Below are 71,041 nucleotides of genomic sequence, written 5' to 3'. Positions count from 1 at the left end.
CCTGATTCCCCCAAGGTCCTGCCCTGCCCGGCCTGGAGACCCCGTGGCATTTAGTTTAGAAGGAATCCCTAAGAGCTGGGAATTTGTCCCAGATATTGGGGGATGAAAAGAAAGACAGATTGATGCAAAATGTTGTAATGAACCAGTGCGTGTACATAGAGTTGGGAGAGGGGCACTACCCCTAATGGGAGAAGATCTACTCTGTGTGTGTGTGTGTGTGTGTGTGTGTGTGTGTGTGTGTCCATCCTGGGTGGGATCAGACGTCCTGTTCATGTTACTGCCCCCTGCTGGGGAGAATCAGACCTGCTGTGTGTCCAGACTTACTGTGTGTGTTACTGTTCCCTGCTGGAGGGAAGCAGATCTGGTCTGTGTGTGTGCACAGGTGCTTGAGGGTGCATGTGTGTTATTCTACCACCCTCTAATGAACAGAATAGGAATCTCCAAACAGTGCATCATAGTTCTCTCTACTGCTAATGGCCCTGAGAGATGCTCCAGGGGTCAGTTCTCCAGTAACAGGACTCCTTCCCCCAGGGCTGCTGGGAAGTGCTGAGCTGCCATTGGGCATAAGGTCACCAGTTTAATAATACTGCATAGGACCCCCAAAATCCCAAGGACGGCCCTGCAAACAGAGATGCAAATCTACGACCATCAGAGCACATTCAGGGGAGGAATCATATACCAGTACCAGGCCACCGCAGCACCTGCATATAAAGAGAAAAGGGATGAGAACCAATGCAAGGCTGGCTCCTGAAACTAAACCTGCAAGGTCCTTAATGGTGTCAAGCTAGCCACGAGTTCTCTCTTTTGTCTGGGCTTGCTGAGGCCACCTGGGCTAAGCCACAGTCAATGTCAAGAATTAAAAAGAAGTTAGTGCAATTTTGAAGGGGGAGGAGGTTCTGCCCACCACCGAGATGCTTCCTACTCCAGTCAAAAATTAAACTGTACTCACAGACTGTGCAAATCTTCACATTTCCTGTGCTGGGACTGGCAACAAATTGTTTACCATGAGAGGTGATTAAAGTGTCATCATTAGGCTTCAGAGTTAACATCACATTGGTAGGGAGGAGATCATGTCTCTTGGAATTTGTCTTGGAGCGGGGGGGGCAAAATCTTTCCTGATATCTGCCTGTGAGCACTTCATATCCCCAAACCTGGTATCTGGTTCCCTTTATCTTAGCCTGTGGATGGCTGGGCAAAATTTAATTATTACTTACATTTTAGTATCACCCAGCTGAAATCAGGTTCCCATTGTGCCGGGCACTGCAGAGACACACAGGGAGAGACAGTCCCTGCCCCAGCTGAGATCAGGGCCCCTTTGTGCCAGATGCTGCACAGACAGATGTGAGAGACAGATGCTGGTAGTATGTCCAGATCTGGAGAGCTCCCTTGATTTTAATGTTCTGTGTTTGAACTGGGAAGCTGAAAAGGGGCGGCTGCTTGGCTGCAAATATCAATAAATGTGGAAGAGGAAACTTCTCTTGTGAGATTCTGTACTCCCGACCCCCAAGAATCTGGGAAGCACGTCTTGCTATCACGGTGGACTCCAAGAAAGGAGACACTTTGTACCCTACTAGTTTTAGCAAATGTTACCAGGAGACCATTTAAAAAAAATAGGTGGCAATCTCTAGTTATGCAACAATAGAAACAAATCTGATGTCTATTCTATATTGGTATCTGCCAAGCTGGGAACTACCATTCCCATCAGCCCCCTCGCTGCTGACCTGTGACCCTCCAGAGCAGCCTAAGAGCCTCATCAGAACAAAATGGAGAGGAAGGGGGCACCACAGAAGCCATAAATAAATTAATTACTTGGGACGGGGTGAGGGAACGAACTGGACGGGGACACCGAGCTGAGAACCCCACACAACGCCTGCTGCTTTGTAAAGCCACATCGGCGGCGGCTGCTAAGAGGAGCTCTAACCAGATGTGTCCATGGACCAGGGAGTGAGAAAGATCTCATCCTCATAGAGAACCTCCCCGTCAGTTTCCACTTCTCCTTCCTGGCCTGTTTGAAACCCAAGGCAGTGGGAGGAGCCCACCAGAGCTCAAGGCCCGCCCCTTTTAGTGAGGGCGGAGCTACGGGCCATAGGAGACAACTGCTTGTTTGAGAGAAAGTACCATGGCCAGGACCTACAGTAGAGGGTGGGTAGGTGTTTCCCTTGGGGGAGGGGTTTGCAGGCTTCCCTGTGCTGGGGAGAAGGAGTGGATCGGGGGGCTGAGCGGGTGGGCTGCAAGCCAAGGACAGAGGCTCCTGACAAAAGAAAAAGCGGAAAAAGGAAGGGCCGGGTCACTAAGGAGCTAAGATGGAATATTTTGATTGTGTGTTTAATCGTTTGAAGTTTAACTCCGGAAAGGATCAGATTATTGTCCCGTAAGGCCTGTTTCCACTTGGGAATGTACTGAAATAACCACTCCCGAATGATGATTCTGGAACAGCTGATTCGATAGCATCCCCCGTGCGGAGGCTTTTATTCTGGAGCGAGAGGGTCTATATGGGGGTTGATACCAAAATAACCATTCTGGAATACTGTATGGGTACAGTTCCAAGTGTCGACAAGCTCTTAGCAGGTGGGTTAAGGCCTAACAGCACTGGGAACGGAGAGAATCATCTCAAGAGACACTGAGGCAGTGGATAGGCCTGAAGCCAGCTGGGATAGGTCCCTCTGACGGGTTCCTTAAAGGAAAGTGGGAGTACATAATTTATGAGGGGCAACTCAGGAGACCTGGCTGCTTTTCCTGGCTTTGTCACTGGCCTGCTGGGTGACTGTGGGCAAGTCACATCCACGGTCCATGCCTCAGTTTCCCCACCTGTGACTGGGGATAATTATACTGATTTCCTTTGTAAAGCACTTTGAGATGTACTGGTGAAAAATGCTAGCTACGAGCTAGGGATTATTAATTATTATTTTTGTTATCTTGCTAAGGAAAAACTTCATTTAAACAACAGCTTTCGGTTGTGAACATGAAATTAACGACAACACATTCATTCATAACAACTGATGTCAGGCACTCACCCTGAACAATCACACAAATAAATCAACAATTAGAAGCCAACGGATTGTGAAAGTAATAGAGTCACAGTCTCAAAATAAAATACACTATCAATGACAGGAAAAAACAATGCTGGAATTAGTCATTGGGATTAATTAGGCAATACCCTGAAAGAGAAAAATGAGTCATCATAATTAACCCACAATATTAACCAAAAAGAGGAGGAACACACAGTGCTGGGGTAGGAGCTGAAACTACTTTGAACTCACTTTTTGAGGTCTATCACAAGTTGATTGTGTCTCAACAGAGACTGAGATTTTCAGTGTGACTAAGGGCTTTGCTAATCCAAATCCTCCCCCAGATGATTTTGAAGCTCTCTGCTAAAATCTCTCTGGACGTAACCACAGTGAATGACGACAACAGCAGCCAGTGGACCAGCTGCTGCCAAGAGCACTTGCAAATATTTCCTACTTTGATCCTGAAGAAAAAAAAAAGTATTGTGGGTGAAATCCTGGTCCCACTGAAGTCAATGGCAAAACTCCTGTCATCTCGGATTTCTTGAGTGTATAGAGAGCATAGGACAGTGTTTAGTTTGTTTGACTGAACTGGGGAAGGGTTGAAAATCCTCTTGGTTGAGGCTTATAGGGGAAGGTTTTTAAACTACTGGCCATTTGATGCAATCTGCTGCATTTCAACAGCACCAAAAAATTGTTCTTCAGAAGAGTGATTTTGGTAAACCTTGGGGATAAGAGATTTCCACCAACGATGACTTAGCACCATGATGCCGTGTGAGGCAGGGAGATCACCCCAAAACATCCTTCAGTTGGGTGGAAGACTTGTATGTCCTTCAGCACCCCCAACAAATCAAATAGTAAAAGAGAAAAAAAATCCAAACAAACTGGATCTACCACTAGAAACAGACACAGCGAAGGGAAGCGAAGTGAAGCCAATGACCAAAACCGGCCTTTGAGTTGGAACTCCAACTCCATGTGGATCAACTTCAATCCGTGTCTTCCATCCTGCAGACCCCTTTGTAAGCCGGAGACCCCGTATACACCAGTTCCTTGTCCAGCCTGTGTGTCCCTGACTGATCTGAGTGTTACGGCAAACAGCAACTTGAGAACCACTTGTATCAATGACTCAGAGGGAAAATGAAACTGATTATTTTTCTTCTCTTCGTGAGATACCTGGTTAGGTTTTTAAGGTGCTCCTCCAAAGGGGTCTCAGTTTTCACAAAGTTTTTACAAAGACGTTGCAGACACCGTGGCTTCTTTCCACCTACCTGGAACCCAGAAGATGGAGTTTCTCTCTGATGTGGACCTTGCTCCAGTGATCCATGCCTTTGTCGCCTCCAGATTGGCTCGACCACCAAAAGTCCAGTTGCAAAAGGCAGCTGGTGCAGAATACAGCAATACTGGCAGACTCCCGGCGCATGAGTCCACTTGGACTGCATCTACACTGCAAAGCAATAGGGCTTGAACCCTGGGTCGTGGCTTGACTCAGACTCGGACCTTCTATCCCTGTGGGGCCTGAGGACCTTGGACATGAGCCCTATGTTGGTGTTATTTGTGTGTAGACAGAAAGGGGGTTAAGCTTGAGCCTGAGTTCGAACCCTGAGTTTACATTGCAGTGTAGACATACTGGGCTCCTGGACCAGGCCTCACAGCCATGCTAACTCATCCATTCTGCACCACGCAGGCCTTCCATTCAGGTCTCTGATTGAGCTGCGTCCACACTGCAAAATGAGTGGGTTTGGAACTGCTTCACTGTGGGACTTGTCTCTTATCCCCCCCCTCATCTGAGTCTTAGGCCCAGGTCCTGAGTACTCACTGGCCTGAGTCACAGTGATTTGTGTGTGGACAGAAGCAGGGGCTGGGGCTCAAACCTGATTCAGAGCCTGAGCTTAGTGTCCAGTGTAGATGTACACTGAGGCACTAGCCTAGGGCTTGGCTGACCGAGGTTCAAGTCTTTGCTCTGACACAGATTCCCTGTGTGAACTCAGGCATGTTTCTTAGCCTTGCTCAGTCCCCCATGTGTACAATGGGGATCACAGCACTTTCCTGCTTCCCCGGGGCATTGGGAGAGAAAATACATTAAAGACGGTGAGCTGCTCAGAGGCTACAGAGGTGGCAGACAGATAAGTCCCTTAGACAGCAGATATCCCCACTGCTAAGCTCCTGGCCCTGATGAAAATGAGCCATTTGCTCTAATTCATCTGTTTCCTGTCCCTAAAATTCGCCCCCTCAAAAAGTGCTTACTCCAAATCGAGCAAGTTCTAATTCTTGATGAGAGAATCAGGAGCTGGGTTGTTATTTATTGCGTGGGGCTGTGGGGTGGAGGTTGGACATGGGTGGTGGGTGAACCCCCCCTTTTGGGGAGGCTAGCCCGCCTGCCCCGCCCTTTCCACCCTAGACCCCGCCCCACCTGCGCCCAGAGGAGCCCTGAGACTGACCCCCATGGCTGGAGGAACCCTGGCCTACCTGCCCCAGCCGTGTCCGCCCACCCCCAGCAGCGCCAGGCTGGCCCCAGAGCCTCACTGGGCTGGCTCCAGTGCTGTCCTGAGCCACTGGCCCCCAGGGAGGCATGAGCGCTGCCCCAGGCCGCCAGCAGGCCCGAGCTCCAGGCCACCGGCTGGAGCTGAGTGAGCCCCCACCGGCTTGTGGGGTAGAGGGGCAGGGAGGGGGGGCGGTACCTCGGGGCAAAACATGGGTGGGGCCATGGCCAGGATCACGGGAGGCGTAGCCTGCCCTGGCCTTTGACCTGCCACCTGCCGCCCATGAGGTTGGACTCAAAATCCGACTCCCCTTAAGGTGGGAAAGAAAATCCTGCTTGTACGAAGTTGTGAACCAGCATTTTGGACACTCCCTGTTTGAGAAAGGCAAGGGGGAGGGCAAAGAGGGACGGCTTTTGCTTCAGAGAGCTGCTGTAGTACAGGAACTGTGTTCAGGGCTGTGAGAGCAAACCTCTCTCTCAAGATTTCATGCAGCCTTAGGAAACCTCAGCAACCACCGCAGGCAAATTAGCACGAAGGCCTGTGGTCTCCACATCTGTAGTCACGCAGAGCTGAGAGACAAAAACCAAACCATTGTGCGCTGCTCGTTCCACCGGAGAACCTCGGCTTGCTTTGCAAGGGGAAGCTAACGTTATCCCCGGACGAGTTAAATGCGGAACAGAGAGTTTCAATGACTTGCCTGAGTCTAGGGTGACCAGACAGCAAGTGCGAAAACTTGGGACGGGGGTGGGGGGGTAATAGGAGCCTATATAAGAAAAAGACCCAAAAATCGGGACTGTCCCTATAAAATCGGGACATCTGGTCACCTTACCTGAGTCAGTGGGGGAGCAGACAAGAGAACCCAGGTGTCCTGACTCCATCGCTCTGATTCTAGTGTTTGTGTTTTACTGTATCTTTTATCTCCATCTCTAACTCACCTGTCACCATAGGATGTAGGTGACCTAAGATTTGTGGCGAGATCTGCCTGCTGCTTATTCCTGTTAGAAAACTGAAGTCCACCCTGGTGTGGTCTGCACTGCAGAAGCCAATGCAGCCTTCTCTGTCTCTTTCATTGCCTCTCTGTCCATTGTGACAGACCCAGGCCCGTTGGGTACAGCAGAGTAGCAGAAGGCAGATATACTGTTTTCTGTTCCCTGACTGACCAGAGCGGGAGCTGATCCAGGTTAGGTTAATGAGAACACCTGACTCTAATTAACCTGCAAAGAGTCAGGTGAGGCCGTTAAGCTAATGTGAACACCCAACTCTAATTAAGGCCCCTCTGAGACTGTAAAAGGGCTCACTCCAGTCAGGCCGGGGGGAGGAAAAGGGAGCCAGAGGAGAGGAAGTGCGGCTGAAGGGCTGGGTAATGAAGACACCCTCAAGCCACTGGAAAGGGAGCCCTAAGGTCAGGGTGAAGAAGGCGTTAAGAGAGAGGAGCGGGGGAGCTGTGGGGAAGTGTCCCAGGGAAATGTAGCAACTCTGGCAGTGAAAGGTTGGCTGCCAACAGCTGCTGTCACTAGGTCCCTGGGCCAGAACCCGGCGTAGAGGGCGGGCCCGGGTTCCCCCCCAACCCATCACTACAGAAACACCTCCTGGGTAGGGAAGACAGGCCTCTGTCAGGACAGGAGACTAAACTGTTCTTGAATAAGCCCGTAGGGATAACAGAGACTGTGGGAGTTCTCTCACCAACCTGCTTGCTGGCTTATGATGAAAAGGGCTCAGTATGTAACCCTGTCCCTAGAGAGAGCAGAGCTACGTGGAGGGTCGCAGTGAGCCTCTGAGGCGAGCATAAAGCGCCTGGAAGCGCGGGACCCACAGGGACAAGGTCAGAGCTCTGCCACACTGTGTTAATCTTTCCGAATCTCCCACTCTTTCCTTATGGGCCCAGTTCTCAGAAATAGACACTTTAAGCTGAGGCACCAAATGGAAATTTGGCCAATCCACAAGAGTTGGGCTGAAAATCCTCCTGTTGTTTGCTTACAGGCAAGTGTGCTGCAGGCACATATGAATGATGCAAGCCATGGAAGGACAAATCAATTATAAGTTTAATGAAGGAACGATGCCATGGCCATGCCTAGTGAGACTATATCCTTACCACAGTCCTTGCATTTCACATCAGCCAAGCATGGTCCATGCAACTTGTTGCATCCATCCATGGTCCTAACATTTCACAGCATCCATCCATCCATCTTGCAGCATCCATTCATGAATTTGGCCCGGTGTCAATAAAAATCTAGCACTAGGCAACACCGATAAAGTACATGACTAATGGGTCAACTGACAGCTCTCAAAAAGTAGTTGTCAAAGGGGAATCATCATTCAATGTGTTTCTAGGCCTGATGCGATTCAACATTTTCATCAACGATCTGGAAGGCAACTTAAAATCCTTGCTGCGACAATTTGTGGAAGACCCATAGATTGGTGGAACGGTAATTAAAGGGCAGCCGAACAGAGCAATCTCGTTAATGTGGCGAGCAGGGCCCATGCAAACAAAATGTGTGTCAAAACTGCCAAATGCAAGATCAGACACGTAGGACCAAAGAAGGCAGTTCAGGCCTACAGAATGGAGGACAGCTCCTGGAAAGCAGTGACCCAGAAAAGGACTTAGGGGTTATAATGGACAAACAGCTGAATGTGATGTCCGAGCGCAAAGCTGTGGCCAAAAGGGTGATCCTTGGACATATAAAGACGGGAGAAGTGAGCAGGAGCTGGGAGGTGATTTTGTAGTAGTAGGATCTTATGTTTGTATTTTATATAATTTAGAATGAAGGCTAAAAAATAATAATATAATATGTATTGAATGTATTGGTGTGTGATTCGATCATATTCTGCCAGCCACCCTTTTTGAATAGCAGAAAGGAATGGCCTAATGTGCCATCAGCCAGAATCTGTGTCTGGACTGATTTCAGGGCAGTAACAGCTCATAGAATCATAGAATATAAGGGTTGGAAGGGACCTCAGGAGGTCATCATCGATCCTTTCAGGGTCACCAATTTGTTGTAGCTTTAGCATTTTTAAATAAGTAAAGGAATGCCAGGATGGGGTTTTTTTTCCGGCATTGCAATTTGATGTTCCTGTTCAAAATGTTCCGTGTAAATTAACTCTGTTTTGTGTGTGAATGAGGAACATGTGGGTTAAGAGAGAAGTATGAAGGCCATTGCTGAACCAGATGGTCGAGGAAGGAGCCGGAGATGCAAGGGTGCCAGGAGGCTGCAACACGCCCCTAGTGAAGCAACAGAGGAGGGCAGATTGACGACTCTAAAGATGAGACAGGCACCTATCCATGGGGACAAGATACCGGTGATCAAAACCAGCCTGGGGTAACTCCCTGAGGAACTCGATGTAAAGGATGAGAAGGACAATTTAAGAAAAGAAGCACTCGTCAAACAACAATTGATTACAGCATGACGGTGCAAAACTCATTGGTCCCAATGAAGGAAAATCACTATATAAACAGGATGCCTTGCCATGAAACTTTGGGTTCATCCTGCCAAGACTTCCCCAGAGCATCGTGTCATGACCGACGGAACCCGGCTCCTCCCTACCCAAGATCAACCTAGCTGGCCACTAGGTTGAGCCCGACTCTGGACTGGTAACTCTAACATTGACGGGTGGGACAGTGTGTGTGTGTGTGTGTGTGTGATTGAATGCATATGCTAATTGTTGTAGCTTCAATAAACACGGCATATTGGCTTTTCCAATGAAAAAGATCCCGTGTGCTTCTTGTAAGCAAAACATCCCACGGTCCTCCCGTGCGTGGCAAGGAGACCCCATGGCATTTATTTTAGAATAGGAATCCCTAAGAGCTGGGAATTTGCCCCAGATATGTGGGGATGAAAGGAGAGAGATTGATGCAAAATGTTGTCATGAACCAGTGTGTGTGTGTAGGGGTGGGAGAGGGAGCAGATCTACTCTGTGTGTGTGTGTGTGTGAGTGTGTGTGTGTGTGTGTGTGTGTGTGTGTGTGTGTGTGTGTGTGTGTGTGTGTGTGAGTGTGTCCAGGGTGGGATCAGATTTCTTGTGTGTTATTGCTCCCACGCTGGGGGAAATCAACCTGCTTCTCTGGGTGAGTTACTGCCCCCTGGTGGGCAGACTCAGACCTGCTGTGGGCGGGGCGGTGGGGGGGGCTGTGCACCCAGACTTACTCTGTATGTGTGTGTTACTGCCCCCTGCTGGGGGAAATCAGCCCTACTGTGTGTGTGCGCATGTCCAGATTTACTCTGTGTGTATGTTTGTGTTACTGCCCCCTGTTGGGGAAATCAGACCTTCTGTGTGTGTGCCATCTGCACCTACTCTGTGTCTGTTACTGTCCCCTGCTGGAAGGAAGCAGACCTGGTCTGCGTGTGTGTAATTACTAACATAATTAGTGTTTACTCTACCACCTTCTAGTCTAATGAACAGAATAGGAATCTGCAAAAAGTGCATCATAGCTACTACTGTGTAGCTGCTAATGGCTCTGAGAGATTCGCCTGGCTCCACGGTTCAGTTCTCCAGTAACAGGCCTCCTTCCCCCAGGGTTGCTGTGAAGTGCTGAGGGGCCGGTGAATCAATATAGCCCTGACTGCCAGGGCTTTCTTACAATACGTTTTTGGTTTTTTTAAGGACTTTCAGTCATCAATGTGTTGCATCTCATGCATCTCATGCGGGCCGGGATATAGCACGACAACCAATGTGATTGCAAGCTAAAATCGTTTATTGTGTACAATGCATCATATTATATAGGCTTCTCCATATTAGCAAACGTCAGACACACCAACATTACATTGCTGCTGATTGGTTCTTAGTCCGATACACACGCTTTTCACACGCATGGCCCTTTGCTTACTGATTTCCCATGCAACTCATCTGATTATGGCCTTGTTTATCACCTTGAAACCGATCCCAGCTAGGCCACCTGGCATCTGTCTCCCACGGGCTAGCTCTCAACTTTCTCATAACAACTTTATCTAACTCCTCTGTTCTTGTTGTCCTGCTGCTGTAACTTTCCACCAAGGCAGCATAGGGATAATGCAATCCCACATCTCCCCCTCTTTTCTTAAAGAAACTTTCAACAAACCGCTTCAAACTTCATTGCAAAAGGCATACAAAACAGGGCAAGCAAATAAAAAAACAAAAAACAACTCCCAACACACTTATTCCCATATGGAGAAAAAAAATAACCCAAGTGGGCCAGCCAAAACCATTAAGCCAGTCCCACAAAGGATTATAATCACGCGTAAGCTTATACATATTATCCTGCAATTGCTAAAGCAACGCATACATAAAATGCAAATAATCAAATAAATTTATACAACACATACCTTCAAAATTCTTACAACCATGTTCTTGCTTTCCAAGACTATTGGTATGCAAATTTTAATAACCATTCTAAAACAAAAGAATTGGCCAATAAAATTTCTCTCTTACTTAAGAAAATGCATTAAACTTTAGCATATCACATTTTTCTTCTGATATATCCAAACACTTTGTATTCTAAATTAACAGAACCAGTATCTGCATTTCAATTTAACCCTTCAGCTTAATTTCAAATCAGACCATCTCATAAAAATATTCAACACAACAATTCTGGCCACAAGACAAACATCACAAAACAAAACATAAAGCACAAAACATAATTTTTACTCTGTTAGTAAATGCATGGTATATAAAATGCTGTGCAGCTGGCATTAATTTTCTTTAATTATCTAAAAAACAAAAACAAATCTACCCCTACTGGGCAATCAATCATTACTTAAAATATACAAATACCCTTGTTAATTTTAGGCAAAACAGGGGAACATTAATACAAATGCTTTTTGGCTTGCTCTTACTTTTAACTTCTACTTTTAAACACTAAAAAAAAAAATCACTACTTACAGTGCCCTTAGAGCCTAATACAATTTTAATTACATAGCACTATATACATTCTTTAATTAATTTAACAAAATTGTTCATAGCCAAACGATTGCAAACTAATTTTTTCCCCTAAATTTATTTACAAACATTTCAAAAACACCAAAAACTTTTCTCTTTAGCATCTTTACAAAATTCAACTGCTATTTTCTCCAGCAACTACAAAGTTAAATTTCACTGTGCCTTAAATCACTCGCTTGTCTCCCAACAGCCACTTACTAATCCAAAATCACCATTCCAAATATCCTCCTGGATATTTGAAATTCCCATGCTTATGCTTAATTACCTTTTTCTCCCGCTACACCCTTAAAAGTTTCCAATCTGCTCTCCAAGCTCTCTGTCTGTTGCCTGCCCACCTGGGCCCGATCCTTTTTCTCACTGAACCGTTCCTTTCATAAACACAAACTTATTCCACTATCAATTTAACTAGGAGGGTGTGCTTTTTAACTAGCCCCCACCCTTCTGATATTCTTCTGTAAACAATTATCTGTACTTTCCCACCGTGGGGGCTACATTCTCATGCATATAACTTTAATTACAGCATCTACTTTCCACCTATCTTATTTAATACTGGCTACATCTAATATCAAGCAGCCTAGCAACTGCCAATAATCAGCACATAACACAAAAATTACAAAATCTAATAAGGCTAACAAAAGCACTTTACATAAAGGTACTTTGGGTCACATAGACCCAAAGCCATCCTCCCAAATTACCTAGATTTATGCCTAGTAACACCAACTCCTCCCCCCTTTGAGAATACTCAAACTTTTGGCTGAGTTTTCTCAAACTTTGAGGACAAAAAACAATTAAGCTCTAGGGAGCTGGGGTTAAAAATAAGGGGGTAATTAGTTCCACATTCATCCTCCCCATGGACCCGGCAGGATTCGGTATGTGGGAGCCCACACCCCCCTAACCGGTCCACAATGCTGGGGAGGAGCACTGCGAATATTCACACTTCCACCCAGAAAGAGTCCAAGTATGTCTCTACAACCCCAGATCAGATGGTACTTCTGATGTATTAATAAGGGCAGTGGGCCATCCTGGTGCTTAAAATCACTCCGAATGGCCATCCGCTGGTTAATCAGGATTTTAAACATACTAAATCCCACAGCAATGCTTTCCCAGCCTCAGTAATAGCCCATACCATCTCTGCCAGTAGCCTTTGGATCCTAAAACTAATGGCGGAAATGACATGTAACTCACCAACTCCAGCCTGTACTTGGATTAGCAGAGCTCCAACAATAAAAAACTGGATAAGGGCAATATCATTTACAATCCAATTAGGGAGGGCAATACATACTGAAGGATTTATCCAAAACACAGGGCGCAGCCTGTAGAATAAATCCCAAAATCCAATTAATACCACATTTCTCAGCAGGAGTCCCAAATTTCTTCCTGCCAGTGTACAATTCTTTGTTTTTTCACCAGGGTCAGTTCTCAATGTCCTTTTAGTTAGGAATTCCTGGACTTTGGCAATATCAATGATGTGAGTGTTTTTTTTTCCTTTTCCACCACCGTTGTGGTTTAGCTTCTACGGGGGAGATTACCAGGACATCATCCTGTAGTGGTTTTGCTTCTTTCAAAAAAAAATCCAATGACACAATGGGGGCTGCAGCTGACAAGGGAGAGGTTAGCCAGCACGTCACCTTGTCCTTTTTTCCTGCTGTTTAGAAGCACAATGGAGCTAAAAAAAAAATAGGCCAATCATCAGTAGGAAAATTCTCCTGATGTGAAGGGGTCTTTTTGCAGTAAGAATCATGGGTCCAGGCAGTCAGTCTCCTGGTTCCAAGGAGTGGCAGGGCTGCTAGGGTCTTTGGGCAGCTCTTCCATACCTGTGAGAAGAGACAGCTAACACATTCCGTTAGTGCCTGGCAGGGTTTTTCAGCTCTCACAGCTTTTTGGGCCCAGTCAAGCCTCCCTTTTCCTTGGCTGTCTGCCAAGTCTTAGCTGAGCGGCGTGTCCTTGACTGGGGCCAGAAAGATTTCTTTGGTTAATTCATTCTGTTCTTTTTCCTTCCCTGCTTGGCTTCTTTTAATCTGTGCATCCTGTGTCAGAACACCCAGCTGTTGCTGCTCATACCGGAGAAGCATAACGGTTTTCCCGGCACTGTCCCAGGCTCGGTCGTATCAGGGGGTAACGGGACCGTAACAGGATCAATCATGTCGGGGCCGAGGGCCACATTGGAGGGTAGTGGGACCGTAACAGGGGCAAAATCATCCAGATCGGGAGCCAAAGGTATCACCGTGTCCTCGCCACCGAAAAACTCCCTGGCTCCAACCGGCAACACAGAAGGCATTTCGGGCGTTGGGCGGAGGATCTCATGAAGGGCCGCCTGCACTCCCGCCTCGGCTGCGAGAGTGTCTACTATCTTCCTTGTTTTACTCCATACTTGACTCAGGGAGAAGGCTTCCTTATCGCCCTGAGTCACCGACTCCCAAAGCTCGGAGCCTAGCCGCTCCCAGACAGTTTTATCGAAGATTGTACTCGGCTTAATGAAAAGTCCCCTTCTCTGTCCCCACCGCAGCAGGCGGGACAATGTATCAGAGGGGAGCTTTTCTCCCTGCCGTTCTGCGATGTGTATCAAATATTCATGCACCGTTTTTTCTTCCGCTGATGCAGCGGTACCCATGATTCACTAGCCGCTCACCTTTGAGCTCAAATGCGTCTCCCTTTCGGACGCCCAGGAGCTGGCTCTTCTCCAGTACCTCCTGCCGCGGCTGTTCTCCCGCCTGTTCAGGACAACGACTCGATCCAATTCGAATCACGTCGGGGTCACCATTTGTTGCATCTCATGCATCTCATGCGGGCCGGGATATAGCACGACAACCAATGTGATTGCAAGCTAAAATCGTTTATTGTGTACAATGCATCATATTATATAGGCTTCTCCATATTAGCAAACGTCAGACACACCAACATTACATTGCTGCTGATTGGTTCTTAGTCCGATACACACGCTTTTCACATGCACGGCCCTTTGCTTACTGATTTCCCATTTCCCATGCAACTCATCTGATTATGGCCTTGTTTATCACCTTGAAACCGATCCCAGCTAGGCCACCTGGCATCTGTCTCCCACGGGCTAGCTCTCAACTTTCTCATAACAACTTTATCTAACTCCTCTGTTCTTGTTGTCCTGCTGCTGTAACTTTCCACCAAGGCAGCATAGGGATAATGCAATCCCACGTCAATGTTCCCTCTAATTTTTTCCATCCATGTGCGGAATACATTGTGTTATGTGCACCAAGGCATGGGCGAATGTGCGCCACAAGTGGAAACAAAGAACCTAGATATTATATATATATATTAAAATATATATTAAAAATATATTTTAAATGACCAGATGGATTATTTGTCCGGCCAGCCCAGGTTCGGCATTTTAGAACTCACTACTCAAAGAATTAAATGTAAGTGTAAGAGAGCAGTCAAAACACAGAGCAGTCAAAACATTAAAATAGCACTCTTTGAAAGAATAATATTACAGAGAATATATGTGCATGGAATATATGAAGTACCATGTAGTAACAACAATAATAATACAAGTTTGTGTTTGGAGGTGAGTGTGAAAGGGCCTCTGTGTGTGTGTGTGTGTGTGTGTGTGTGTGTGTGTGTGTGTGTGTGTGAGAGAGAGAGACAGAGTCTGAGTGACACAGATGGTGTGTGGTTAACAGCTTTCAGGAGGCCCTTAGGCTGCAGGGAGCTGACTCCTGCTGAGTTGTTTGGTTACTGCTCTGGGTGTTTATGGGTGAGTAAAGAACTCTTCGTACGGTGAAGCTGCTCCCAGTTACGCTTCTCGGGTTCGTGCTTTAGCTCATGAGCAGAGATGCAAATCTACGGCCATTGGAGCAGACTCAAGAGAGGAAACATACACCAGTACCAGGCCGCCGCGGCACCTGCATGTAAAGGAAGAAGGGCACAAGTGCCGTTGCAAGCCTGACTCCTGAAACTAAACTGGCAAGTACCTTAATGGTGTCTACCTAGCCACAAGTTCTCTCTTCTGTCTGGGCTTGCTGAGGCCACCTGGGCTAAGTCACAAAGTGTTTACCCAGGGTGTCATTTAGATTGTCATCAGTAGGCTTCAGAGTGAACACCACATTGGCAAGGAGGACATTATGTCTCTTGGAACTATGGGGGTGGGAGACAGTATTCTTCCTCTGGCTGATGTTACTTCTTGCTAGAGACTCAGGTCCAGCTGTTATCTTCCCCTAGAGCGGATGTCACATACAAATGCAGGGGAAAATCCAGGCAGGATGACCTTGGTTTATTTTTAGCTTTGGGCAAATCTCTCACACTCTGTGAGATAGTCCCTGCCCCAGCTGAGATCAGGGCCCCATTGTGCCGGGCGCTGCACAGACACACGGCGAGAGACAGTCCCTGCCCCAGCTGAGATCAGGGCCCCGTTGTGCCGGGTGCTGCACAGACACACAGGGAGAGACAGTCCCTGCCCCAGCTGAGATCAGGGCCCCATTGTGCCGGGCGCTGCACACAGACATGGTGTAAATTGCCCCAGTCTGAACAGATAAAGGAAGGATTCCTCTCCTCACTTTACAGCTGGAGGGAACTGCAGCCTAGAGAGATGAAATGATTTACCCCAGATCATAGAAGGTGCCTATAACAGAGCTGGGCATGACCCAAGCGCCTTCATTACAAAGCCAGCCTGACTGCCCTGAGACCCCCGCCCCCCTCCCTTCCTCCCTCTCTCCCTCCCGAGCCTCCTCCCTTAGCTTCACTCACCCTTCTGATGAGCGCTGCTTTGGGACCGGCTGCCAGAAGAGCCTGGAAGGAGACAAGAAGGAGCAGAGGTGTCTCAGGGCGCATCCGATCACGAGGAGCCGGAGGAATCCCACGGACTAAGACTGAACTGGGCAGGGGGAGGGATAGCTCAGTGGTTTGAGCATTGGCCTGCTAAACCCAGGGTTGTGAGTTCAATCCTTGAGGGGGCCATTTGGGGATTGGTCCTGCTTTGAGCAGGGGGTTGGACTAGATCTTCTGAGGTCCCTTCCAACCCTAATAATCTATGATTCTATGAACAACTCCCCAGTCAGTTCCTTGGGCTCCTGGCCTGCCTCGGACAGATCACAAGGTTGCCCTGCCTAGCACAATGCAGGGCTCTGGGGCTGGTCAGTGCCACGCAGCGCTGCAGGGGAGAGCGGGGCAGATGTGGCGTGAGGTGGGCAGAGAGAATTAAAGGATTTCATGAGCTGTACAAGCTCTCCATGCTGCATGGGAGGCACAACACAAGCGGAGTGAATACAGCAAGGCAGTGGCGGATTGCCACATGGGCTAACAGGGCCTGTTCCCAGCAGCCCCGGCCAATTTGGGGCCCCTGGAAAAATCTCCCTCTGCCACTGAGGCCCCGGGGTTGGAGGATCTCTCGCTCCCCGCCACGACACTGGGGCTGCGGTGGGGGCACAGAGCATCTCGGGGCCACAGTGAGTTGGGGGGGGCCTTGAGGAAGGGGCAGAATGGGGCAGGGCTGCGGGTGGAACAGAGATGGAGCCATGGGGAATAGAATGGGGCAATGGGTGGGGCCGCAAATTGAAAGGGTGGGATGGGGTGGGGCAGTGGGCAGGGACCCAGGGGAAGGGAGGGATGGGGTGGCTGCAGGTGGAAGGGGGTGGGGCAGTGGGTGGGGCCACCAGCAGAAGGGGGGCAGGATGGCAGGTGGGAGGGGTGGGGCAGTGGGTAGAGCTACAAGTGGAAGGGGCGGGATGGGTGGGGTTGTGGGCAGGGTCGCAGATAGAAGGGGCGGGACAGGGCCACGGTTCCAGTGCTGGGAGCCCCCCACCTACTCCAGAAAAGTCACAACTTCCAGCACCCACGCCAAGGATTAAACTGGGACACAGAGTCCCACAAGGCAGAACTTACCCACCACTGTCAGATTTATATGAGCCAGGCACGTTCCACTGGTGTCTTGAAATACATAATTCCCATCAGCCCCTTGGCTCACGCTCTCCACCATGAAGATGCCATTAGAGACCGAGACTTGCTCCTGGAAGTCGCTGCTGAGCCTCGTCTTGCCCCCCTTAACGAAGCTGTAGACAGGATCCCATTTCGAAGTCAACCCGTTCTGCTTGCAGAGATCCAGGGTGGTTTGTGATGTGTTAAGGGAGATGTTCACCGAGCCCCCTTTGGCGACAGATCTGGACACATAGGAGCAATCTCCAGGGCCTAGACGGAACAGCGAACACAGAGTTTGGGTTGCTTGGAGGAAGCCTGGGACGGTGCAGAAACAGCCTGTTGGGGGCAGCAGGAACATAGACGAGAACACGGTAGAACCGACAGGGCACTGAACCGGGACTCTGGATTCCTGGGTTCCAATCGGAGGTCTGGGAGGGCAGTGGGGTCTAATGGGTTGGGCTGGGAGACAAGACTCCTGGATTCTCTCCCTGGATCTGGGAGGGGACCGGGGTCTACTGGGTTAGAGTGGAGGGTGAGGGGGCTGGGAGTCGGGGGTCCTGGGCTCTGTGGACTCTAGGTGTTGACTTCGGGAATGCTCCGGGGTTGAAGCACCCACAGAAAAAATCAGCCACAGTTGATCGGTGGGGCTGCAGATCAGCTGTTCGGCAGGGCCACCGATCAGCTGATTGGCGGCTGCGGGAGGCACTTGGGGGAGGGCAGAAAGCAGTGAACGGTGGGTGGGGGTCTCGAGGGAGGGGTTGGAGCGGGGGCAGAGCGAGCGCAGGGCCTCAGGGGGAGGAGGCGGGGGGGTGGGAAGAGTGGGCAAGGTGGGCCCCTTGGTGGAGGGTGGAGCAGGCAGAGGGGCAGCAGGGTGGAGCACCCCGGGAAAAAAAAAAGTCAGCGCCTGTGCTGTGGACTGGGGAGGGCAGAAAGCAGTGAGCAGTGGGCGGGGGTCTCGAGGGAGGGGTTGGAGCGGGGGCAGAGCGAGCGCAGGGCCTCGGGGAGGGAGCAGACGGGGTGGGAAGCAGTGGAGCAAGGGTGGGCCCTTGGTGGAGGGGGTGGAGCAGGGCAGGAAGAGGCGATCAAGAGCGGGGACTCGGGGGAAGGGGCAGAGTGGGGGCAGAGCAGGGTGGAGCACCCCCGGGGAAAAATAAAAGTCAGCGCCTGTGCTGTGGACTCAAGGGATCAGCGTTGTACTGGGCTTCCTCCTTACTTGGCGCCTTCTCTGGACATTGGATATCAGAGACAGCGCTGTAAATCAGCACGCTGAGCAGCAAACCCCTGGGGATTGTCATCCGGAAGCCCCCGGCCTGTGCGACCCCGTGCATGGGAGCCATAGCAGGGGATGAGAGCTGGAATCCTTCAGCTGGATAAGCCGATCCTGGGACAGGAGAACAAGAAAAATCCCGTTAGACGCTAGAAGGAGCACAAAAGGTTAGCTGGAGAGAGAGAGAGACCGAACACAGAAATTGGATGTGTTACTGGAGAGATGGAAAGTCACAGAAAGCAACGCACGTCACTGGGGCTGTTTACTTGCCTTATAACAAGCATTGTTTCTACTTACAGGAGATTGAGTAACTTTAGATTTGTGCCAGGGTAAATAAAATCGGCATCCAGCCCCGACTCAATTAACTCCACTGGGGTCACTCTGGGTTTACTGGGGTGGAGGGGGCAACGAGTTAAGAATCCAGCCCTGACCCTCGCTGACTGCCATGGGATCAGGCTGGGTTCCATGTTAGGGTTGGTTTAAATGTTTCCATCAAAACTGGCTTTCAAGGGAATATTGGATTTTCATCATCATGATTTTTTTACAGTGTTTGCCCTGAACATTTTTGACTTTTAATTCAGAAAAGCAAAATATTTTCAGTTGCCTAAAAACAGATTCCTCCCTCCCCACTACACACAGATTTTTTGGATTTTCAGCAAAGTCAACATTTTCCATGTTGCAGGGAGCAGGGCCGGCTCCAGACCCCAGCGTGCCAAGCGCGCGTGTGGGGCGGCATTTTGCCGGCAGGGTGGCAGGCGGCTCCGGCGGACCTTCCGCAGTCATGCCTGTGGATGCTCCACCGGAGCCGCGGGACCAGCCGCCCCTCCGCAGGCACGTCTGCAAGAGGACACCAGGAGCCGCAGGACCGGCGCCCGGCAGCGCACCCCCCACGGCATGCCGCCCTGCTTGGGACGGCCAGATTCTTAGAGCTGCCCGTGGCGGGGAGGGAGAGCCACTTCCTGACCAGTTCTAATTTACATCAGTTACAGTCCTGTTTGAAAACTCCCAAGCCATGGGGGTTGCCCCACCTCCCTGGAGGTGGGGGAGCGTCTGAGAAAGAAGTTGGAAAAGAAATCTTTTATCGGTGTCACGGCCCCGCCCCGTTCAGCTATGGGCAGAGAAAGCTCCCAATCCATATCTGAGACATCCCAGGAGACTTCCAGTAAAACCAGGGAAGATCAGCTATTCACGAGGCTTTGAGATCTCCCGATGGAGAGCGCTAGGTACGTTGATTAGCTTCAGTAACACCCGCTGAGGATCCAGCCACTGGATTTGGGAGCTGCATGTCCTGGCTGCTTGCGCCATCCCATGATCGGAGGTGGATTAAGGTCTCCTGGGGCCCTGGACTGGAACAAATTGGGAGGGGGGAGCCCAGCCCTAGAACCATGGCCCCACCCCAGCCTTTCCATCTGTGGCCCTGCCCCCATTCTGTCCCGTCCCCACAGCCCTGCCCCCATGCCACTCAGGGCCCCACCACATTCTTCCCCGCCCCCACTCACTCCTTTCTTCCCTGCCCCCACCCCGCTATGGCCCCAGGGCCGGTAATCTGCCACTGCCCATCCTCTGCATTGTTCTTCCGCCTCCCACGACTGCCCATTTCCAGCTCCACACGTCACTACCTCCCCAGTGGTTCCCCTAAATTGCTTGCCCCGCCCTCTTATGTCCCCCCATCCCAGCTTCGGGGCTGGAGGAGGGAAAATGAGTGTGGGACAGAGAATCAGGAGTCATTCGGTGACAGGGGTCCCTTACCAGTGTTTAGCGCAGATGCCGGTCGTACGCCCAGATCCGGAGAGCTCCCTTGAAGTTAACGTTCCGTGTTTGAACAGGGAGACTGGAAAGGGGAGGCTGCTTGTCTGCAAATATAAATATGGAAGAGGAAATTCCTTTTGCGTGACTCTGTATTTTCCTACCACGAGGTTGCCACACAGAGAGATGTAGAGATTCCTAATAAATCACAAGAGACTCCTGAGATCACTGGACTTCCTACAATTAACTCCTGTTTGAACTAGAGAAAAAAAAATTCAATCTTGATTGTAAAATTGCCGGTGCTGGAGAATCCACCCCGACTCCTGGGTAAATAGTTGGTTCATTACCGTCACTGTTAAAAAAGTACACCTTACTTCCAGTCTGAACTGGTCTAGCTTCAGCTTGGACCGTGCGAGACCTTTCTGTGCTAGACTGACTGATTATCAAATATCTGTCCCCCTATGTAAGTACTCATAGCCTGGGATCAAGTCACTTCTTAACCTTCTCTTTGTTAACGTTGCCCTGTCTCGGTGACGTGAACTGGGGATGAGGTTACTGTGCAGCCCACTAAATAACAGCTCCTACCAGGAGAAGAGCTCAGACTGGGGGGATCCATCCCAAAACCACTATCCTTAGCGCAGGAGGGTGGTGCAGTGGGGGGGATGTGCCTTTATGGGCTGAGCTTCCCAGACAGGGAGTCCGGGAAGCACTTGTTGCTATCAGGGTGGAGACACTTTGTACCCCACTCGTCTTAGCAAATGTTAGTAGGAGACCATCTAAAAAAAAAAACCAACAGGTGGGACTCTCTAGAGTTATGCAACAATAGAAACAGATCTGCTGTATCTGCCAAGCTGGGAGCTACCGTTCCCGTCAGCCCCCTCACTGCTGACCTAAGACCCTCCAGAGCAGCCTAAGCACCCCATCAGCACAGGAGGCACCATAGAGCCCAGAAATAAATTAAATACTTGGGATGGACTTTGAGAACAAAATGGGGGAACCGGATGGGAACGCCAAGCAGAGAACCCCAGTCAACGCCCACTGCCTTGCAAAGCTACATCCGTGGATGCTGCTCAGAGGAGCTCTGTCCAGATGTGTGCGGGAACCAGTGGATGGGAAAGACCCCACCCTCATGGAAAACGCCCCATGAATTCCCGCTGCTCCTTCCTGGCCTGTTTGAAACCCAGGACAGCCCACCAGAGTTCAAGGCCCGCCCTGGCAGTGGGGGCGGGACTACAGGCCATAGAAGATGACTGTTTGTGTGGGAGAAGGAGAAAACGAAAGTAAAAACAGGAATGGGGGAGTTCAAAACTAGGCACTGGACAATGAGTGCCGAGCAAAGCATCCCGGACACAGCACCTATTGCTCTGTGGGGTCAGCGAGTCCCACCCAGAGTTCAAAGGGGAAATCGTAGAGAATGCAAAAGGCCCAACTGTTGGGAGGTAGAGGTGGGTGGACATTTCCCTGGGAGGTGGGGGTTTGCAGGCTTCCCTGGGGAGAAGGAGGAGTGGATTGGAGGGGGTGAGCAGGTGGGCTGCAAGCCAGACCCAGGACAGAGGCTGCTGACAAACGAGGAAGAGGAAAAAGGAAGGGCTGGGTCACGAAGGGCTAAGATGGAATATTTTGATTGTGTGTTTGACCGTTTGGACTTGAACTCCGGAGAGGACGGGCTTTTTGTCATGTAGGGCTTGTTTACACTTGAAAATGTACTGAAATAACTACCCTAGAATAATGATTCTGGACTGGCTGATTCAATAGCATCCCCTGTGTGGAAGCTTTTATTCTGGAGAAAGGGCGTCCACATGGGGGGTTTATACCAAAATAGCTATTCTGGAATACTATGTGGGTAAACGCCCATGGGCAGACAAGCCCTTAGCAAGAGGGTTAAGGCCTAACAGTGCTGGGACATGAGAGACCCATCTCAAGGGTAACTAAGGCAAAGGGTAGGCCTGAAGCCAGCTGGGGTAAGGTCCCTCTTCCAGGAAAGTGGGAATAAATAATATGTGGGCAGCAACTCAGGAGACTTGGCTCCTATTCCTGGCTCTGCCACGGGCCTGCTGGGTGACTGCAGGCAAGTAACCAGCGACGGACGCTCTGTGCCTCAGTTCACCCCCACCCCCAGAGGATAAAGATACTGATTTCCTTTGTAAAGCGCTTTGAGATGTACTGATGCGAAATGCTAGATATGAGCTAGAGATTATTATTATTATTATTATCATCTTGCTAAGGAAAAACTTCATTTAATCCACAGCCTTAGGTTGTGAACATGAAATTAACTATGTCACGGTCATTCGTAACGACTGATGTCAGGCACTCACCCCGAACAATCACCCAAATAAATCAACAATTGTGAAAGTAACAGTGTCACGAGCTCAAAATAAAATAGGCCGTCAGTGACAGCAAAGCACAACACTGGAATTAGTCACTGGGATGCGTTAGGTAATATCCTGAAAGCAAAAACTGAGTCATTATAATTAAGCCACAATGTTGATCAAAAAGAAGAGGAACCTGTCGCTGGGGTTAGCAGCTGAAACTGCTTTGAACTCACTTTTTGAGGTCAATCGCAAGTGGGAAGGTATTTTCAATGGGACTCAGGGACCTCCAATTCCTATTGATTTTGTTAATTCAAATCCTCCCCAGCTTGCTTTGAACCTCTCTGCTAAAATCTCTCTGGACGTAACCACGATGAATAACAGAGCAACAGCAGCCTATGGACCAGCGGCTGCTAAGAGTACTTGCAAATATTTCCTACTTTGATCCTGAAAAATCCAACACCCGTGGGAGAAATTCTGGTCCCATTGATGTCAACAGCAAAACTCCCGTCATCCTGGATTTCTTAAGTGTATAGAGAGCATAAGACAGTGTTTATTTTGTTTGACTGAACTGGGGAAGGCTTCTTCTCGGTTGAGGCTTAAAGGGGAAGGTTTTTAAACTACTGGCCCTTGATTCGATCTGCTGTATTTCAACAGCACCAAAAACTTGCTCCTCAGATGAATGATTTTGGTAAACCTTTTGGATAAGAGATTTATGCCAATGATGACTTAGCACCATCCAGACAGATGGTGATGCCATGTGAGGTAGGGAGAGATCACCCCCAAAACAGCCGTCAGTTTGTTGGGAGAATTGTCCCAAGATTCTCCTCCGAGAGCCCCCAGCAAATCTAGTCATAAAGGGGAAAAAATAATCCGAACAGAACTGGATCTACTGCTATAAACAGACACAGCGAAGGGAAGCAAAGTGAAGCTAATGACTGAATCCAGCCTCTGACCTGAATTCAGTTTGTTACCTTGCACCAGTTGAACTCCAACCGTGTATGGATCAGTTTGTATTCGGGTCTTCCATCCTCCAGACACCTTTGTAAGCCGGAGATCCCATATACTCCAGTTCCTTGTCCAGCCTCTGTGTCCTTGACTGATCTGAGTGTTACTGGAAACCAGAGCTCAAGAACCACCCCTATCAGTGACGCAGAGGGAAAATGAAACTGATTTCTTTTTCTTCTCTTCATGAGATACCAGGTCAGATCTTTATGATGGTCATCCAAAGTGGCCTAAATTTTCACCAGAGTCTTTACCAAGACATTGCAGTCTCCATGGCTACCTGGAACCTCAAAGGTAGTGTTTCTCTCTGACATGGACTTTGCTCCAGTGACCCAGGTCTCTGTCGCCTCCAGATTAGCTCGACCACCAGAAGTCCAGTTGCAAAAGGCAGCTGGTGCAGAATACAGCAAGCCGCTCGGGAAGGGAGTGAAGGAACGCACCGGGAGCGCGTGACAGCAGTGCTCTGGGAGATGCACTGGATGTTGACCAGGTTCAGAGTGGAGTTGAAGGTGCTGAGTTTGACTGAGAAAGCTCTAAAACAGGGCCAGGCCTGAGGGCCACATCGGGTTTCAGAAATTGTGTGGAGGGCTGGTTAGGGGAGGTTGTGCCTCCCGAAAGAGCCAGGCGTGGCCCGGCCCCTGCCCCCTATCTGACCCCCCCTGATGGCCCCCCCGAGGCCCCTGCTCTCTGTCCCCTGACAGCCCCCAGACCTCCCACCCCAACTGCCCCCCCACCACCCCATCCAACCCTCCCTCTCCTTCCAGACTGCCCCCCCAGGATCCCTGCCCCCATTCAACCCTCCTGTTCCCCACCCCACACTCCGACCCGTATACACACCCCCGCCCCTTGATCACCCCCCTGAACTCCCCTGCCCTCTATCCAACCCCCCTCCCCCACTCCCTGCCCCCTTACCGCGCTGCCTGGAGCACCGGTGGCTGGCAGCGCGGCTGCACCAGGACAGACAGCCGTGCCGCACAGCACAGAGTACCGGGTCATGCAGGGTTCAGCAGCTGCGCCGCCCTAGGAGCTCACAGTCCCACTGTCCAGAGCCTTGCGCCAGCAGCACAGTGAGCTGAGGCTGCGGGGTGGAGGGGGGACAGTGAAGGGAGGGGCGGGGCACTAGCCTCCCAGGCCAAGAGCTCAGGGGCCTGGCAGAATGGTCCCGCGGGCCGGATGTCACTCACGGGCCATAGTTTGCCCATCTCTGCTCTAAAAGGCCCCAGGCTACAGCCCGGGCTTAGTGTACGGTGTAGACATAGTCTGAGGCACTAGCCTAGGTTCAAGTCTTTGCTCTGACACAGATTCCCTGTATGAACCTTGGCATGTTTCTTAGCCTCGCTCAGTCCCCCATGTGTACAATGGGGATCACAGCACTTTCCTGCTTCCCAGGGGCATTGGGAGAGGCAATACATTAAAGACGGTGAGCTGCTCAGATAGTACAGAGGTGGGGGACAGATAAGTCCCTTAGACAGCAGATATCCCCACTGCTAAGCTCCTGGCCGTGATGAAAATGAGCCATTTGCTCTAACTCATCTGTTTCCTGTCTCTAAAATTCACCCCCTCAAAAAGCTCAATTTATTCGAAGACCTCAGAGCAACTTCTAATGGTCAATGAGCGAATCAGGAGCTGGGTTGTTATTTATTGCGTGGAGTGGTGGTTGGATATTGGCAGTGGGTGAATCCAGGGCCACCCAGAGGATTCAGGGGGCCTGGGGCAAAGCAATTTGGGGGTCCCTTCCATAAAAAAAAGTTGCAATACTATAGAATACTATATTCTCGTGGGGGCCTGGGGCAAATTGCCCCACTTGCCCCTCCCCTCTGGGCGGTCCTGGGTGAACCCACCCTTCCCCATCGTCCTGAGGCCCCACCCTCTCTGCCTGCCAGAGCCCCGAGTTCCCATCCTCCACCACACCACAGCTGGCGGACCCTCAGCCTGCCCCAGCTATGCTGGCCAGCCCCCCAGTGCCAGCCCAAGCCACTGGCCCCAGCGCTGGACTGGACCCGGGCCACTGACTGGAGCTGAGTGAGTCCCCGCCGGCTTGTGGATAGAGAGGGAGGGTGGGCGGGGCCTCAGGGAAGAACATGGGCGGGGCCGTGGCCTGGATCACGGGAGGCGTAGCCTGCCCTGGCCTTTGACACCTGCCACCCATGAGGTTGGACTCAAAATCCGACTCCCCTTAAGGTGGGAAAGAAAATCCTGCTTGTACGAAGTTGTGAACCAGCATTTTGGACACTCCCTGTTTGAGAAAGGCAGGGGGAGGGCAAAGAGGGACGGCTTTTGCTTCGGAGAGCTGCTGTAGTACAGGAACTGTGTTCATGGCCGTGAGAGCGAACCTCTCGACACTTCATACAGCCTTAGGAAACCTCAGAGACTACCGCAGGCAAATTAGCACGGAGGCCTGTGGTCTCCACATCTGTAGTCACGCAGAGCTGAGAGACAGAAACCAAACCATTGTGCGCTGCTCTGCTCTTTCCAGCCGAGAACCACAGCTTGCTTTGCAAGGGGAAGCTAACATTAGCCCCAGACGAGTTAAATGAGGAACAGAGAGTTTCGATGGCTTGCCTGAGTCAGTGGGGGAACAGACAATAGAACCCAGGTGTCCTGACTCTGATTCTAGTGTTTGTGTTTTACTGTATCTTTTATCTCCATCTCTAACTCACCTGTCACCACAGGATGTAGGCGCCATTTATGTGAAGCAAGATTCACGGCAAGATCTGCCTGCTGCTTATTCCTGTTAGAAAACTGAAGTCCACCTGGATGTGGTCTGCATTGAAGAAGCAAATGGAGCCTTGCCTGTCTCTTTCTTTGTCTCTTAATATAATATATGCCATCATCTTTCAGCAATCTCCCTCTGCTTTCCATATGGGCCTACTGGACAGTCTCTAAGGAAAAGGATAAATGGACACTTTAAATTGAGGCATTAAATGGAAATTTGGCCACAAGAGTTGGGTTGAACTGAGAGGCAGCTTGATTACCCAAGACTGAGAAGGGACTCCTGAATGTTAATCGCAGCTGTGACACTTCTTCCCTCTGCGGCCTTAGTCAAGTCCCTTCCCCTCTCTGCCTTTGTTTTCCCACCTGTAAAATGGGAATAATAATATTTCCCTACAGCACAGGGTGCCCCCACTGTTTGCCTACAGGCAAGTGTGCAGTGGTCACACGTGAATGATGCAAGACATGGAAGGACAAATTAATTCTAAGTTTAATGAAGGAAAGATGCCATGGTCAGGCCTAGTGAGGCCATGTCCTTACCAAGGTCCTTGCATGTCACATCCTCCAAGCATGGTCCTCACAACTCGTTACATCCATGCATAGTCCTAGCATTTCACAGCCTCCATTCCTGGCTCTTGCATCTGGTCACATCCATGCATGTGTAGCCCCTTCCCCCTGGTTCACTGGCCCAGTATGAGATTGTTCAAGAGATGGAATGCCTGGCCTGCCTTGTGACTTTTTACACAACTTACGGGAAGTGGGCCTTAGGCTCCTTTGTGTGCTCTGCATTGTGCGTCAGTGTGTGTCCACCTCAGACCCACTCAGATAAACCACCAGGAACAGGCTTTATTCTGTAAAGAACATAGAACAGGATTATAGTCCGGCAACCTCCTCTCTGCTTGCCTGCTACGTGCTCCCAGCCCGGTCAGGGCTGAGACCCCAGGCTGGGAGGGCAGAGGGTACATCTGGCAGGAACCAGGACATTCTCCCACCATTTGTAGTCCCTGCCGTTTATAGTCCACAACTTGTCATTCCCAGGGCTGCTGGGGAAGCACACTGGACCTTGGGTTACACATGCATCAGTCATGCAAGGTCCTTTCCCTTTTGTCAGTACAGGTGCAGGGTGAAAGCTAAAACTCTGTTCCTGGAAAAATGATGGGTGTCAGAATCAGGTGCATAATAAAAAGCAAGTTCTAGCCTTCACTCTGGGGAGAGTAATCTCTAGCCATCATAAACACGCTGGCCTAGCAGAGCTGCATCCACGTGCCTGGAAGCTTGAATCTGGCCCAGTGTCAATACAAATCTAGGATGACGCAACATTAATAAAGTACGTGCTTCCAGGTTAACTGACGCCTCTCAAAAAGCAGTTGTCAAAGGGGAATATCACTGGATGGAGGTGTTCATGGGTGGCAGGTATAAAAGGCCAGGGGAGGCTAAGCCTCCCTTGGTGGAGCCGCTGCTGCCCGCCGCCGGATGCCTGGACCATGGCGGCCCCGTCCGTGCTCCGCCTTGTCCCCTCCCTCATCTGCTCCTTCCCCAATGCCCCCACCGCCTACCACTGCCTGGCTGAGTCCCTCCTTGCAGCTCTCCTCCACCCCCTCCCCAGTGAGACCCGCCACTCGCTGCAGCCTCCTCACCCCCTGCCTCCGTGCAGAAGGGGTGGAGGAGAGGAGGGACGTGGAAAGTGTTTGTGTGAGAGGGCCTGAGCGCGAAGGGAGCCAAGCGGGGGAGGGGGCAGGATCTGGGACAGAGTGGGGGTGGAGCCTGGGCAGAAGAGGTGGAACAGGGAGCTAGCCTTCTCCGTGGGAAGTTTCACCCGCCGCCCATGGAAGTGTTCCTAGCTCGGCCTGACGCGATTCCACATCTTCATCAACGATCTGGAAGGAAGCCTAAAATCCTTGGCTGCAACCATTTATGGAAGACACAAAGACTGGTGGAACAGTAATTACCGTTGAGGAGCAATCTCATTAGCGTGGTAAACAGGGCCCATTCAAACAAAACGTGCGTTAAAACGGCCAAACTCAAGGTCGGACATGTAGGGCCAACGAACTCAGGTCAGACCTATGGAATGGAGGACTGTCTCGTGGAAAGCAGTGACCCAGAAAAGAATGTAGGGGTTATAATGGACGAACAGCTGAATGTGAAGTCCCGGTGTGATGCTGTGGCCAAACGGGTGCTCCTTGGATGTATAAAGAAGGGGGAAGTGAGCAGGAGCTGGGGGGTGATTTCACCTCTGCGGACGGCACTGGGGAGACTGATAACAACAATGTGCCGGTTCTGGTGTCCATATTTTCAAAAGGACTTTGGAAAATTGGAGGGGGTGCAGAGAAGCACCACAACAATGATCCAAGTGTAACCCACACACCTCCTGGGTGTGGTGTTCTGTCCCATCCAGTGGCACTGAGACCACTTAGAGAGAGACAAAATGAATCTGCTCTAAGCCTTAGCTACCGGACAGTTGGCTTTTGGCTCATGCGGTAGCGGCTCATGCACTAAGCTCCAGAGGTCCCAAGTTCGATCCTGCCTGCTGATGACCAGCGTTTGTCAGTGTTACAGAAAGTTTGGGGAAAATGCCTCATAATGAGAGAGATTTTCAGAGCTTAATCTATTTAGATTACGAAAAAGGAAACCGAGGTGACTTGGTTACTGGGTGTAAGTACCTTCATGTAGAGAAAATACTAGCAGAATCTATAATCTAGCAGAAAAAGGCAGAAGAACAAGAACCAATGGCTGGTAGCTGAAGCCAAAGAAATTCCAACTGGAAATATGGCCCAGATGTCTAACAGTGAGGATCATTAATCCTTGGAACAAACTCCCAAGGGGAGTGGTGGATTCTCTATCTCGTGAGGTCTTCAAATCAAGACTGGATGCCTTTCTGGAGGAGATGCTTTAGCCAACATTGGGCTCAAAACAGGAGTAGGTAGGTGAAATCCTCTGGCCTGTGATAGATATACAGGAAGTCAGATGAGCTGATGGTCCGTTCTACCCTTAACATTATTAATAATTATCCCATCACTGGGCACTATGCACACCTATCACCTCTGGCTAGAGGTAGCCGTTTTAAAGAATATGTCTCCCCATCTGTATGTGCTTGGGCTCCCGGGGAGAGGAAGCGTGACCTCTGAGACACGACTGTGTGCACACAGAGTAAAACACGCGACAAGGAAGCAGCGGGTTGAGGTTTGCTGGCGTGCGTCATTCAGATAAGTGGGGAGGGAGTGAAGTGAGCCTTGAGCTGTGGTTTGCTGCTCTCTGATTCTCTGTAGGTTCACTTGTCTAAACTCAAAAAGTAGCACCAGTTTAAGACAAATCATTTTTAAGTCAGTTTAGTGAAACTGGTGCTACTGTTTTAAATCAGTTTACACCCAGATCTCACTGATGTAGCCTAATGAGGCTCTGTCCCGCCAAGGTGGCTGGGGAAGCTGATAAAAATGTTTTCTTTTCTCAGCCTTTGATTTGGAGTCAAAGGGTTGTGGTTTTGTTTAACAACAAAAATACAGAAACACAGTTCCTTCCTGTTGCCCCTGCCATGCACACACAGAATGTGCTGATTCCTGGGTCACGCTATTTGGTGTTTCACTTCTCGGTAAGTAGAGGCAAGTGTCTGGCACTCATGGTTAGCTCTAGTCATGATTTTTTTTTTTGGTTGACAGATTGTTTTGTCATTGAATTATACCGAGCTGTCAAAACTAAAACTTTTGCAGGGAAGGGTCACTTCTGAGAAATGTTTTTTGTCTTGAAAAAAAGTCAATTTTTTTTTAAATGATTGAAATGGAAATTTAATTTTGTCAACATTTTCAGTGGGGAGGAAAAAAAAATAACCATTTTCCAACCTGTTCTAATTTGTAGCAGTTTGGCTCATCTCCATAACTTTAAACCTGCAAGATTAAGCAATACACATAGGCTTGGCAGAATTCAACTTTCTTTTTTTAAATAATTTTGATGGATAATGTTGATGTTTATTTTAAGCGGGTTTTTTTCTATTTTTATCTATTTGAATTTTCACAGTTGTGCAAAGTTATAGGCTTTAAGCTTTTATTTGTATTGATTTAGATTTTCACAGTTGCCCAAAAATATGAAGGGGGTCAAAGAATAATTAATTAATGGCAGTAAATGTTGAGATTCAAAAAGCTAAAGCTTTGTAACTGTTAAAGCACAAACTGTCAACATTATAAGTCAAAACATACAAAGTCAATATCCTTCAATCAAACTCTATTACGTTTGCAAGCTCTATTTTGCTTACTTTGCCTGTCTGTAAATTTTGATTATCATCAACGGAAATATTTTATCATTGGTTTGTGTGTGTGGTGGAATCAAGATCCACTGGCATTTACGGATAAAAATCTACAGCCATAAATATCAGCAAACTGATTTTACATACAGGGGTTTGCAGGAGTTGAGCTAAAACTGCTTCTGTTTAAATGGGTGCAGCTTGTGAGCGTAAACAAGGCCTAGATTCCCCAGCTCCTGGAGTCCCGGGATGATATCAGAATCTTAGCTTCCATTGACAAAACAAAAAATTGTCAAGTCTTCATTATTGTGATGTATCTATTTGTCTATACTAAATAAATAATCATTTGAAAAAAATACTGTATTATACTGTAATGCTACCTGACTCTAAGAGATGTTTACTATGGGTTCTCATTAGTTGGCCGAACTCTTAGGATTGTGTCAAGATTACAATAATGTTATGGCGGAAGTCAGCTGGTGACACTGTTACACATAATCTTGTATAATCTCAACATGCGACCAGACATGGGGTTTCATTGCCTCCAAAATAATCTGTATCACAAAAACAATCTGTTGGTGGTGGCAAGAACATTTATTCCCTGCTTAAATCTCTCTAACTAGAATCAATTATTCATAAGAACGGCCAAACTGGGTCAGACCAAAGGTTCATCTAGCCCAGTATCCTGTCTCCCGACAGTGGCCAGTGCCAGGTGCCCCAGAGGGAATGAACAGAACAGGGAATCATCAAGTGATCCATCCCCTGTCACCCATTCCCAGCTTCTGGAAAATTCTTCCTATTCTTAATGTTTATTACATGAGTGCCCAGGAATGAAACAAGATTGGGGACCTATTATGGTAGGCAATGTAAAAACCCAGAGTAGTAGTAGACAATCTATTCTTGGGGCTGAATGAGCACTGTTGTTTGAGCTGAGAATACCAAAAGAGGGGATTGCCTGTGTGCCATTTGTGACATACCTGTTCAAGGACTATTGTACATAGTATAAATTGTTCATTTACACTAAGAAAATACATAAATTCTACATCGCTGGTTTTTCCTCCAATAGGAAGATGATCTGTAAAGCCCTGGATTCTACTGCCGTTCATCAGCGGGATGAAACTGGTGTGAGTGGTGGGATACTGGAGAAGAGAAGCAATAGTTAACAGGTTAATCCTGCAAATATTTAATTCTAGAGCTGGTTGAAAAACACTAATAATCAACACTCACATGCTGTTTTTGGCATTCAAAGCACTTTACAAATAACGTTTTAGTGAAAAGCTTGAAAAATGAGCTTGTCCGGCTAGTTTTCCAAACAGACACATTTTTCCACTTTTTGAAATCTGTAAATTTTATATGGATTTTTGAATTTTTTTTCATTTTGAAAACATTCTTCTCCCACCCCCATTCCCAACAAAGCCAACCAATCAAAAATTAGCCTGAGAAAATGAAAACGATAGCTGAAAATGTTTGTCAAAAACAAACATTTCAGGAAAAATCTAAAATGTTTACGTCATGAGTTTTGTTTATGAAAAAAGTCAATCTGTGGACAAGATCCACTCCAAAAAAATTGACCATCTAAGCTTAATATGAACAGATGCTGGAATCTGCTAGTAGAATAGGCGACTTGTTACGATGACGGACCGTATTTCTGTTGTAGGAGCAAAGAATGGGATTGGGCACACACTGACCACCAATGGCAGGAAATATGGTAGACTGCTTATTACAATGAGGGATAGTGGTTCTATAGAAGGTCTAAACTATGGATGGATGCTGGTGGCAGTAATGGGATACCTAGCTTGACACAAAAAGAGATACTATCTAGAGTAGGAACAACATATAGACAAATGATTACCCCTACTGGTAGAAGAGGGATAGGTAGTACTATACAACAATACAATAAGGGTGCATATACACTTGTGACTGTACACAGTTACTTATGCATTGTTGTGCCCTAACCCTTGCTCAGCCAGATCTGAGCTCCTGAAGGAGAGTGACGTGCATGAACACTAGCACACATAAGGGGTGTGAGTATGTTCAGGCCTCTGCTGAGGCCTGGCCCCCTACGTGTTCTACCATGCAGCAAGGACAGGGCGGGGGAAGGGGAATGTACCAGGTCGTGGATATCGCTAGTCCTCCAGGGCCATCCCCACAATTCACTGATGACATAGACAAAGAAAGCAAAAGTAAAGAAACAATGAAGATATCAGATACCGAGCGTGCTTTTATGACTCTCCTCATAGTTACCACATGCACGTGTGGGAGTAGTCACACCCTGGGAGTAGTCACGCGTAGCACTTCGTAAGAGCTGTAGGCAGTCATGGCTACATCTACATTGCGGCAGTTGCATCGGTGCAACTGTACCACTGTAGTGCTTGTGACGGAAACTCTCTAAGCTGATGGGTGAGAGCTCGCCCATCGATTTAATAACTCCTGCCTCTGCGAGAGGGGTAGCTATGTTGGTGGGAGAAGCTCTTCCGCCGACATAGCACTGTCTACACCAGCACTTGTGTCAGTATAAAACTTATGTCCCTCCAGGGTGTGGATTATTCCCGACATAATGTATACCAAAGTAACCTGTAGTGTAGACAAGGTCTTGGTCAGACATAATGGTGAGGAAGGAGTGTGTGAAGTCACTCACCAAACCTTACAGAACTGTTTTTGAATTACTTCAATAATACTTAAATGCTCCCCATAAACCACCTCAAAACAGAACAGTGAACATGCAACAAAAACATTAATGTGTTAAAGTACATCAACAGTTCTCTTAGCACAAAACCACATCCAAAGATGTTAACCATGAGGACCTCCCACATCTGTCTGCTTTCACTTAGTACATTACTGGCAGCTGCAGGGGATTGAAACCCACCAAAGTAAGTTATTACACAAGTGTGCTTCAAGGGTCTATTGAGCTTTTTCAGCACCACCACAGCATCGCAATACTGTGCCTTGCCACAGTCCCAAGTCACCTGTTAGCTCAGCTCCTCACCCTTTCATGATGTTCAAACACACAGCATCATGAATTGCCCTGGACCATCAGGAACTAGGAGCAGTGTGCTTACAGGTGGGGTCTGGCTTTGGAAAGAAATTCTGTCCTGTGCCTACTCATTGTGGAAATGTTCTCGTTTAGCTTCATCTGCATTTTGCTAAGCACAGCATGCTGATATGATCCGGATTGGTCACATTGGCAACAGATGGGTCCGGAGGCATCGCCAACAGGCTTTCAGATGCCCAAAGGGGCGCTCCACTCCTATTCGGCAGCTACTCAGTCTGTAGTTGAATTCCCTTTCTCTTGGGTTGGCGTTGTCAGGGTATGGCTTCGTGAGCCATGGTAGGAGCAGGTATGAGGGGGGTCTCCCAAAATAAATGCTGGCACAGAAGCTCCATGAATAATCACATTATTTCTGGGAAATAATGTCCCCTTTTCCCCATGCGGTACAATCCCAACCTCCTGAGCACCCTGGCATCATGGACCTTTCCCATGTGTCCAAGGTTGGTGTTCATGAACTGATCCCTGTGGTCCACTAAAGCCTTGGAGAACCATGAATAGCGTCCTTTTCAGTTCACAAATTGACTGGCCCTTTTCAGTGGGCAAAGTACAGGGATGTGTGTTCCATCAATGGCCCTCACACAGTTCGGAAAAAACTGTCCACTGAAATCCTGCTATAATTTCAAAGACTTTCAGCCCCCCATGGATAACTCACAGTAGTAAAAGCCTGGCACACCTGTTTAATCACCACCAACAGGTGACTTTGTAATTCCAAACTGGTTTGCAGCCAACCGGTATCTGTCAAGTGTTGCCAGCTTGCAAAGCACTGGAGGGCTGGTGCGAGCTCCTTGCTCAACTCGATGAAGGTCTGCTTTCTTATTCTGAAGTTCTGCAGCCACTGGTTGCCATCCCAGGTTTCCAAGACAATGTGGTCCCACCACACCACACTGGTCCTCCGGGACCAGAAGCAGCAGTCCACAAATGGGCATACCATTTCAATCCCGGCATTTAATGATCCATTCCATGGGTCACCAGTGGATTTCCATTTCTGTTCTGAAACAGCTGTCTTTGCTGTCTCCAATTTTTCTGGACCATATTTGTCCAGCAGTCTGCAGTGTAGCACCAATGAAAATCTGTCCAGCAACCAGGAGCAGAAACATTATCCCAGTGGCACTGGAACAATTTGTCCAATGGGGGCCATTGAACCAAACTGATGGAAACCTCTTCAAGCCACGTGGTGCGGCAGCACCCCCAGGACCTCTAGTTCCAGTTGCCTTGAATCCAGTTAGCACGGGTAACGCTAGCAGTGAAAAGGGTGACAGCCCAGGCTTCAGCATGAGCTAGAAGCAGAGTACACACCCAGGGCCTAGCTTGGGCTCTCTAGCCAGCACTTAATTGTTATTGTTACCCACTGTGATGGGGCGTGGTCATCTCTCATGAGCGCCCCCTGGTGGAGTGTGTGTGGGCCTGCACTTTCTTTCCCTGTAGCCCTTCTTGGCCTTAGGCCCTTAATTAGTCCCGTGGTCTCACAATGGTCCCAGCCCTGGTATTGGGCCATACTCCAGGGCTTCCCCTTAGAGTGAATGTCCTCACCTCATTTCAGGCCTCAGCTCTCCTGCTGGGCCACTAAAGGGGTCAGTTCCCCTTCTGGGGTGCCTCAAAGTCAGGTCACTTCCCCCTGGGGCTAATGTTGGGGGGGGGGATCCAGGCCTGCTCACTACTCCGGGTCCCAGCTCAGGGACCCTGTAGGTAGCAGCCATCTGGTGTATCCCTTTAGCTAAGCTGCACCACTTTTCTAATTCCCTGGGCCATTTCCCTGCAGCCCCACGACATCACCACCCTTACCTCAGGGCCTTGTCATGATGAAGTCCCAGCAACAAGCCCAGAGCTCCTTCTCGCTCTTGCAGCACTGCCCTATCTGAGGACCTGCAGCTCCCTCAGCCAGCCACACACCATCCACCCTCCTCCAGCTCCAGCAAGGAACCAAACTCACTCTGGCCCTGCAGCTCCTTTTATACTAGCCTGCTGGGCCCTGATTGGCTGTGTCCCACACAGCCACTCTAGGCAGCTTGGAGGACTCTCTCCACTGCCCTTTTCTGGGCCACAGTGTGGCAGGGCCATGAGGCCTTCAGCAGGGGGCCTCAGAGGGTCTGGTATACCCCATGACACCCATCTGAGCTGGATTCAAGCTAGCTTAGTTCGGGTAGCCCATACACAGCTTTTGCTGTGTAGACATACCCAATGTTAGTGGATTTTTTCACTGATTTCAGCTCGCCACTCAACAGCTACCGACAAGGTTTCACCAGTGGTTTTAATTCTACAGATTTTTCCCTGACTCTTCACTGGTATAAAATCACTGTAGGGGTTTTGTTCTCAGAGAACATTGCTGTGGAGCGGGCTGTGATCACTCTTAGCCTGCCAGGTAAGTTTCAGAGCGAATCTGTTTCTTACGCATATGTACCAAAGGGTTGTCCTATATCCTGGAGCATGCTACAGGAGCCTTTCAGTGACTTCAAGGGGCACTGGGTGAAAGCTTACATTTCCTGTTGTCTTGGTTATTCTGCCTACATTGTATTTACTTTATGTTCCTCGGACGCAGGGATAGTGACAGGATCATGAAATATCCCCTTGAACAGGATGATAAAGCTCCTACCATCCAGTTCTGGCAGCTTTCACCATAAAGAGGAGGACACTCATATGCCTAAGAAAGAACAGGAGTACTTGTGGCACTTTTTAAATAGGAGACATACCTATCTTCTAGAGCTGGAAGGGACCTTGAAAGGTCATTGAGTCCAACCCCCTGCCTTCACTAGCAGGACCAAGTACTGATTTTTGCCCCCTGATGCCCCTCTAAGGGATTGAACTCACAACCCTTGGCTTAGCAGGCCAATACTCAAATCATTGAGGTATCCTTCCCCCTCACCCTGGAGACTAGCAAATTTATTTGAGCATAAGCTTTTGGGTTTTTTTGTTAGTCTCTAAGGTGCCACAAGTACTCCTGTTCTTTTTGCGGATACAGACTAACATGGCTGCTACTCTGAAACCTGCATATTTGCCTTAATGTTTTATCACATGTATCCTGTAGCTCTGCTATGACACAGGCAGATGGCGCAAGAAACAGAATTAACTAGTAAATACTATTCTGAGCAGGGCTCTGAATCTGGCAGCAGGGTGGTGAACATAGAATAAATGCTTAGATTAGATTTAGATATAGCGATAAATAATCAGAATGAATCATATTGGGTTTTGATAGATTAGATTTAGATTTAAATCGATTATAGATTAGGAGTAGATGCATTTAGATTAGAGTTTAATGGATTTGATTAGAATTAGATTTAAATAGATTCATTTAAAACAGAATATAACTCCATTTGACAGATTAAATTGAAATACACTGTGTTTGAATGGAATAACATTTGTTTAAGGTGTATTAATGGGAGTTCATGTTCACCTGATTATTCATGGCGAATGCCAAATCTGTTTCAGAGTCCCTGCTCCCCAGGAGAGAGTCCCCCATCCTGTAAGCCTGGCCCGTGTGCTCGCTCCCTAGATGTGCACATTAACATTTAGCCAGATTCAAACGCATAGTGTTTGTTTGCACCCAATTTACCATACAATCTAGATCGCCCTGAGTCAGTGACGTCTCCTTTTAATTATTTACCACTTCCCAATTTTTGTGTAATCTGCAAATTTCTTTAGATTTAGATAAGCTGGATATAAATGGACAATTTAGGGTTAGATTGTCCTTATTAGGATTCAGCTGAGATGAAACAGATTCAAACAGATTAGGATTTGGGTTTAGATTGACCGGAAGTAGCTGTAAATCGATAGATGCTAATTTGACTGAGAAAATTTTCTGGATCGCTTGTCAGTGTAGCGCCTGGCTGGCCGTTTAAACGAACCCTGAGACAATCAGAAATTCTGATGATGAAGCGAGACGTAAACAGGGCAGCCCTAGGGTAGTTTGTGGTGGGCAGAAAAAGGTGTTTCAAGGTCACACTATTTTTAGTCAAGTGGCAATTGGCTAATCTATCTGTGGGAAGCCTTATAACATCCAAGCAGTCATTACCTGTGACCGGGCAGAGTGGCCCCACACTGGTACAACAAGGGTTAACCCTTCCTTCCTACCAGAGGAAGCCACGCCCCGGAGGCTCTGCTAGGCATGCTCCAGTTGGAGAACAGGTATAAAAGCCTGCAGATCAGCTCAGTCTGGGCTGACCACCGGAGGAGGAGGATGCACGCTGCCTGCTCCTGAGGAGGGAGAGCCTGCGCATCAGGATCCAGGAGTCAGCCAAGCCAAGGCACTACCTGGGACCCTGACGGGGGACGTCACAGGGTAGAAACAGACCGGAGGATCCTCTGCCCCAGATGAACTGGTATTTACGGTAGGAAGTGACCCAGGGGAACTCTAGAGACAAGCAGTATTAGAGCTGTGGGGAAGCTTGGCGTGTTGCGGGCAGATCCCCGCTGAGTGAGGGGCAACGAGAGCTTGCTACTACCAGAGCCCTGGGTTGGGGCTCGGTGGAGAGGGCAGGCCCAAGCCCTCCTACCCCTGAACCGTGAGGGATCTTATATGGACTCTGGCCACTAGGCTGCGCTACCCTTCTCATAAGGGGTTTTATATGTACTCTGGCTGCTAGACCGTGCTACCCTTCTTGTAAGGGGGTTTATATGGATTCTGTCTGCTAGGCTGCACTACCCTGCTCGTAAGGGAGGTTATATAGACTATGACCACTAGGTCACGCTACCACGCCAGACAGGGGTGATAGTAGGGAGGAAGGCCAAGAGACTGTCATTGACCGCCCGCAGGGAGGCGAACGTAAGGACTTGAGAGTGGTGAGGCACCAGCACCCCATCCTACCCCTGCCACAAAGGGGCACTGGGGTGCCTGATCCGCCACATTAACAGAATAACAGAGAAGGAAGCTGTGCACTCTTGGTAGTTTTAGTTTTGTAGTGCAGTGGAAATAGAATAGAAATCCTAGAAATGTATGTCTGGAAGGGACCTCACTAGGTCAATGAGTCCAGTCCTCTTCACTGAGGCAGATCTATGTATTATCTAGACCAGTGTTTCTCAATGTTTTTGATGCCAGGGACCGGCTTGCAGCCTTCCTAAACTGTGTCAGGACCATCCCAGGGACCGATGCAGGTCCATGACGGACCAGTCATTGAGAAACACTGAGTTAGACCATCCCTGACAGGTATGTGTCTAACCTTTTCTTAACACTCTCCAGTGATGGCGATTCCACAACCTCCCTAGGTAATTTGTTCCAGTGCTTAACTCCCCTGGCAGTTGAGAAGTTTTTCCTAACGTCCATCCAAAACCTCCCTTGCTGCAATTTGAATCCATAACTTCTTGTCCTATCCGCAATGGATAAAGAAAACAGTGTGAAATCCTGGGCTCTATTCCCAGTTCTACCACAATCTCAAGTGCTTGAGTCCAGTTACTCAGTAAAGTGTATAAGTATCTGCTTAATGTTGCATTAATAGGATTTCAGCACCTGCTTTAATGTGAAGCCAACTGAGATCAGGGCCCCATTGTGCCGGGCACTGCACAGACACACACGGAGAGACAGGCCCTGCCCCAGCTGAGATCAGGGCCCCGTTGTGCCAGGCGCTACACAGACATACAGGGAGAGACAGGCCCTGCCCCAGCTGAGATCAGGGCCCCGTTGTGCCAGGCGCTACACAGACACACAGGGAGAGACAGTCCCTGCCCCAGCTGAGATCAGGGCCCCGTTGTGCTCAGGAACAGAATTTTTTCTTAAAAAGAACAGGAGTACTTGTGGCAGCTTAAAGACTAACTTTTCTGTAAAAGTATTTTCTGTTTTCAGGGGGAAAAAATGATTCTCTTCAGTTTTCAAAACCTGAATATTTTTTGTATTGAAAATGGAATTTTTTTCCTAAAAAATGTCTGATTTCCACTTTTTCAAGGGGGGAAAAAAACAATTTTTGTGGGAAACTGTTTGGCTTTTGTTTTCTGCTGTTTCAAAAAAAAAAAACCAGCAAATTTTAACCAAAGCAAAAATTTGCTTTGAACATGTTTGCTTGGGTTAAAAATCTTTCTTCACTGGAAAAAAATATTAGACCAAAAAAATGTCTAAAAATGTCTGCTATTTATAGTGGTGTCGTTTCATAACTCCAGTGAATGTCATTCCATTTCTCCATCCCCTGCCCTCCTCCCCACCCCCAGCTGCATGCTAAAGTGACAAGAAAATTCACTAAGCACATTATATAGCACAGAGCTCAGAGCAGGAGAATTCAGCTTTACTCTGCTGGAGAGACTCATTGCAGAATTCAGTCACTGTTTTATCCGCTTGTCACCCCTAGGGGGCAGGGTCTGACTCTGCACCAATGGCGGGAGCGTGGCCAGAGTTGTAATGAAATACACAACCATGTGTGTAAATATAAGCAGCTATGATTGTATTTAACCCTTGTATTCTGTGTATCTGGTCACTATTCCCAGCTAGATGCCTCCCTTGTTCACGAAGAGAGCGATTTGACAGATTTAACTAGTCGATGGAAGAATTTGTCCACTGACCTAGCTACTGCCGCTCAGAAAGGAGGAAGAACCTGTCCTATCAATGTAGTAAACGCCTGCACTGACGGGCGCCAGCAGCGGCACAGCTGTAGGTGAGCTCTGAGACGTGTCGACTAGCTCTTAAAAGTCAGAGTCGACCTAGCTACATCAGTTAGGGGTGTGAATAAAAGAATTAGATATGTGCACGGAGGACAGGTCCATCAATGGCTGTTAGCCAAGGCGGTCAGGGACGCACGTTTCTTCTTTTTTGATCGGCTCCTGGGAAGCAGTGGCAAGGAGGGAAAAGCAGGGGAAAGGGGGGGCATCGGGGACAAGGGGCCAGCAGGGGCAAGGAGGGGAGAGAGTCAGGGGTGCACAGCAGGCCCCCCTCAGTCCCATCCTGCACGCCGCGGGGATCTAGTCACACAGAGTGTTGGGGTTCTTAGGGTTTGGCTTGTTTTGAGATGGGATTAGCTTGATTTGGGGCTGGTTGTGAAAGTCGGGGTGCTTATTTACGATGGGAAAGTTGGTAACTGTGGTATGTGTGTGTGGGGGGGGTCACGTGCCTCCCTCCCTCCAGATTTGCTGCTTGGCTTGTTCTGCGCACGCTCCCGAGGACAGAGCATGCTCAGTAACATCTGCTGAAGCTGCCGCCCTCGCTCTGTTCCCCCCACTATGGGCAGGTACAGGTCATCTCGGGACATCACCTTATACAGAATGTCAGTCTAGTGGGCCCAGCCGACTATGACACGCCTACAGCAAATGGCTCTGCAGCCCTGCCCCCCCCCGCCCCCGCTGCAGGCGGCCCTGCTCTGTGACACTGTGGGAATCCCAGCAGCTGAGAAAGTAGGACGCAGCAGGGACAGTGCAGGGGTGGACTGATGAGCAGGAGATGAAAACCTGTGGGTGCGAAGGGCTGCTCAGCTAGCAGCGGCGTTCTTGCCCGAAGACGGTTTCCTGTGGGCCAGCGTGACCGTGAGGCTGCTTGCAGAGGTGTGACCTGCTGCAGCTGTTTGCAAACCCTGATGCCCCTGAGGCTAGTTCCAGCTGCCCCCGTTTTGTCTGCGTACCTAACAATGGGACAGTCACACAGCCCTGTGATGGCTACAGTTAAAACGCTGGACTCTTACTATGGCACCGGAACGGGTTCTCCCAGGAGGTGGTACGTAGGGCGGTGGAAGAATTCTTCTGTCGACCTAGCGCTGTCTACGCTAGGGGTTAGGTTGGTACAGCTGCATCTCTCAGGGGCCTGGATTTCCCCCCTGAGACATGCACCGATGCTGCCATAAGTTTTCAGTGCAGACCAGCCCGCCGTCTTTCTTGGTCCACGGCTCTCTTCCAGGACCGGAGCACATTCCCTGCTTCATTTATTCAAGTTTTTTTGTGAGTGGAAATTTTCATCAGAAATTTTTTGGAACTTTTTCATTTTCAATTCCTGCCCCCCATTTTTCAGGGGGAGGATTGTGTGGATTTTTTTCTTCTTTCCACCCACCCCCCTGATCTTTTTCCTTTTGTCAATGGAAAAAAAAACAAGAGGAGAGACAAAAAGGGGATGGGGGAGAGGAAAAATAAGTAACTAAATATTTTGTTTTCCAAAAAAGCCATACCCCCAAAATACATTTCTGGGTGAAAAGATCTGGTTTTGAAAAGGCCATTTTTTTCAACCCCCACATGGTTAACACTTTCACTTTTGACAAGTCTATCGGGGCCCGTCCTTGTGCGATACATCTATACACCACGGAGGGAAGTATTGTCAAAGAGCGTTAAACTTTCGAAAAGATACACCCCCAATATAAAACTTTGAGAACCAATGAGTTAGAGTGTAACAGGGTGCTGGCCCAAAAGGTTCTGGTCAGGTCTCCGTTAGCCCAGCTCCAATTAAGGGGTATTAATTGGTGCGGGCTGGGTGTGGCTCACCAAAAGGCTTAGGGAAAAACACCTGCGGGCCTTGTTAGCCAGGAAGCTATATAAAGCTGGCAGGAAGGAAGCAGAAGGTGGGACAGGAAAGGGAGGAGATTGTGGTGGCAGGTCCCAACTGGCTGAAGAAGCTAGGTGTCTCCCAGGGAGCTGGCTGGAATGGACTGTACATACACATGTAGGGGGCTAGCAGGTTTTTTTGAGCATTGGCTAAGCAGCCCAGGGTTGTGAAAAATCTGGGGGGGGGGGCCAGGGATCTAGGGCAAAAATTGGTCCACCTAGTGAAGGCAGGGGGCTGGACTCAATGACCTTTCAAGGTCCCTTCCAGTTCTAGGAGATTGGTATATCTCCAATTATTATCTTTACCTTTAATATTACACAGTGGTGGGCACTGACACAGTGGTGGGCACTGGTGCTTGCATATTAAGTGGTCTCCGACTGATTTTTGGGATGAGCAGTGAAGCGCTCTGTGACGTGGGGGACCCCTTTCACACAGCAAGCCTCTGAGTGCGACTCCCTTCATAAATTAAAACACTTCTTTTTATAATTCACACTATTGTAAATGCTGGGTTTGGGGTGGAGGCTGACAGCTCGCGATCCCCCCATGTAATCACCTCGCAATCCCCTGAGGAGGCCCGACCCCCAGTTTGAGAACCTCTGCTCTAACTCAAATAGCTGCTGGGGACTCGACATCTGCACTACTGCCGTTCTCTGGTGTTAGACAGGACACTCTAATGACCTTTAAATCTATGAAACTATTAATCACTTGTCACAGCCACATTCGCCAGCTGTTTTGATGCTGGGTTCTAAACCTCACGGTAGGTCACCGGGGAGTAGCACCACATTCAGAGCAGTGGGTGGGCTGGAAAGGTCTTCTGCAGTGGAAAGAAAAACTTCACTGACGGGGAGTGGGGAGTGTGTGTGTGTGTGTGTGACCTTTTTCTCCAGCTTCTAGTCAACGAGCCAGGAGGTTTGAAGGACAGCGGGGGGCACGTGCAGGAGAGTAGGTCATTGCCAGGCTCTGCTCCCACTTAGGGCTGCTTGTGCAAAGACTTCCCTGGAGCTAGCATGCAAAAAAATGGCAGGGTGGCTGGGACGGTGCTAGTGACTTGGGCAAGTCCCCTCAGCTAAGACCTGAGGGAAGGCAGACGACAGGCCTGGACTTGAGCTGCTCGCCTGAGGCAACATCCACACTGCTGTTTTTAAGGTGCTAGCGGCAGTGAAGGAAACACAAGCCTCGCCACACATATAATGAAACAACTGCTCCAAGGTCCATATGCAAACAATGAATATTAAACCCACCAATTTCCCGCTCCTTGGACCATGCCGTTGAACCGTGCCAGGAAAGTTTGATTTCAACCGTTGGGAAATGCTGGTTGTTTCTCCATGGACCACGTTGATGGAAATGATTTTTTTTCCCGCCAGTTTCATCAACATTTTCAGTGGAAACTTTCCACTTCTTCTGCAACCTCCCCACCAAATCCTCTGACCAAAGCTTTTCCTTTTCGGGTGTGTGGGGGGAGTTTAGTTGGGGGACGAACATTTCAAACTTTCCCGGGAAAGTGGCTGCTTGCTGCAAAAAATGTCATTTGAGTGAAACCCCCAAGCCACCCTTTTGTTAGAAAACTGTCCACCCACCCTGTTTTCGAGCTCATTTCCGCCTCTTGAGCTAAGAAAGCAACACAGGCTTTTGACAGCTGGCTGCTGTGGACAGCCCCCTCAAAGACCATTTATTCTCCGAGCACTGAGAAAAGCAGAGGGGCAGGGAGCTAGACACACGACTGTCTACGCTGGCTCTGCCTGGTGCTCCAGGCTGGGATTCGCTGCCTGAGTTGGAATCGCCATCGAATCTGAGTCGAGCACCCAACCCTCAAATTGCAGCTGGGAGAGAAGGTACAAATTATTCAGCTATTCGCCAAAGCCCATGCAGTGGTCAGAAGTGGATATAGTTCAACTGAGACAATATTTCCTGATAGAAGAGGTGTCGGTCATTTTACCTCAGACACAAGGACGGTGCCTTCACACCCAGCTCCCTGCCTGTCACCTTTGCTGGCTATGGCTGAGGGGGGAGTAATCTACACTTATCTAACCCACCCGGCAGGCTCCCTGCCCAGCGACAGGTCGGCCCCGGATCAGCATCACAGTGAGTGCACTTCACTTTGTGGCGTTTTTTCAGGGGGGGGGTGGATTTTGGGAGGCTGGGATTCCATTTTTGCTGCTGTAATGTTGATAAATAGCAGGTCTAGCAATGCACGAGGGGTCAGATCCCTATCTGGTGTAGGCGGGCACAGCTTCACTGATTTCAGTGCATTAACTCCGGATTTACACCAGGGTCACAGAGATCAGAATTTGGTCCTAACTCCAGTGACTTCAGTGGGGTTGCTCTGGATTTACCTCTGGTCACTGAGGTGAAAATCCAGCCCTGACCCCATTCGTTGCAGTGGAGTCACTCTGGATTTGGAACAAGGTAACTGAGATCTGAATCCAGCCCTGGCACAATTCATTGCAGTGGAGTCACTCCAGATTTGGAACAGGGTCACTGAGATCTGAAATCAGCTCTGGCTCTATGAAAGAAAATAACCTGAAGACAATCTAATGTCTCTTTCAAATCAGCTTCATCAAACCCAGCATCCAAAACGCTAAAACGTGTTCATCCTAATTGTATATGCATTTCATGGCATCACTACAGAGCAGATTTAAGTTGTGTGGTCACCTTAATTGTGCAGTTCCAGACCTGGATTCCTTTTCAGGGTAACCTTAACTCTCAATTTTGGGGCAGTGCTTGGTGGTAGGATGATTATAACATCCCTGGAAAGCTTTTGCCATTAAATTACATGCCACCTTCTTTCCACCTTCACACAGATTTTTGTCTGGGCATCACTATGCAGGGCTAGAGAATCAACATGTGCAAATCAGCTCCGTGCTGGCATTTCAGCTGGGGTGACCAGCTGTCCTGATTTTATAGGGACAGTCCTGATTTTGGGGTCTTTTTCTTTTAAAAAAGGTTCTATTACCCCCCACCCCATCACAATTTTTCACACTTGCTGTCTGGTCACTCTAGTTTCAGCTGATTTGCACCAGCTGGGGGTCTGGGTTTAGGTTTCTCTAGCCCAGTGGCTCCCAAACTGGGGTTTGGGAACCCCTGGGGCTTTGTGAAATGTTACAGGGGGGGTCTCTGGAAAAAAATCCCTAATGGCACACAGAGCTGTCCCGAGGGACCCTGGGCAGCACGGGGCCAGCAGCCCAGAGCCCCTAGACTTCCAAGAGCTAAGCAGATCAAAGCGAGCATCTCTATCCCACTGAGGAGATTGAAATGTCAAGACTCCTTAGAAGAAATGGAAAGGGAGGGGGATATGTTTTGCTGTCTTTAAAATTAAGTAGGTAGCTAGTGGTGTCTGTAAAATTATTATGAAGAACAAGTTTAAGCTTTGTTGTAACGTGTGTTGTTTGCCTGGACTGCTCAAGACCTGAATGCTTGTGTAGGAGGAACTCTTTGAGTTAGCTTCATAAATACCTTCCTGCTGTTTCACATCTGATACTCCTTGGTGAAACCTAGGAGCCGTGTCTTAGAACAGGCTTATTCAAAGTGATACAAGCTACGAAAGGGAGATCTGGGAAGAGTGTTGCCATTTTCATAATGTAATAAAAATACTGTAATGATAAATAATAATGATTAATAAAGTGTGTAATAAGCACGTCATAAGAACAAATTTTATATTTCCTAGATCACTGCTTTTGTAATTTATACTCAGGTAAAGGAGAAAATCCCTGGAAATATTCATTTTTAGGAGGAGGGTCGCGAGACTTGACATTTTAGTGAAAGGGGTTCGTGGGTTGTTGAAGTTCGGGAACCACTGGTCTAGCTCGTAGGAGAAGCTCAGCATAAGGCTTTGACTCGCTTCTGCACTGGTAAATGAGACAGTGTCTCTGAACTCTTCCAAGCCAGCGACAGTCTAAGAGCCAGGTTGGCCCCAGTGTAAATCATGGTGACACCACTCCCGTCTACAGGGCTTTGCTGATTTCTACCAGCTGAGCATCTGGCCTTTATGCCTTGATTTATTTATTCATTTTCCCACAATGCTCAGCACCACAACAGGGACCAAATTTGCAGGGGCTCTCGGCTTTCGTGTGGGCACCCAGCTCAGTGGCTAGGTTCCAGGGGAGCCCAGCGCATTGGGTGCTAATCTCTGGAAATCTGCCCATAGACCCCACAGCCGGAGGTGCTGTTGGACTGGGGCCATCTGGAAAGCTGTGTCCTGAGCCACCGAGCCCGGATTGGGGGTGGTGAGGAAAATGACCCCAGCACTGAGTGACTGCAGCTTTACTTGGCACAGAAAACTATTTCGTGCAGGCTGTGGGCGTAGTGAGAGCAAGACACAGTATATTGCACAGCTCTGCCCTCCTGTGCCGTCACGTTGCCCGACTGGAATGCAGCCAACACGTAGTGAGACCAAGAGGAAGAAGCAGTGAGGCCCGGGGGGGCGGAGTGGGGGGAGAAGGACACTTGCCCAGAGCTTGGAGGACCTGGGGTTAGGTCCTTTTCTGCACACTCCCTGTGTCGCCTTGAGCCGGGCACATAGGGTCAGACCCCCACAGGTACTTAGGTGCCTGAGCAAGTTGGCTTCAGAGGGACTTAGAGGCTTTAAAAAAATCACATCTGGCTGTTTTTAGGTGCGTAAATCCCTTAGGAAAGCTGGCCCTCCATCACTCGCTGCCTCAGTTTCCCACCTGTAAGCAGGTGTAGAGAGACAGGGCAGAGTTCTATTACCTCTGTCTCTGTCACCGGTACCACCGCTGCTGGGCTCTGCGGCCAGTGCTGGTGCACACGGATCACGAAGGAGGTTAATGAACTAGAGAGAGGTCAAGGAAAAGCCACGTGAATGATTAAACGGTTAGAAAACCTGCGTTACAGTGAGAGCCTCCAGGAGCTCCATCTCGTCAGCGTAACAAGGAGAAGGTGACGGGGTGACTTGATCCCAGGCTGTCAGTACAAATATTTCATGACGGGCTCGTCAGTCTAGCCAAGGTCTAACACAACCCAATGGCTAGAACTTGAAGCTAGACAAATTCAGGCTGGAATACAGGTACATTAATAACAGGGAGAGTAGTTATCCCGTGGAACAATTTACTGGGGTCACGGGGGATTCTCCATCATTGACCGTTTTTAACTCAAGCTGGGATGTTTTTCTGACAGCTCCACTGCAGGCATTATTTTGGGGCAGGTCTCTGGCCTGTGCTATCCTAGAGGTCAGACCAGATGATCACAATGGTCCCTTCTGGCCTTGGTATCATCAGGGCCGGCTCCAGACCCCAGCGCGCCAAGCGCATGCTTGGGGCAGCATGCCACAGGGGGAGCTCTGCCTGTCACCGGGAGGGCGGCAGGCAGTTCCGGTGGACCTCCCGCAGGCGTGCCTGCAGAGGGTCCGCTGGTCCCGCGGCTTCGGTGGAGCATCCGTAGGCGTGCCTACGGGAGGCCCACCGGAACCGCGGGAACAGCGACCGCCAGAGCACCCCCCGTGGCTTGCCGCCCTGCTTGTGGGCGGCGAAATTCCTAGAGCCGCCCCTGGGTATCATAGGCACCGACTTCTGCTTCCACCAGTGGGTGGTCGACCTCCCTCTTGCCCTGGCTCCCACCCCTACCCAGCCCCCCTCCCACCCCTGCCCCGCCCCCATTCCAGCCCCTTCCCCAAATCCCCACCCCGGCCGTGCCTCTTCCCCACCTCCTCCCCTGAGCATGCCGCGTTCCCGCTCCTCCCCCTCCCTTCCAGCATGCTGCCAAACAGCTGTTTGGCAGCAGCAAGGCGGGAAGCGCTGAGAGGTAGGTGGAGGAGGAGGTGGGGCATGCGGGGGGAGAGAGAAGCTTGGCTGCCAGTGGGTGCAGAGCACCCACTAATTTTCCCTGGGGGTGCTCCAGCCCTGGAGCACCCACTGAGTCGGTGCCTATGCTTGGTATCTACACAAGGTGCTGATAACAGCGCTGCCCTGTCTCAGAGCAGTGCAGAGAGGGTAAATATTTCCCGGGTTTTGATGAGGAACCATCACAACCCAGAAACTACAGAAACGGGTCCAGGTGAGTTCCTTAGGAGAACAGAATTCTGTTACCGACTCCAGTTCCTTCTAGAGTTGGGCTGATTCCTGGAGGAGATAAAAAACAGCAACAAATTTTTAGTGCCTAAACCGATCAGCCGTGGCTCTGAACCACCGAGGGCGCAGGGCTTTCGCTGAGTCACCACCCCGAGGCCGTCCCACTCCAGTGTATCAGTGCGAGTGCCTCTTTTGGCCAGATGTCCTTGTTGCTAGGCTACCAGACTAGCACGTGGAAAACCTGGTTTTGGTTCTTGGCTCTGCCACTGACTGTGTGTGTGACCTCGATCAAGTCACTTAATTATTATTTGTATTATTGTGGCCTCTGGCAGCCCCAGTCATTTACCAGGACACTGTTGTGCTGGGTGCTGCACAAACCTGGGATTAAAAAGGCAGTGCCCTGCCCTATGGCATTTGCAATCTGGGCCTAAGGCAGGAGACGACAGAAGGTTACAGACAGACGATGGGGAGCACGACGAGCCCATAACGGTCACCGTGACGAGCTGCGGCGGCTGCACCCTCAGCCTAGCCATTGTCAAGTTTTTTTGTGGGCTTCACAACCAAGGCGAGTGTTGGTCTCTCTGCGCTGGGTCTGACAGCTCCTCCCCCTCGCTGAATTGAGCTCACAGTACAAAGGGATCCCTAGGAGATGACACCTTCTGCAAGGTGTGTCACTGAGCAATGTGTTCTGCATCTCGCTTTCATCCCACCACGTATTGCTGGGCTGGAGGCAGGAAATCCTGGGTGAAATTCCCAGCCCCGGCTGTTGCAGGAGATGAGTTGAGCTGCTCGGAATCATCCTGTCCAGCCTCAGTTTAGCTGATGGTTTACACTAGTTTACTGTCTCTCTGTATGATCATTAACACACGTTCACCTCCCCCCACCCCCACACTTCCGGCAGTGGGTTTCCTGATCTGCTGAGCTGAGAAGAGCAGTGTCAGATCCACCTCCTTCTCAGAGACTTTTGCAGGCTATTTGCTCAGCTAGCCACAGTCAAACCAGGGGGCTTCTTTCCACTGAGAGGTGAGAACTGCAAACAGGCCAGGCCAGAGCGTTAAAGGGCAGAGATGTTGCCTTGCAGATGTCAATGGGTGTGGGTGCACCAAAGGCACTTATCTCCCCTGGTGCATGCAAACCAGCTCTGCATTTCCCCGTTGATTCTTGCAGCTTGTCCGCAGTGCCCGCTTTGGCATCGGATCGCTCTGCGGGTGGGCTGGGCCGGGAACATCGTCCTGCTGGGAGCTGTGATCGCGCTGGCTGTCCTGGGTGAGTAGCCCCCTGGCTGTGGGTTTTGGGCTGCGACCCAGCAACGCTCCGGGAACTCAACACACCTTGTTGGGGCTCAATGTGAGAATCGCTGAGCGGCGGCCTCTGGCCTGGGTGATACAGGAGGTCAGACTAGATGAGCCAAATGGTCTCTTCTAGCCTTGAACGTTGTGCTTCTGGGACAACTGTGCCAGGTTCTCAGTTGCTATAAATTGCCTTATGGTCATTGATTTACTCTGCCTGGGGATCTGCCCATCAACTCCCATGGAGCTATGGCCGAGTCACACCAGCTGGGACCTGGCCCACTGACTCCGATGGAGCCATAGGCACCTACGCCAGGGGTGCTCCGGGCCTCAGGCACCCACAGAAAAATAATAGGGGGTCCTCAGAACCCACCAGCCACAGTGGTTCAGCGTGGCCTGAGGGCTGGCTGCTGATCAGCTGTTCGGAGGGGAGGGGGATGGGACAGGGGGAAGAGAAGGAGATGGAGTAGGGGACAGTGGGGAGAGGAAGGGGGAGGGGAAAGGGGGTGAAGTGGGGGGCATGAAGAGGCATAGTGAGGGTAGGGCATTGGGGGCAGAGGCGGAGCGAGGGCGGGGCCTCGGCAGGAGAGGCGGAGCGAGGGCCGGGCCTCAGGACAGAGCGGGGGTGTATCACCCTCTGGGAAAACCAAAAATCAGCGCCTGTGGATGGAGTTACGGCTGATCTACCCCAGCTGGAATCTGGCCTTGTCTTTTCCAATTTTTCGCTTCTATTTATCTTGAAGTTGGCCAGCGCCCATCCCAGACTTGCCCGACGGCAGCCGTCCCGCCGACTGCTCAGCAGAGCAATTCATGTGAGATCAATGAAAACACAACATGCAACCGTACATTGGAGGGTTTCCGATCCTGCCTGAAGCGAAATTTGTGTGGAGTGGAAAACAGCTCAGCAGGTAACCCCCCAGCATCCTGTATACAACCCGTCACTCATCCTCACTGTTACACACCCGGATCCATACATAAAGCCGAGACACCTTCGTTCCCACACCCTCTATCCCATCTCTCCTTTCATGAGCCTCTTTAATATCGCCAGGAATCTACAGCCTCAACAGTGACTGCTGCTGGCCAGCCAGGGTGATCTGAGCTTTGAAAGATACAGGCAGCATTAGTGATAATAGTGAATTATGATTTTATAGTTCTTTACCTGATATGTGTATTACATGTGTAGCATCTAGAGGCACTGAGATCAGGGCCCCGTCGTGCCGGGCGCTGCACAGACACACAGCGAGAGACAGTCCCTGCCCCAGCTGAGATCAGGGCCCCGTCGTGCCGGGCGCTGCACAGACACACAGTGGCAGTCCCTGCCCCAGCTGAGATCAGGGCCCCGTTGTGCCGGGCGCTGCACAGACACACAGGGAGAGACAGTCCCTGCCCCAGCTGAGATCAGGGCCCCGTTGTGCCGGGCGCTGCACAGACACACAGCGAGAGACAGTCCCTGCCCCAGCTGAGATCAGGGCCCCGTTGTGCCGGGCGCTGCACAGACACACAGCGAGAGACAGTCCCTGCCCCAGCTGAGATCAGGGCCCCGTCGTGCCGAGCGCTGCACAGACACACAGGGAGAGACAGTCCCTGCCCCAGCTGAGATCAGGGCCCCGTTGTGCCGGGCGCTGCACAGACACACAGCGAGACAGGCCCTGCCCCAGCTGAGATCAGGGCCGGGCGCTGCACAGACACACAGCGAGAGACAGTCCCTGCCCCAGCTGAGATCAGGGCCCCGTTGTGCCGGGCGCTGCACAGACACACAGGGAGAGACAGTCCCTGCCCCAGCTGAGATCAGGGCCCCGTTGTGCCGGGCGCTGCACAGACACACAGCGAGAGACAGTCCCTGCCCCAGCTGAGATCAGGGCCCCGTTGTGCCGGGCGCTGCACAGACACACAGGGAGAGACAGGCCCTGCCCCAGCTGAGATCAGGGCCAGCACTGACTGACATTAGCATACGCCCTACTGAGCCCTGCAGCACAGCGCCCCCTAGCACTGCACTGGTGCACTGGGGTCAGCAGTGGCTGCAAGGTAAGCTGACCAGATAGTGAGCGTGAGAAATCGAGATGGGGGTGGGGAGTAATAGGTGTCTATATAAGAAAAAGCCCCAAATATTGGGACTGTCCCTATGAAATTGGGACCTCTGGTCTCCCTACTGCAAGGTGAGAGCACTTTATTGAGCCTCTACCCTGATAACTGAACACAGCCCCCCGGTGCCCCCATAGCACCACAATGGGGCATTGGGGCCAGCACTGACTGGGAGGGGAGAGTGCTCCCTGCTAATCCTCCAGCTCTGCTAACCTGTAGCACAGCGCCCCCTTGCATCACACTGAGGTATTGGAGCCAGCACTTACTCTGAGCACCCCGTGGTGTTATGGTCTTGCCATGCTCCCCAGTGTTCTGCCAACACGCTGCACTTTGTCTCGCTAAAACGTTGAGTGTGAAGGCTCCGTGTGTCTCTGCTGGTGGAGCAGGTCAGAACAATCAGATCCATTACTTTAATAACTGTTCCATTTCCCCGTCCAGAGGGCCCCGGGTGCAAACTCTGCCCCAGGCACTGGGTGCCGCACAGGGACAAGTGCTACTGGCTTTCTAAAGAGAATCAATACTGGAGCTGGGGCCGTGATGACTGCTCACGGAGGAGATCTCACCTGCTAGTGATCCAGGACCGGGAGGAGCTGGTAAAGAACGTGCTAAACTTCACCTAACATATTTGTGTCCTTGTTCATGAGAGCAGGTCACGAAGCCCTCTTTTATTTTTCCAGCAACAAACTTTTGAAAGTAAAATTTTCATTCACAATTTTTCTGTTTTTCATCGGAAAAATTTAAAGTGAAATGAAACGTTAGGTTTTTTCAGAATTTCGACAGATATTCTCCATTTATTTTTAATCATTTTTTAACAATTTAAATTTTCAGTTGTGCAGAATTATGGGTTTGAAGTATTTTTTATCAATTTTTATTGCTGTAAATTTTCACAGTTGTGGAAAATCATGGGGCGGGGTCAGCCACTGGAAAGCGAGGTCGGACCATAATTAGTTAATGACAGTAGATGTTGAGATTCAAAGAGGTTGAGTTTTGTAACAGTCAACATATACACAGTAAGAATCCTTAAATCAAATGCTAAGTTCTCAAATAACATTTTTCTTTGCCTCTCCGTAAATTTTGTTTATTGTCAGTGGAACTATTTTTCATCAGTTTGTGTGTGTATGGTGAAGTCAACATTTGCCGATAAAAATCGAACCATCCCAAGCCTATATACTTAGGCTTAGAATTATTACATTTTTATATAAATAAATACATTAATAGTAGATTCCAAAACGTTGTCCAGTGTTAAAATGATTAGGTACAAACTGGAGACAGGGATTCTTCAGCTATCACTGGGCTGCGGCTGCTTCTGGGGTGGGGCAGCTGGGTAACAGCTGTATAGCAACGTTGCACAGGGTTTGGTCACTCAGTACAGAATCCTATATGGAAAGAGGTGCAGTAGGCGGGTAACAGCTGACATGTTTGCCCAAGTGCTATTAATTATTTATTAGAGCTGTGTTTAAAAAAAAATTGTAAAAATTATTTTAAAAAATGGAGAATGTTTACTGATGTTCACCGAAAATGATAACCAAAATTCATCAAAATCTTGATGGAGGGGAACAGGACTGACTCAGTTATTAATTAATCCTATACATTGTTTGTTATGTTTACTTTCAATTGGAGTTTCATCTGGTTCTGAGTTGTCACCAGTATTAAAGATCAAAACCCAAATGAGAGATCAGGTCTCGTTTGCATCGTGAGCAAAGGAGCCAGAGAATTCCACCATGTTCTGTTCTCTGACACTGTGTCCATTTCACAGGAGTTCACACAGAATCTTACAGGAAATCAAAATCCGGTGTGGATTGGACTCAACATCACCTCCGCAGGGAGGAAGTGGACCTGGGTGGATGGTTCCCCGTTAAATCAAACACTGTGAGTGATTCCTGATTAGTATTTGACATGAGTCTGCAATAAATACATAGTGTGAAACCCTGGGCCCCATTAAAGTCAATGGCAAATCTGCTATTGACCTCCATGGGGCAAGGATTTCATCCATTAAATCTTACAGTGTAAGGGCCTTGATCCTGCAGACACACCTGGGGTTAAGTCTCATTGAAGTGAATGGCAGTATGCATGGCAGGAAATCAAAGCAAGTGCATAAAGGTTTGCAGGATCCGGGTCTCTCTTTGCTCGGCCCCACACTCCAGGGCAGAGCTAGTTACAAAATGGGGAGAAACGGGATTTTTTTCAATCTTTTCTTGTTTTTGTCAACATCTGAGACTTTAAAATTCAAAAGCTGTTCAGTTACAAAACTGAGAAAGTCCCAACTGCCTCCAAAGTTGGTCCAAAAACTAGATCACTCAAAATTCATCAAAACTTCCCTGTTTTTTCACTGAAATTTGAAATTGACTTAACTTTTCATGTAAGTTTCAAAAGCGGAACATTTGCATCAGTTCTAAAGATTGGCCTCTCTGCACTAGCACTCTGATTAATCACTTTGCTGCAAGTTTCTGAACCATGTGCAGTTTGTGCACCTCTCCCCCAGGTCTGGACTTAACATATCAACTTGTTTCATGTATTAGCCTATCTGGGGAAGGACTAGAGATGACGCTGGAACCCCAGCATGCTGGAAGGAAAGAGAAAAGCTGCTTTTCTGCACCTCTAAACCCAGTGATTGTGACTGTCTCCTTCACTCCTCTCACAGGTTCACGGTTTCGGGTCCTGCGGAAGAGAACAGCTGTGCTGCAGTCAAGAAGAGTCAGATCAAGTCTGAAATCTGCAACACTCAATATAAATGGATTTGCCAAAAGGAAGCTGTGCTCATTTAAATGGCTGGATTGGGGACTCTGTCTGCATATATGGAATGCAGAACATCCTGGGTTCTCATCTCTGTTTCAGCTAACAAAGCCTCAGGCAGCATAAATCCGGGTAACGCCGATAAAGTGAATGGTGCAATGCTGATTTACACCCATTGGAGGTCTGGGCCCATTGACTCCAATGGAGTTACGGCCAGTTCACACCAGCTGGGAATCTGGCCCTTTGATTATTTAAAAAAATAAATAAATCTATAATTTTTTCCACGGTGCTTCTAATATTGTCTTCAGAGTATTAAAAGATTCCTGGGACATTATTGTATACGTGATGGTAACGCCTAGAGGACCCAGCTGAGATCAGGACCCCATTGTGCCGGGTGCTGCACAGACACACAGCGAGAGACAGGCCCTGCTCCGGAACAGATTTTTTTTTCTGTAAAAATGTTTTCCATTTTCAGAAAAAAAAATTTTGATTCTCTTCAGTATTCAAAATCTGAACTTTTTTGTAACTGAAAATGGAACATTTTTATTGAAAATGGAAAAGTTTCACCCCAAAAATGTCTGATTTCCACTTTTTCAAGGAAACCCCCCCATAATTTTTGTGGGAAACTGGCTTTTGTTTTCTGTTGTTTCAAGGAAAAAGCGAGAAAATTTTGACCAAAGCAAAAATTTGCTGGGAACACGTTTGATTTGGTTGAAAAGTTGTTCTACACTGGAAAAAAAATTTAGGCCAAATATTTTCAGAAAATGATTTCTACTATTTATAGCGGTGTCATTTCAAACCCAAGTGAATTTGGTTCCATTTCTCCATCCCCTCCCCATCTCCCCAGCCACATGCTTAAGTGACAACAAAATTCACTAAGCACATTGTATAGCACACAACTCAGAGCAGGACAATTCAGCTTTACCTCCACTGGAGAGAATCACTGCAGGATTCGTTCACTGTTTTATCTGCTTGTCACCACTAGGGGGCAGGGTCTGACTGTGCACCAATGGAGGGAGCATGGCCAGCGTTGTAATAAAATACACAACCATAGTCATGTGTAAACATAAGCAGCTATGATGTATTTAACCCTTTTAGTCTGTGCAATGACTGGGATTCCTGAAGCCAGTGTCTGGTCACTATCCCCAGTTCGATTCCTCTTTTGTTCACGGAGAGAGTGATTTAACAGATTTAGGAACACCACCGCTGGACAGTCATCTCCTTGCATTTCAGGCTAATTTCTAGCTATAGGGCTCAAAGCACTTTACATAGGATTTAGCGATGGGGAAATTTCTATCCTGATTTCTATTCCCACCTCTACTCGAACCCACTAGTGTAGACTAGCTCGTAAATTCAGGCTGGTGTAGCTACATCAGTTAAGAGGTGTGAAAAACTAGAATGAGATAATCTCATGGTGGATAGGTCTCTCCATAGCCAAGATGGTCCGGGATGCAACCCCGTGCTCTGGGTGTCCCTAGCTCTGACTGCCAGAAGCTGGGACTGGACGACGGGATGGATCACTCACTAAAAATTGCCCTGTTCTGTTCATTCCCTCTGAAGCATCTGGCACTGGGCCCTGGCGGAAGACAGGATACTGAGGCTAGATGGACCTTTGGTCTGATCCAGTGTGGCCGTTCTTCTAAAGAGCGCACATCGCTGACTGACACAGCTATTCCAACCGAACGGTCATTGCAGACGTAGCGAAGACGACAGAAGAATGCATCCATCAGTGCAGCTAACCTCACGGTGTGGAGTTCTGACAATGGAAAACTCCATGCATTGGCATAGGTTGAAACTAAGGTATGAGGTTATGGTGTCATCGTTATGCCAACATTTTTTAAATGGTCACATTTCTTGAAAGTTTCGGTTTTGCACTAGGAAAACCAGTCTTCAGTTCTCCTCGGAAAACTCTGCCAAAAGATTTTTTTTCATTGTTGTCAAAATTATTTCTCAGAATCCCTCCTCCTCCGTTTCCTGACTGGCTCTAACAACAGGCTGTACCTGGCATTACATAGATACTAACTGAATATCTTCATGGGGACAAAATACTGGGCATTGAAGGTGCTTTAGTGTAGCCAAGAAAGGCAGAACAAGAGCCAAATCCCGGTTAGAAACACGGCACATGTGAGGGTGATTAATCATTGGAAGAAACCCCCAAGGGCAGTGGTGGATGCGCCGTCCCTTGCTGCCTTTCGGGAAGAGGCTTTTAGTCAGACACAAGTCACTGGGCTCAGTACAGGGGTAACAGCGTGAGATTCTCTGGCCTGTGTTATTTGGAGCGGTTTCTTGGTAACTCCTTATGCTTCACCATCTCTTCCACCTTGTTTTGAGCTGTGACACTCTGAGGACCTTTCCCAGACAGGCAGCAGAGCTCAGTGGACCTTAAAGGCTTTTCTCTCTCTCTAACAGATCCAATAAAAGATATTACCAGAGGTGATGCATGGGAGGGGGGGAGGAGCATGCGGGGTCACGTGCCCCCATCCCCAGATTTGCTGCTCGGTTTGTACTGAGCATGCTCACACGGACTGGGGCTGGATCACTGGATGGTTACCGGTTCCATTCTTTCCCTCTGAAGCACCTGGCACTGGCCACTTTTGGAAGACGGGACACTGGGCTAGATGGACCTTTGGTTTGACTCACTATGGCCGTTCTTATGATCTGATGACTGAGCATGCTCAGAAACATCTGCTGAAGCTGCCGCCCTCTCTCTGCTCCCCCCACTATCAGCAGGTCTCTGGATATTGCATTGTACCGGATTTCAGGCTAGATGACCTAGTGGTCCCGTGTGGCCCGAAACAAGGACACGTCTCCAGGAAACCAATCTGCAGCTCCCAGCAGCAGGAGGCCCTGTTCTGAGACACACCGAGAATCCCAGCAGCTGAGGATGTGGGACGCAGCTGGGGGAGAACAGGGGTGGACTGATGAGCCAGAGCTGATAACGTGTGGGTGCAAAGAGCTGCTGGAAGCTGCTCGCCTAGCAGAGACATTCTTGCCTGAAGACGGTTTCCTGCAAGGCCCCCAGACACCGAGGCTGCTCGCGGAGGTGTGAGGTGCTGCAGCTCAGTTTGCAAGCCCTGATGCTGCTGGGGCGAGTTGCAGCAGCCCCTGTTTTGTCTGTGTAAGTAACAATGTGCCAGTCACGCTGCCTGGTGATGGCTACACTTTCAATGCTACGGTGGCACAGCTGCAGCATTGCAGTGTGGACAGAAATGGGAGAGATCCTCCCGAGAGATGACACGCAGGGATGTGGAAGAATTCTTCCATCGACCTAGCACTGTCTCCTCTCCCACACCCCGAGACACACTGCTATCCTGCCAGAAGTTTTCTGTGCAGACCAGTCCTCCGTCTTTCTTGGTCCATGGATCTCTTCCAGGACCGGAGCTCTTCTTCTGCATCCCTGAATCGCTGCTCGGCCGGCTGCAGAAAGATCCTTGTGCTGCGGCGTGAGATGATGCCGTGTGACAGGCTCTAAGGTACTCCTGGCTCTGTGCTTCTGCCTCACAGAGACAAACTCATCGCATAGCAGCAGTGTGGTCCAGTGGGTGGGGCAGCACCGGACTGGGATTCAGTAGACCTAGATTTGTGTCCCAGCTCGGCCGTCTGGGTGACTTTCGGCAAGTCAGTTCACCTCTGTTTCCTCTCCCACCCTCTGTCTGGCTTTTTCACTGGAAGCTCTCCAGGACAGAAGCAGTGGTGCTCAACATAGTTACCACTGTGGGCCGCATATGCAGCTCCCCTATGTGTTATGTGGGCTGCGTCCACACACTATATATACCACCTGTATGACCCTGAGGATGTCACATGGGCCGCAGCTGTGTGCTGATTGGATGGGGCGCAGCTGAAAACACTGACACAGAGTCACTTACCAGGCCCTTGCTCCCTCGTGTTTGGTGGCCGAGTGCTGCGCATCAGTATGGAGTCGATCATCACACACCAAACTGGTGGATACGCAGTTACCTGCCGCCCTGTGCCTCATCTCCAGCACCCTGCGTCCGACTCCACTCCCACGGCTCCCAGTCCTGAGCAATATCGCTCCTCCCCGTATCAGATGAGAGGTCGCCACTCGCAAGTTGCTGGAGAAAGTCCACAGCAGCCCAAGCCTGCCCCTGCCCAATGACCTTTACAAACCGTCACGTCGCCCATTATGGTCTCACCCGCCACGGCAGGATGTTAGGGTGGAAACGCTCTGGCGAGAGGAATGGATCTGTTATAATCCCCAACCAGTCCCTCGTCGCCGACCCCACAATCTGGCCGTCTGCTTTTGATCTTCCCTGTCGCCAGTGGTCCCTGTTGAGCAGGTTCCAGGGCAAGGTCTCTGTGCAGCCAACCAGTGTCACCGGGGCCTTCGTGACAGCCCTTTGTGCAGCTGCGGTGCGACACAGCCGATCGATGAATGCCTGCCGACTAGGTCAGCGGTGGCCTAGAACTGCATCGCGCCACTGAAGATGCCATCGCTTGGCTAGACGACTCCGCCCATGCGAAATACTGACCATTTGTATGTAGAGCAGCACTGGGTTAGGGTCAGGGTTGGTGCTACGGTAACATAAGAATAAATCCTGTTGGGAATCCTCCCTGCAGCCACGTGGATTATTCCCTCTTCCCACAATTCCCCAAGTTGGACAGATTTCTCCCACAATCCTGAGCAAAAGTGACCCACAATGCAACGGGACGAGGATCAGTTTCCGTGACAAGGGCTTATGGCTGGTTGTGAAAAAAGGGACGAAAGCTTCCAAATTCTTGACTCAAAACTGGATCTTTTTCTGAAAGCCCGGCTGTCGTTCAAAGAGGAATGAACTCCGCGGAGTTCACTGGCTTGTGTTATATGGTCAGACTAAATCGGGGTAGTCAACAAATGGACCACAGGCCAGAGCCAGACTCTTTTGAATGAACGCTGACATCTTTTTATTTACTTATTTATTATTATTTAATTATTTTCTCTGGAGTGTGGACATTGACTAGACCTTGACCAAGAAATTGGGACTTTGACAAGAAATAATTGATTACCCCAGGACTATGATCACAGGGGTCTAGTCTGGCCTTAGAATCTATGGATTTTTTTTATTTTTAAAGTTTTTAAATGTTTCATTTATTTAATTTTGTGTGTGTTTGGAAATTTTCATCAGAATTTTCTTTTAGAACGTTTTCATTTTTTTCCCCCATTTTTCAGGGTGGGGGGTGGTTTGTGGGTTATTTCCTCTTTCCACCCCTCCCCCTGATCTTTTCCCTTTTGCCACTGGAGAAAAAAGGAGGAAAAAAGGGGGGTGTCATGGACTCACAGGCCTTGTGCACAGGACTCGCTAGGGTACCCCATCTCCAGATCACCAGTCGCTAGGGTACCCCATCTCCAGGCCGCTGTCCGGGATCCTGGCTTCTAGGCGAGGTCACACCTGGAGGGTCCTCTGCACCAACAAACCCTCTCCCACCACCTCCTTAAACATGAAGAACACAGGGGAAACTGAGGCACGCACCATATTCCTGTGAAACATTAAGAAAATCCCCAATTTTGTCACAAGAGGGAAAGGAAAAATGGGAAATAACTCAATATTTTGTTTTTTAAAAAACCCATCAAAAGTACATTTTGGGGTAAAAATGTCTGGTTTGGAAAAGGCTCTTTTTTCCAACCCCAAAATGTTTTACACTTTCACACAGATCTATAGGAGCCTGTCGTTGGGCGCTATATCTATTCACACTGGAGGAAAGCATTGTCAAGTATCATCAAATTAAGGCATCTTCCTAAAGGACACCTATCTCAAACAGCTGCCATGGACTTGCTGTGGCATTACAGATAAATCTCTGGCCTGCATTACGGATGTTAGACAAGACGACCTAATGAGCTCCAAATCTGTGGAACGATTAATCATTCTACACAGCCATGTTCTCCAGATGTTTTCATGCTAGGTTCTAAACCTCGCCCTAGGTCACCGGGGCGTAGCATCACCTTCAGAGCAGTGGGCGGGCTGGCAAGGTCTTCTGCACTTCAGTGACAGGGGGGTGACTTTTTCAGCCAGTCAATGAGCAGGGAGGTTTGAAGGCCGGCTGGGGGGCACGTGCATTCAGAGCAGGTCATTGCCACGCTCTGCTCCCACGTAGCAGGGCTACTTGTGAAAAGATTTGGGCGTCGCCAGCGCTAGCATGCGAAAACTGGCAGGGTGGCTGGGACGGTACTGTGACTTGGGCAAGTGCCCTGAGCTCAGAGCGGGGGGAAGGCAGGCGACAGGCCTGGCCATGAGCTGCGAGCCTGAGCCAACACCCACGCTGCCATTTTTAGGGTGCTAAGGGATGGCGTCTGTCTAGCTACACATAGAATGAAACAACTGCCCCAAGGCAAATAATTAATAATAAAAACACCAACTTCCCGCCCCTTGGACCACGCAGTTAAACCAGGCCAGAGAAGCTGGATTTCAAACACTGGGAGATGCTGTTTTTCCACACCCCACCCCCCAGAAAATGTTGATGGGAAGTGATTTCCCCCCCCATCATTTTAATCAATCATCCTCCCCACACAAAATCTTTTACCGCCCCCCCTCCAATTGCAACCTTTTCTTGCCGGGTGGGGGATTGGTAGTTGCGGGACGAACATTCCAAACTTTTGGAGGAAAGCGGCTGCTTTCTGCCAAAAAAAAAATCATGTTACTGAAACATTGTGATGGAAAACTGTCCACCCACCCTCCTTTCGAGCTCATTTCCGCCTCTTCAGCTAAAATAGCTACACCGGCTTTTGACAGCTAACCACCGTGGGCAGCCCACTCATAGACCCTTTATTCTCCGAGCACAGACAAAAGCAGAGGGGCAGGATCTAGACACAAGAGCGCTTGCACTGGCTCTGCCTGGCTCCAGATCGGAATTTGCTGCCTAACTGAGTTAGGATCTGCATTGAATCGGAGTCGGGTCGAGCACCCAACTCTCCTGGCATTTTTGAAAAGGCAGCTGGGGCAGAAGGTACAAATTGTTCAGTCATTCGTCAATGTCCATGCAGTGGTCAGAAGGTGGCAGGTTTCAACAGACTTCCTGGTGGGGGCGTGTTGATCTTAGCTCACACACAGCTAGGACGGTGCCTTCACACACAGCTTTTGCCTTTGCTGGCCATGGCTCATAGAGAAGTCTATGATTATGTAAACTGCCCGGCAGGCTCCCTGCCCAGCGACACGTCAGCCCTGGCACAGCATCACAGTGAGTGCACTTCGCTTTGTGGCGGTTTTTCAGGGGTGTGGATTTTGGGAGGCTGTAATGTTGACTGTAATGTTGATAAATAGCAGGTCTAGCAATGCACTAGGGGTCAGATCCCCATCTGGTGTAAGCGGGCACAACTTCACTGACTTCAGTGCATTAACTCTGGATTTACACCAGGGTCACGGAGATCAGAATTTGGTCTTAACTCCACTGACTTCAGTGGGGTTGCTCTGGATTTACCTCTGGTCACTGAGCTCAAAATCCAACCCTGACAATTCATTGCAGTGGAGTCACTCTGGGTTTGGAACAGGGTCACTGAGGCCCGGGGCGGGAAGGACACCTGCCCAGAGCTTGGAGGACCTGGGGTTAGGTCCTTTTTTGCACACTCCCTGTGTCGCCTTGAGCCAGGTGCGTAGGGTCAGACCCCCACAGGTACTTAGGTGCCTGAGCAAGTTGGCTTCAGAGGGACTTAGAGGCTTTAAAAAAAATCACATCTGGCTGTTTTTAGGTGCCTAAATCCCTTAGGAAAGCTGGCCCTCCATCACTCACTGCCTCAGTTTCCCACCTGTAAGCAGGCGTAGAGAGACAGGGCAGAGTTCTATTATCTCTGTCACCGGTACCACCGCTGCTGGGCTCTGCGGACAGTGCTGGTGCGCACGGATCACAAAGGAGGTTAATGAACTAGAGAGGGGTCAGGGAACAGCCACGCGAACGATTAAACGGTTAGAAAACCTGCGTTACAGTGAGAGCCTCCAGGAGCTCCATCTCGTCAGCGTAACAAGGAGAAGGTGACGGGGTGACTTGATCCCAGGCTGTCAGTATAAATATTTCATGACGGGCTCGTCAGTCTAGCCAAGGTCTAACACAACCCAATGGCTAGAACTTGAAGCTAGACAAATTCAGGCTGGAAATACAGGTACATTTATAACAGGGAGAGTAGTTAACCCGTAGAACAATTTACCGGGGTCACGGGGGATTCTCCATCATTGACCGTTTTTAACTCAAGCTGGGATGTTTTTCTGACAGCTCCGCTGCAGGCATTATTTTGGGGCACGTCTCTGGCCTGTGCTGTCCTAGAGGTCAGACTAGATGGATCACAAAGGTCCCTTCTGGCCTTGGTATCTACACAAGGTGGGGATAACAGCGCTGCCCTGTCTCAGAGCAGCGCAGGGAGGGTAAATATTTCCTGGGTTACGATGAGGCACTCGGCTGCTACAGAAACGGAGCCAGATGAGTTCCTTAGGAGGACAGAATTCTGTTACCGACTCCAGTTCCTTCTAGTATTATTCCTTGGGTATAAGCTTTCGTGGGCTATAACCCACTTCATCAGATGCATTAGAACACGTTCACCTCCCCCCTCTCACACACTTCCGGCAGTGGGTTTCCTGATCTGCTGAGCAGAGAAGAGCAGTGTCTGATCCACCTCCTTCTCAGAGACTTTTGCAGACTATTTGCTCCCCTAGCCACAGTCAAACAAGGGGCTTCTTTCCACTGAGAGGTGAGAACTGCAAACAGGCCAGGCCAGAGCGTTAAAGGGTAGAGATGTCACCTTGCAGATGTCAGTGGGTGTGGATGCACCACAGGCACTTATCTCCCCTGGTGCATGCAAACAGGCTCTGCATTTCCCCCGTTGATTCTTGCAGCTTGTCCGCAGTGCCCGCTTTGGCATCGGGTGGGCTGGGCCGGGAACATCGTCCTGCTGGGAGCTGTGATCGCGCTGGCTGTCCTGGGTGAGTAGCCCCCGGCTGTGGGTTTTGGGCTGCGGCCCAGCAACGCACCGGGAACTCAACACACCTTGTTGGGGCTCAATGCGAGAATCGCTGAGCGGCGGCCTCTGGCCTGGGTGATACAGGAGGTCAGACTAGATGAGCCAAATGGTCTCTTCTAGCCTTGAACGTTGTGATTCTGGGACAACTGTGCCAGGTTCTCAGTTGCTATAAATTGCCTTAGGGTCATTGATTTACACTGCCTGGGGATCTGCGCATCAACTCCCATGGAGCTATGGCCGAGTCACACCAGCTGGGATCTGGCCCATTGATACCAATGGAGCCATAGGCGCCTACACCAGGGGTGCTTCGGGCCTCAGGCACCCACAGACAAATAATAGGGGTTCAGCACCCACCAGCCACAGTGGTTCGGCCTGGCCCCAGGGCTGGCTGCTGATCAGCTGTTCGGAGGGCAGGGGGATGGGATGGGGGAAGAGAAGGGGATGGGATGGGAAAGGGGATTTTGGAGGAAGGGGGGTGGAGTGGGGGCAAGAAGAACGTAGCAAGGACGGGGCCTCGGGGGGGAAGAGGTGGAGCGAAGGCAGGGCTTCGGGGGAGAGGCGGAGTGAGGGCAGGGGCGGGGCCTCGGGGGGAGAGGCATAGTGAGGGCGGGGCCTCGGGGGGAGAGGCGGCACGAGGGCGGGGCCTCAGGACAGAGCGGGGGTGCATCACCCTCTGGGAAATCCAGAAATCAGCGTCTGGGGATGGAGATACGGCTGATCTACCCCAGCTAGAATCTGGCCTTGTCTTTTCCAATTTTTCGCTTCTATTTATCTTGCAGTTGGTCAGTGCCCATCCCAGACTCGCCCCACAGCAGCCATCCAGCAGACCGCTCAGCAGAGCAATTCATGTGAGATCAATGAAAACACACCAGCGTGCAACCGTACATTGGAGGGTTTCCGATCTTGCCTGAAGCGAAATTTGTGTGGGGTGGAAAACAGCTCAGCAGGTAACCCGCCCGCTCGCCCCACATCCTGCATCCAACCCGTCACTCACCCTCACTGTTACACACCCGGATGTTTACATAAAGCCGAGACACCTTCATTCCCACCTCCTCTCTATCCCATCCATCCTTTCATAAGCCTCTATGACGGGGTAGGCAACCTATGGCACGTGCCGAAGGCGGCATGCGAGCTGATTTTCAGTCACTCACACTGCCCGGGTCCTGGCCACTGGTCTGGGGGGCTCTGCATTTTAATTTAATTTTAAATGAAGCTTCTTAAACATTTTAAAAACCTTATTTAGTTTACATACAATAGTTTAGTTCTATATTATAGATTTATAGAAAGAGCCCTTCTAAAAACGTTACAATGTATTACTGGCACGCGAAACCTTAAATTCGAGTGAATAAATGAAGACTCGGCACAGCACTTCTGAAAGGTTGCCAACCCCTGCCTATAGTATTGCCAGGAATCTACAGCCTCAGCTGTGACAGCTCGTGGCCAGTCAGGATGGTCAGAGCCCTGGACTGGCAGCTGGAGCCATAATAGCGTAATAAGATTTTATAGTTCTTTGGTTACTAGGTGTATTACATGTGTAGCACCTAGAGGCACTAACTGAGATCAGGGTCACACTGTGCCGGGTGCTGCACAGACCCACAGGGAGAGACAGGCCCCGCCCCAGCTGAGATCAGGGCCCCGTTGTGCCGTGCGCTGCACAGACACACAGGGAGAGACAGTCCCTGCCCCAGCTGAGATCAGGGCCCCGTTGTGCCGGGTGCTGCACAGACACACAGCGAGAGACAGTCCCTGCCCCAGCTGAGATCAGGGCCAGCATTGACTGACATTAGCATACTCCCTACTGAGCCCTGCAGCACAGCGCCCCCTAGCACTGCACTGGGGTCAGCAGTGGCTGCAAGGTGAGAGCGCCCCCTATTGAGCCTCTGATGGCTTAACACAGCGCCCCCCCCCCCCCCCGTTGCCACACTAGGGCAATGAAGCCAGTAATGGCTGTGAAGGGAGAATGCCCCCACTGAGCCCCCCGCTCCACTAACGTGCAGTACAGCGCCCCCTGGCATCACGGGGAGTTATTGGGATCAGCACTGACACAGGAGCACCCAATGCTGTTATGATGTTGCCATGCTCCCCGGAGCTGTGCCAACGCGCTGCATGTTGTCTCACTAACACACTGAGCGGGAAGGCTCCGTGCGGCTCTGCGGGGGAAGCTGGTCAGAGCTGGTAGCATGATCAGACCCGTTATTGAGAACTGTTCCATTTCCCTGTCCAGAGGGCTCCGGGTGCAAACTCTGCCCCAGGCACTGGGTGCCGCACAGGGACAAGTGCTACTGGCTGTCGGAAGAGAATCAGTACTGGAGCTGGGGCCATGATGACTGCTCACGGAGGGGATCTCACCTGCTCGTGATCCAGGACCGGGAGGAGCTGGTAAAGAACGTGCTACACTTCACCATAGTTGTGTCCTGTTAATGAGCGCAGGTCAAGACGCCCTCTTTTTATTTTTCTGTCAACAAACTTTTGAAAGCAAAATTTTCATTCACAATTTTCCAGTGAAAAATAGAAAAATTATGAAGTGAAATAGTCTCCATTTATTTTTAATAATTTAAGATTATCAATGTAAATTTTTAGTGGTGCAGAATTATGGCTTATAAGTACTTTCCCCACCATTTTTGTTGCTTCACATGTCCACGGTTGTGGGAAATCACGGGGTGGGGACAGGCACTGGGCAGGGAGGTCCGACCATAATTATTTGACGGTAAATGTTGAGATTCAAAATGGCCAAGTTTTGTAACATCAAAATATACAAAGTAAGAATCCTTAAATCAAATGCTAACGTCTCAACCAGGGTTTTTCTTACTTTTTGCCTCTTTGTTAATGTTTATGATCATCAATGGAAATATTTTTTTTTTTTTTTTTTCATCCCACACACCCAAGTCAATATACAACAAAAAAATTGAATCTAAAAGGAAAATATAATAAATATAATATATAATATAATAGATCCCCAAGCATTTTCCCTTTTACATTTACGGTCCTACAATGATGAGGAGCAAACTGAGACAGGGATTGCTCTCTCTGCTACTTCTGGGCTGGGCAGCTGGGTAACAGTTGTATAGCAACATTACGCTGATAACAGCGGGGAGGAGGAGCAGGCAGGGCTGAATGTTACTAATTATTCATTATTGTGTTTAAAAAAAAAAGCAAAAAAAAAAAAAAAAAAAAAAAAAAAAAAAAACAAAAAAGAATGTTTTACTGAAGTTCATTGAAAAATTTAAAAAAAAAAAAAAAAAAATCGTGTGGGAGGGGAACAGGACTGACTCAGTTGTTACTGAGTAGTGTAAGTGATTTGTTATGATTACAGCACTTTCAACTGGCATTTCAGCTAGTCCTGATTTGTCACTGATATTAATGATCAAAACCCAAACTAGAGATCAGGTCTCATTTGCATTGTGAGCAAAGGAGCCAGAGAATTCCACCATGTTCTGTTCTCTGTGACCCTGTGTCTATTTCACAGGAGTTCATACAGAATATTCCAGGAAATCAAAATCCGGTGTGGATTGGACTCAACATCACATCCCCAGGGAGGAAGTGGACCTGGGTGGATGGTTCCCCATTAAATCAAACGCTGTGAGTGATTCCTGATTAGTATTTGACATCAGTCTGCTATAAGTATATAGAGTGAAATCCTCAAAGTCAATGGTGAATCTGCTGTTGAAGGATTTCATCCATTAATTTTACAGTATAAAGGTCAATCTTGCAAACACACATGGGTTTAACTTTAAAGTCTCATTGGAGTGATCCCTCACTCTCCCAGATCTTGGGAGACAGGCCAGTCCTCGCTTACAGACAGCCCTCCAACCTGAAGCAAATACTCACCAGCAATCACACACCATACAACATAAACACTAACCCAGGAACCTATCCTTGCAACAAAGCCCGATGCCAACTCTGTCCGCATATCTATTCAAGTGACACCATCATAGGACCTAATCACATCAGTCACGCCATCAGGGGCTTGTTCACCTGCACATCTACCAACGTGATATATGCCATGTGCCAGCAACCCCCCTCTGCCATGTACATTGGCCAAACCGGACAGTCTCTACGCAAAAGAATAAACGGACACAAATCTGACATCAGGAATCATAACATTCAAAAACCGGTAGGCGAACACTTCAACCTCTCTGGCCACTCAGTAACAGACCTAAACGTGGCAATTTTGCAACAGAAAAGTTTCAAAAACAGACTCCAATTAGGGCAGGTCTACACTAAGGGCGGGGGTCGAACTAGGGTACGCAAGTTCAGCTATGTGAATAGCGTAGCTGAACTCGAAGTACCCTAGTTCGAACTACTTACCCGTCCAGACGCCGCAGGATCGAAGTCCGCGGCTCCAAGGTCGACTCCGCCACCGCCTTTTGCAGTGGTGGAATACCGGAGTCGACCGCGGCGCTTCCGGAGTTCGAACTATCGCGTCTAGATCAGACGCGATAGTTCGAACTCAGAGAAGTCGAACTCACCGCGTCGACCCGGACGGTAAGTGTAGACTAGCCCTTAGAAACTGCTGAACTTGAATTGATTTGCAAACTAGACACTATCAACTTAGGCTTTAGGCTTAAATAGAGACTGGGAATGTCTGAGCCATTACACACATTGAATCTATATCCCCCATGTTAAGTATCCTCGCAGCTTCTTGTCAAATTCTCTTAAATGGCCATCGTCATGATCACTACAAAAGTTTTTAAAAATCTTTTCTTGTTTTTTAAGAAACATTTGAGATTTCAGAATTCAAAATCTGATCAGTTTCAAAACTGAGAAAAGTTCCAATTACTTTAATAGTGGGTCAAAAAACCCCAATCCTAGAAAAAAAAAGTCACAAATTTCATCAAAAAAAACTTTTCAATTTTTTAAACTGAAATTTGAAACTGACTCAACTTTCCATGTACGTTTCAAACGCGGAAGGTTTTCAGGGTTCTAAAGGTTGGCCTCTCTGAAGGAGCACATGCATTAAACACTTCGCTGCAAGTTTCTGTACCATGTACATCTCTCCAAAACATACCAACTTGTTTTACATATTAGCCTACCTAGGGAAGGACGAGAGATGATGGCTGGGACCCCAGTGTCCTGGGAGGAAGGAGAAAAGCGGCTCTGCTCCACCTCTGAACACACTGATAGTGACTGTCTCCTTCACTCCTTAGATTCGCGGTATCGGGTCCTGCGGAAGAGAACAGCTGTGCTGCAGTCAAGAAAACTCAGATCAAGTCTGAAATCTGCAACACTGACTATAAATGGATTTGCCAAAAGGAAGCTGTGCTCATTTAACCAGCTGGATTGGTGGCCTCTGTTTGAATAGGTGGAATGCAAAACATCTAGTGTCTGTCTTTATTACCACTAACAAATTCTCAGCTGCGGGAAATCTGGGCCAATCTATTAAAGTCAGTGGGGCAAGACTGATTCACACCAGCCAGGGGTCTGGGCCCACTGATTCAAATGGAGCTATGGCTGATTTCAACCAGCTGGGGCTCTGGCTGCATTGTCTCCAATGGAACGTCCCCCGATTTATACCAGCTGGGGATCAGGGCCTTTGGAAGGGTTCTGGATTTACAAAATTATAAAATCACTTTGCTTCTAAAATTGTTTTCAGTGTATAAAAATAATTTGATTTCTGGGATGACGTTATGTGCATTATGGCAGTTCTCCGATCAGGGCCCCGTTGTGCCGGGCGCTGCCCAGACACACAGGGAGAGACAGGCCCTGCCCCAGCTGAGATCAGGGCCCCATTGTGCCAGATGCTGCACAGACACAGTGTGAGACACTCCCTGCCCCAGAGAATTTACAATCACAGTCAGATTCCAAGGACCCTAAGAGTGTCAGGTGTTCAAGTCCTAATGAAATACAACTCTTAGGCTCCTCTGAAAATCAAAGCCTACATGGACAGAGCAAACATTACTATCTACATTTAATACATGGGGGAAACTGAGGCCCAGTGATTAAGTGATTACAACAGGAGTGTAAAACAGAGGGTGCGTCTACACGACAGGTTGAGCATCCCCAGGAAAATGAGGAAGCCGGCGCCGTACCTAAGTACTCTGCCAATTTTTGTGGTTTTAAAAAATGGATTGTGCATCCTTCATATGCTGAGATGAGAACAAACGGGCACTGGACTACGGTGCATATTTTGGCCATTATACAAAGTACAGTTAAATAAGCAAAGTGACCAAAATAAATATAAATTCCAGAAATGGACAGAAAAAGGCCGTAGATTTTTAAGGCCAGACAGGACCGTTCGATGATCGTGTCTGATCTCCTGCGTAACACAGGCCAGAGACTCCTTTCTGGTGATGCCGGCCCGGAGCCCAATCCATGTGGCTGAGCCATAGCACTTAGGCCAACCCACTTGTGAGTCAAACTACTCATGCGATGGAGAATCCGCCACGTCCCTCGGTAAGTGGCTCTGATGGCCGGTTCCCCTCGCTGTTAAAAAGGGGGGGAGCGTATTTGCAGTTTGAATTTGTCTTGCTTCAGCTTCCAGCCATGGGATTCTTCTGCCTCAGTGTGTCCGACTCGAGATCTCGACTAGAATCCTCTTCCCGCACAGACTCTGAACAGGTCTCCCTCAAACCTTGTGTGTGATAAGCAAAGTAGAACAACCTCTTTAATGTCACCCACTGTCCGGCATGTTTGACAGAAGAGCCCAAATCCTCCTTGTAGTTCTCTGAAAGAGCTGCAATTTCTTCAACGTCTTTGTAAGGAGACAGCTCTGACCACCTGAGGTAGCAGGTTAAAAAAGAAACCTCGCTCATCTTAAAATGTGATTCAAAGTTAGCAGTTGATCTTCGACACCTCTGGAGCGCAGCTGACCACAAAAGAGCAGCTGTCGCTTTCATCAGGAAACAAGACTCCTGGCACGATTCCACTGCATGCGTGAAATGCGTCTCTTAAATGCTCATTAGAATTATAGTTACAATTACCAGGCTATAGGGCAGTGCTCCCCAAACTGTGGGGTGGGCCCCCCTAAGGGGGACACGGAGGAACCTTTGGGGGGGCCCAAGCCAGCCCCCATGTGGGGCAGGGAGTGAGTGCGACCCAACCCCACTCTGCCCCCAGCTCTGCCCCACCCCCAGCTCCAGCCCTGCCCTCACCACTGGCTCCCGGCCTCAGCTCCGCTCCTGACTGCAGCCCCTGCTGCAACTCCAGCTCCCGGCCCCAGATGCGGCCCCAATCCCAGCAGGCAGGGACAAAGTAAGGGGGAGAGGGAGGGGTGAAGAGAGGTGCATGACTGACAAAGTTTGGGGACCCCCTGCCCTAGCCCCAGCCAGCATTAACTGGCCCAGCTCCTTTGGCTTCTACCAGCAGGAGATTTGGCTCTAAGGACTCAGTGGAGCTCGGGCCGATTTACCGCAGCTGGTGACAGAGAAGTGAACTCTGGCTCCCTCTGCTGTCTGCACCACAGCACATAGTCAGTATTGTACCGTGATACGTAAACAGATTTGGATGTGCCGACACCTCCCCTTTGGAGATACAGGGCCTGATCCCCAGTTACCATGTTCCTCAGCTCAGGCGGGGATTTAAGTAAGTTTAAGCCCCCTTTTTGCTTCCCCCATTCTGGGTCTGTGCAGAGCTCTGCCTGGTGTAGATCGGAGCAGCTTCAAGGCTGCTCTAACCTACAGTCTGTTCTCTATTGGCCTTAGGTAGCACAGAATAGGCGGAGCACAGTGCATTCTGGCCATGTCCTCAATCCAGCCCCTACTCCAAGGGGCTGGAAGCAGGGCACGTGCAGGGCCCTATGCCAGCTCCACACCAGCCATGGTACCATAAACGTTTCCTGCAGAGAGAGAGAGAGAGAGGGGATGTGCATGTATGTGTTCCAAGCAGGAATTAATGGTCAGCTATGCGCTACTTTACACAGAAGGGATTGTTTTTTAAAAAAATTCAGTATTGGAAGAATTTTGCAAAAACATCCAGTCCCACCTCTCCAGCTCCCTGGCATCCCACTGGGG

The 71,041-nt window shown here is 49.4% G+C and overlaps 2 protein-coding genes across 2 annotated transcripts; both read left to right on the top strand.

Annotated features, from left to right (window-relative positions):
- Positions 1-37,758: 37,758 nt before the first annotated feature.
- Positions 37,759-54,512, top strand: LOC120392426 (killer cell lectin-like receptor subfamily F member 1). Its single transcript, XM_039517178.1, has 9 exons — positions 37,759-37,915; positions 38,623-38,730; positions 39,996-40,162; positions 43,174-44,109; positions 49,218-49,316; positions 50,083-50,247; positions 51,860-52,014; positions 53,178-53,290; positions 54,063-54,512. The coding sequence occupies exons 4-9, from the start codon at positions 44,022-44,024 to the stop codon at positions 54,184-54,186; spliced, it is 744 nt and encodes a 247-aa protein (XP_039373112.1). The 5' UTR covers positions 37,759-37,915; positions 38,623-38,730; positions 39,996-40,162; positions 43,174-44,021; the 3' UTR covers positions 54,187-54,512.
- Positions 54,513-61,236: 6,724 nt separating this feature from the next.
- LOC120392400 (killer cell lectin-like receptor subfamily B member 1B allele C) lies at positions 61,237-68,370 on the top strand. The gene is made up of 6 exons (XM_039517138.1): positions 61,237-61,324; positions 62,968-63,054; positions 63,872-64,039; positions 65,317-65,471; positions 66,559-66,671; positions 68,240-68,370. Exons 1-6 carry the CDS (start codon positions 61,240-61,242, stop codon positions 68,361-68,363), a joined length of 732 nt encoding a protein of 243 aa, XP_039373072.1. The 5' UTR covers positions 61,237-61,239; the 3' UTR covers positions 68,364-68,370.
- Positions 68,371-71,041: the final 2,671 nt, after the last annotated feature.

Source organism: Mauremys reevesii, unplaced genomic scaffold, assembly GCF_016161935.1.
Source record: "Mauremys reevesii isolate NIE-2019 unplaced genomic scaffold, ASM1616193v1 Contig1, whole genome shotgun sequence".
NCBI lineage: Eukaryota > Metazoa > Chordata > Testudines > Geoemydidae > Mauremys > Mauremys reevesii.
Note: the sequence above shows the minus strand (reverse complement) of the source record. Positions and strands in the feature narration are given on the sequence as shown.

Coding starts and splice junctions, on each gene's coding strand:
- LOC120392426 (XM_039517178.1), top strand. CDS start 44,022: ATGGCTGAGGGGGGAGTAATCTACACTTATCTAACCCACCCGGCAGGC. Junction 44,110..49,217: donor GGCCCCGGATCAGCATCACA/GTGAGTGCACTT, acceptor TGATTCTTGCAG/CTTGTCCGCAGTGCCCGCTT. Junction 50,248..51,859: donor AGTGGAAAACAGCTCAGCAG/GTAACCCCCCAG, acceptor TTCCCCGTCCAG/AGGGCCCCGGGTGCAAACTC.
- LOC120392400 (XM_039517138.1), top strand. CDS start 61,240: ATGGCTCATAGAGAAGTCTATGATTATGTAAACTGCCCGGCAGGCTCC. Junction 63,055..63,871: donor GATCGCGCTGGCTGTCCTGG/GTGAGTAGCCCC, acceptor TTTATCTTGCAG/TTGGTCAGTGCCCATCCCAG. Junction 65,472..66,558: donor TCCAGGACCGGGAGGAGCTG/GTAAAGAACGTG, acceptor TCTATTTCACAG/GAGTTCATACAGAATATTCC.